Genomic DNA, 72,089 nt, shown 5'->3' with positions numbered 1-72,089 from the left:
TCTTATAGGTACTGTGTGCGAGTGAACCGTTGCCTTGCCAGAGGTCTATACTTTGAATTTGTGTGTAAATAAATAAATAAATAAATAAATAAATAAATAAATAAATAAATAAATAACCGATCAGGAATTGTGCATATTTGAACGTGTTCCTAATGTTCCTAAAATATCTGAGCCAAACTTTCCTTGTCCTCCCCCACCCAACTTTCGAAAAAAAAAAAAATGCTTGCCCCCCCCCCCTCTTTGACCTGCCAACCAATCGTTTGCTGGACAGTAGATCATCAAAAAATGTTTTTTAATGTTATGAAAACGTTTTATACCCTTAAGAAACAAAAGCAAGAAACAAAATTGGCGCCCCGCCCCTACCCCCCCCCCCGAGAATATCTTAGACGCGGGCAGTGGCGTAGCTAGGGCTTGCGGCGCCCAGGGCTAAGGATACATAATGCCCCCCCCCCCCAATTGCGCGCGGAGCACGCTAAATTGTGTACAAATAAGGCCTACCACTATTTGGGCTAGGCCTACTAGAAGTTGAATATCGGTCTTAAAAATGTTCTTTCAATTGATTTTGTGCTGAAATGCGCGAGAAGCGCGGGAAAATGTTTACTTTCATAGCGTGGAGGGGCGCAGAATCGGTGCTGAATTGGTCAATTTGGCGCCCCCCTAAGGGTGGCGCCCGGGGCACGTTGCCCCCCTTCCCCCTAATTACGCCACTGCAATAATAGTGAAGACTTGTCCACGAATGTCTTCAATTAGGCCGCCATTTCACAAATAGTCGGCTGTTTTTAATTCAAACTCAAATCCTCAAAAATTATTATTATTATTATATTATTATTATTATTATTATCAGTGGCTCCGAAACCGGGGGGCCTGTTGAGGGGCCCAAGTACCCTTGAGCCCCCCCAATAATCTGAGGTAAAATTCATAATTTTAGGGTAAAATTCACAAATTTAGGATAAAATTCACAAATTTAGGATAAAATTCATAATTTTAAGGTAATATTCATAATTTTTGGTATAATTCAAAATGTAATGTAGGAATCATGTAAAAATGTATGCATTTCAAAAGCTTCCGCGCCCTCCCGCACCCACCCCCTTCAGCGTTTCGCGTTCCGGAGCAGCCAAAAAATTTGCCCCCCCCCCCAATATTAAAAATCTTCCCGAGCCTCTGATTATTATTATTAATATTATTAATTAATCAGTAATGGGATAGTGAATGCAATAGCTTATTTCCTGGGCCCGGTTCACTGTGCCTATGGACTAAGTACAAGTTTTTCTAATGTTAGTGGTGTGCGACCGTAAACTATCAGCAACGGAATTCCCCATATTTTGCGATTGCGTGACCTTCGCTCTCTCTCGCCACTGCACTGCATGTACACACAGCACACTGAATGAGCGCGATAGCATAGAACAATACCTGGAAGAAGAGAAGATATCGCTAGTATCCCTGCATACAGCAGAACTCGCTCCGAAACTCCTGCGTGTTCGCAAGCGTTTCAAATTACACCCTATTCTCTTGCGTGTGTTCCCGTCTGAAACTCCCCATCTTTGAACTCACTTTATAGGCATTAAACCTGAATCGTTAGTGAAATCAAGACGATCCCTTGTTCACAGTGGTTCCCCTTCGTGTCTATGCTCATTTTTTTCACTAACGATTCAGGTTTAGACGGCAAAACAGTCAATGAAAGTTGTCCTAATTTCGGCCAAATTTGCTGAAAAAACGGGGATCAGCCAAATGTATACAAAGCAGCGATCAATCGATATCGGGCTACCAAGTTGTAAACAAACCCGAGGTCACGATTCACGAGTGGTGAGTGGACAGCGAGTGTGATCAGAACAGAATGATGGAATCTGCTATGAAATTGTGGAAAATATCAAGTTTGATTGAATGTTTTGGGATATATTGGTAAGTATGAGTCTTTGTGTACCTAAATATTTGATTGTTACTTGGTTTGAGCTCGGGTACGCGGGTCAGAGAGAGTTTCTTTGGCTGTTTGGTTGCATGCATTCGTACGTGTGGATATTGCATTTTCACATGCCGTGTCGATCGCAATATGAATTTTATTTCCTTCTTTTTTCCGAATAAATACTTGACTTGGTGGTTTGGTGTTTAATTCTGATGTTTTGTAGTACATCCTTTATTGTTTCCGAGATGAGATGACTTCCCGGATCCAGGCAAAGAATGATATTCGTGCATTATGTCATCATTCGTCATGATAAAATCAGCTGTAGCATTGCTGCACGTAGACTTCATGCTTGTGATGTAATTGTTGGCTTTGTATTTTCATGTCGATCGTTGTAATTATTTCTTCTTCAAAGAATATTTTCCGAATAAATAGTTGTGGGTTGGTTTTTAATTCTGACAAAAATTTTTTTTAATAGGAGCTGAGATGAGATGACACCCCGAGTGGTACATGGCCCATTTCACGGTTAGGCGCCACTTTTGGTGAAAAAAACTTGAAATTTTCAAAATGGATTAAATTTCATTTAATTGGGGTTTTCTTTTCCACATAAGACCAGATTTTCATAAAAATATCATTTCCCAGCTTAAATCTCTACTTCTTGAAGAAAATTATAATTTATTATCTCATGTTATGTAATTTTTTAACAAATTTGATAAATATTGAGTAGTGAATATTTATACTTTTACTGTCCAATACATATATAATAGATATTTAAAATAAACAAGTATGTCATAGGCTCTCTTCTGACCAAATTTGGGCAAATTTTGTTGTGTAATGACAAATTTATGGCCACTTACATGTAATTTTTGTGGTAAAAAAGGGAAATTGACATGAAAAGGTTTACTCAACAATTTTAATAATCAATGAATGACTCTGATATTTCACAGCTTTGATGGTCATAATATGGGTAATGTTCACAAATAATATCAGCCAGTTTGAAAGCACAGGTCAAATTCAAGATTCTAATGTTTGTGCAATTTTGGATGTGACAGATGTCAATGTGAACGGAAACCACACATTGTAAAGCAGAGTATGTGTCAGAAAATAATGATTCAAAGAGTTTTCACACACTCAGTAAATTAAATGGGATATATTGAAACATATTAACCTGTGTTAGTGTTCATTTTAAAACATTGTTTACAATTTATAGAGGTGGATGTGACATTTTAATTGTGAACAGAATATTTCATTATTATAAACAGTTTGCTTGTCAAAATATAAGCTTTAAAGCACTTCTAACACATATATTTTGATAGATTCTATTGAATTGAGCAATGCTAAAATGTTTTTCCTGACCCTTTATATTTTTGCCAAGCAAAATGTTTATAATACTGAAATATTCCGTTCACAATTGAAAATGTCACATCCGCTTCTGTAAATGTATATAAAACTGTCCCCTAAAATACAACAACAAAGCCATGAAATAATCATATGTGACATGTATGAAATAATAAACCTATTTTAGAAAGTCAAATATCATGTTGTTTAAGTATTTTGGCCTAAAAACTACTAATTTTGAGGATGTGACATGTGAACGGAAATTGAAGCTTTTTGAATCTCCTGTCACAATTAAAGAAGGCATGCTGAATTAAAAACTTATTGTGCCTTTTGATCCCCCACAAACCTGTAATGAAATAACTTCAAACTGGCATCCTAGTCCCATTCCTGTCTTAGTTCTTTGAAGAAACTATTTTGGATGTGACAGGTACCATGGATGTGACACATGTGAACGGAAACTTTGAAATGACATCTGCAAGCTAAGTTGATGAAGGAGTTTTCATTAAATGGTGTCATTAGATAGCTCATAGCAGGAGATTTTTAAAAATCAAGGAGAACAGATTCTGCCACTTATTTGTTAATAAATTATACTATTTGGAAAATTAATCGGATGTGACAAAATTGTGAACGGAATTTGTTGGCAAAAATTCAAAATATCGCTGTATCTACGTATTAAGAGCAACAAGTGTAATTTGTTCAACAAATAGTAACAAGACTCTGAACTTTACTAAAACACACTAGTTTGCCATTCATGTAAAGTATTAGTCGATCTATTCCACATTGAATAAGGTACATAGATGTGAACGGAAAATGTCACATCCGAATTCAGAAATTTAAATGGTTCTCATGCTAGTTTAACTGACAACTACTACTTTGTTCATGTATGGCTGTATAGTGCAACTTGTTCATTACATAAAAACAACAAAAGCAGCTGGTAGGCTCAACATAGTTAAAAGTGGCAGCATTGGAAAATAAATGTCTGTTTTAGGTTGCTAGTAAAATGTGGTTTTTGACCACTTCTGACCCCTGTGCACCCTGAAAGATAAAAGCAGAAAGGCCGATTAAGCTAGTGGAGGTAGGCTATACAGAGACAATGAAAAATCACCAACAGTCAATTCTGTAACCCCATTATTTTTTACACACCAGGCCAGATACGTTGAAAATCAAAAGTGGCGCCTAACCGTGAAATGGGCCACATGCAAATTAGAAATGTTATGAATGTAGTGAAATCCTAAAATAATCTGGTGTATTAACCATGTTAACTGTAATGTAGTATGTACTGCATCTGTGCATCATGTAGGAAGGGTAAACAACATGATTGTTTTTTCCTTTGTAATTTGTTGACTTGACAGAGCCCAACAACAACAAAGTTCTACATGTACATGTAAATACATGGTTGTCCAAATTAAACACAAATAATCCACCTGATGAATTTCCTTTGGAACTCGTGTTTTTGGTCGGGAAGTTACAAATTTATGTGTACCGTATACAAAACAGGGCAAGAAATCATTCAAATACAAAATTCATTTATTGCCTGTTCATGTGATGGGATTGTGTGTTCAGCAGTGGCGGTGCAGTGCATGCCGGGGGGGGGGGGGTACTAGTAATCCCCAGTCGGAGATCTCCCTCTCCAGTTCCCCCCCCCCCCCCTTGTGGCACAATTTTGTGGAAATTTAATGAAATGCCCCCTCCGGCAAAAATATCTGATGCCGCCACGACTGTTCAGACTGTATAAAACGAGTGCTGCAATTTGATTTTCATACTTTGAAACTAAATTGTTTTTTGTTCCTTTTTGCTGTATACACAGGTGATTACCCAACCATGAAACAGCTCTGAGTAGGGGGGTGATCTCGAACCAAAGTTTTAAAATACTTGTGAAAATTGTTGTAGTGACTTAGTGTGAGTGGGAAAATGGCCTTTATTTCGTTTAATTCGGGTAAGTTACCCCCTGGACATGGCTTCTTAAGTTTTCCCGTTTTTGCCCATTTTAGTGCATTGTAATGTATAGTATTGTTAGGCTCACATGTTAGCTAATAATAATTTATGAGTGGCTTCAAAACTCAACCGCCGGTTGACTGGCAGTTAGTGGCGGTTGAATCGCGTTCCAAATTGTTTAGAATAATACAAACCGGATCTAACCGGTTAGAACCGGACAGAACTGGCGAGCAACCGGCGGATGTATTTTGAAGCTTATGAGAATTGTTTTCAGTACTCTCAGACTGATGAATAACAAGAATCACTGATGTTACTGATGGAATATTAAGAGATATTTTCATGGTAGGGGTTGGTTGGATTCTGAATTTTAATCTCTTAATTATCGTTTAGCTGAAATGCGGCGGAAAAACATTTTGACTCCCTAATCCAACCCCTTCCTCAAGAGTATTATAAAACATTTCCTAATTGAAGAAAATCAATGTAGGGAATCATTGGTAGTGGGCAAATATGTCATGATTTTGCACAAAAAAAAATAGATTTGATGAAACAAAAGATGTCCAGCCGGGGTGGGGAGTGGATGCAACCTGTACATCAGCCTGGGTAACCACACCCACTCTACGCCGGTTGTGAAGGTGGCCCTATACATGCTATATGAGGTCGGAAACGAACGAAATATCCATGACAAGAGGCCACAAAGATATTGTTAATCAGTGACCTGAGACGGGCAATTTTACCCTGAAGATTTACATGGAAATTTGATTGAATATTCGCCAGCGAAGTGTTATGTGTAATCTGATTATCACTATAACAACTGGATCACGCTTTTGAGTCCCGAATCATGATCTAAATGATCGCAACACAAAGTCTATGACATGTACTATCAATATTCCAAAAGGAGCGTGATCCAGTTACCAGGGAGTTATGTAACCACTTCGCTGGCGAATTATCTTTGACCCCGTCAGTCCAAACCACCGCTAGTCCGAATTTTAAGCTTACCTAACGCTAACCCTGAAACTAACCCTAAACATAATGCTAACCCTAAACATAACCCTAACCCTAACCTTAACCCTTACCCTAACCTTAAACATAACCCTAACCCTAAATTCGGACTAGCGGTGGTTCGAACTGACGGTGTTTCGGGCTGACAGGGAGACCACTCTCCAGCACCGGTATCTCCACCTGTAGGCTTATGCAATCTTTTGCTTTAGAACACCTGATATAAACAAAGATGGATGTATAATACTACTGACTTCTAAAATCAATTGAACTTTGACCTCTCGGGTCATTTCATTTCTATTTTGTTGATTGGAAGAATTTTCCTATTTTTATCAAAATGTAATCAATTTGAATGTACCAGGTGTCAATCTAACTGAAATGGTGTCATATCCATAAACAAATCATACATCCACCGCTTATTCATATCTGCCTAAATTCTTCAAACAGAATAAACAACCCCATCTCTTTTCTGAAAATAGCCACATCTCTTGAAAGCCATCGAAAGAAAGTCATGAATATGCAAATAAAGCAGATCCCTATTGCCAACTTTGGATTGTATAGTACCGTACCCAGTTTTGGTTCATGGGCTCGAAATATTGCAATTACAATTGTTTGTTTCAAATATGGGACATAAAAACCCAACTCTAATGTATACATTTACTCTATACACAAATTTGATCTAAGACGCCAAAATTAAGAGTAAATTCCTTATCAGGGGCAGTGCAATAATCATGTACGTGTACCCCGGAGAGGTCAATTCCCAAAATGGTCTGCCAAAAATCACCTCCCCCCTTTCGACGTAAGCAAAAACCTTTGCGATCCTCCCTTTTGAAATGCCAAAAGCAAAAAATCTTTGCCTCCGCTTAAATACACATGTGCATGATTTTGGGGAACCCAAATTTAAAACCTTAGATTGTCTTATCATAATATAATAATATGAGCACAGTGAGCAGGAAAGTTTGTATATTTGAACATTTTTACTACACCTTTTAGAGCATAATATAGAAACGGTGCCTAAAACATCTGTGCCAATATTGCTTGCCCCCCCTCCCCCATTCAACCTGCCAAAAATGCCCCCACCCCTTCTTTTTTTTCGGCCTGCCAAAAAATCATTGCCACCCCCTTACAATTGACCCAGGGGTACACATAAATATTGCACCACCCTTTATTCCGTGTGGTGGAAAAAAGCATTGCATACCATGCACCTTCCATGCGTATTGCTGCAACCCATAAATATGACATCTATATTATGACGTCATTGTGATGTCAAATTGGGGTATTGGATCTCTTTTTTTTTCTTCTTTTTTTTGAAATCAAAAGAATGAAATTATTTTCTGATATACATTGATACCATTTTGTAAAAGATTTAATGACAAGTGATGTTACAAAAATAACATGGAAATAATATTCAAATGAATTCAAATTTGCCATCAAACTGCATCATTTTATATATCAAATTAAAGCCCTTGAGTAAACAAAGCCAAAACTGAAAACCTTTTTTTCATAGCACTTTCCGTAGCAAAGTTACATCTTGTCAAAGACTGACTTTCATCAAAAAGATTCAGCTAGCAAAATTCCCCAAAACGGCATTTCGGGGTGTTTCTAGATCTTAGTCTCATGGCGATAGCAGCTTTTTTTAATGGAACTGCTATCAAAATCCTCTATAATTCCATGTGCGACTTGATTATCACCATAAAAAATCATATATTTGGGTCAAGTGAAGTATAGAAAACATATTTATGTAGGTTTCCTTCACCGACCTATTCTCGAAAAAAAATCAAATTTCTATGTAAATATGCATTGTGTTTGGGCCCCGGTCTCGGCGAATTTCGCTGACTAGCAAATGTGTTAACTAAGGTTTGCCTGGGATACCTACTATGGCCTATGCTGCAACATGCAAAACAGCTCGATATCTTCAGACCCCATGTCCAGGGGGTAAAATAACCGAATCGGATGAAACAAAAGACATTTTCCCACTAACACAATGCCACTACAACTATTTCCACAAGTTTTGAAAAAATACCTCACAAAGTGGTTCAGAGATCACCCCCCTACTCTGAGGCTTCAGACCGTCATCACATGGAAAACGGTTAACCGGAGAAATACCTCATTGCGAAATACCTCAAGGGAATTACCTCAACTCCATTAACGTAGCACCAATGATAATACCAGAAATCCTAATCCACTCCCCCAAAAGTACCATCAAAAAGTATCATCGTATCATTACAGATTGCTTCCAGCAGAAGTTCTTCCCAAAGACTGCACAACTGGAACTCGCTCCCGTATACATGGACATTAACTTCCATTAGACTCTACGCTGCATTACATGCATCACATGCTTATAAATGTAGCAAATTACATTAGGCAACCACAGGGTGATGTTCCAGATGTAGTTTAGTTGGAAAAAGAGGAGTCACTCAATTGTGCACCCTCAGAAATCAACTTCTAATCAATGTCTGTAGATCAGAAAAAATGTGTACAAAACGACAATCTCCGTTTTCTGTTAAAATATTCAAAAAATTTCCTTGGGTTGAACAGGTGTCAAATTTTATATAACAGGGTCAAAATTTCAAAATTGTTCAGATTTTGTCAAAAACTATATGCCAAAGTGTTCCGCTGGTGAGTCGTCTCCTAATTCTGACCTTTTTGAACTCTGAAACAGTATGCCACAGATAGATCAAACTATAATTTTCTGAATCGTTATTACCAGAGGTATACCATGCCGTGGTTTTTGACAAAATCTGACCATTTGTAAATTTGACCCCTGTAGTATGAAATTTGACCCCTAGGGACAAAATGTTTTTAACATAGCTTATCGTTTGCTACTAATTTTTAGGTCGTCCTAAGGAAAAGACCTTATGGTATCACGAGTCGTGTGTGTGTCTGTCCCGTCTGTGTGTGTGTGTCAACAATTAATGTAAGGCTTTTTGATCTCATGTGTGTACATCCATATCAAAACGATGCACTTGTCGGCTGCTACATGTCAGACTCAACACAAGTGGAGGTCACTTCAAATCATCCCAAGTCACATGGTTTAGAATACAGAGAACATTCCTTAAAGAGGAAGCCCTGCCAGAGCAGTTCTTCTGATGCTAATTGATGTAATAGCATTAAAATTAATAACATTAAAACATCAATTAGGATCTATCAAATTCAGAGATAACCTTGTCACTGATTAATTTGATAACCAGGCAGGTTTGGTTCACCCCAGAAGAAATGATCTGGCGGGGCTTCCTTTTTAACCATGTGACTTGGGGATGATTTTAATTGACCTCCACTTGAGATGAGTCTGGTATTTATTCCTAGCTATTATTTGAAATGAGACACATGTAGCAGCCGACAAGTGCATCGTTTTGAAATGGATGTACACATATGAACAGTTCAAATCCTATTGCAACCATTATTTATATGTTTTGTTTAATCCAAGTGTGTGGAAATATTGGATCCAACACATAATAATGATAAAATTGGATGCTTTACGCCCAGTATTTATTGGTCTCACTATGAGTTTTAAAATATTGGAATCGACTACATCTTGTCCAATATTTAAAACTCAGTCAATCAATTTTATATCAAACTTGAGTCATAGCTGCACTATGGGAACCCTCATGGTGTTCAAGGTCGTATACGAGGTCCAAGTTCATATGAGGTCAAATTGGCTGAAAATGAAAAAAAAATGGTTTAACAAAAATGCAAAAATAATGTTTCACATGAGTATTTACTGTGTGTAGTACTATATACAAATACAAATACGAAGTTATTTTTCACGGCATGCATTTTTTGTCCAGCTATTTTTTTTTGCACTACATGTACATGTACAATGTAGCTTTTGGTTTTTGCTCATGTAGTGGGAGGATTTTTTTTGTCAAAATCTTCCAGCCCCCCCCTGAAGTTAAATGGTGCATGCCCAAAATATTGAGCATATTTTGCAATTTTCAGGAAGAAAATTATTGTTTTCTAAACATGTTGAATATGGTACTGAATTGTTCATTTTTCCATTTTAACACAAAATTATTCATTGTAATACTGTATTGCATAAAAAAATCATGTACATTAAAAATAAAATAGAAAGAAATTAAATATAAAGTGTGGAAGCACTCGTATCTTTCAGTGTGTTGCAGTACATTATTTTGTAGCGTTGCTTAAACTTTTTCAGAGGGGCTTTCTTTTTTTTAAAGTCGCCATTTCAGAAAAAAAGGTGACTTTATTTTAAAAGACTACTTATTTTTAGAACGGGAGATTTTTGTAAAAAATACGCCTTTAAAACAAATAAGACGTGTTTTTAAATTAAGTCGCCTTTTTAGAAATAAGACGTCTTTTTAAATTAAGTCGCATTTTAAAAAATAAGACGTCTTTTTGAGGTTTTGGGTTGACAGGGGTTCGGATTGACGGTGTTTCGGACTGACTGGGTGACCGTGTCCCCGTAATTCTAACAAGTTGACAGCCCTGTGACTGTGTTACGTCACTTGGCCCAGGTACTATTAAACGAGTACAGGGCGTTAGTCCGACACGCTGCTAGTCCGACACTCCGCTAGTCCGACACGCCCCGAATCCGAATCTGAAATGCACTGCACCAGTCCGACACGCCGCTAGTCCAAATCTAAAATACACTCTGCCAGTCCGATACGCCGCTAGTCCGAAAATGAAAACCACTGCGCTAGTCCGAATCTGGAAAACACTCCTTCAGTCCGACACTGCGCTAGTCTGAATCTAAAAACACTGCGCTAGTCCGAAACTGAAAACCATTGCGCTAGTCCGAAAAACACTGCGCTAGTCCGAATTTGAATTGGGGAAACACTGCGATAGTCTGATATTCGGACTAGTGCAGTGTTTTTCAGATTCGGACTAGTGCAGTGTTTTTCAGATTCGGACTAGCGCTGTAGTTTTCAGTTTCGGACTAGCACCATGGTTTTCAGATTCGGACTACCGCAGTGTTGGACTGAAGAAGTGTTTTCCAAATTTGGACTAGCGCAGTGTATTTCGGATTTGGACTAACGGTGTGTCAGACAGAAAACTGCTTTCAGATTTGGACTAGCAGCGTGTCGGACTGTTGCAGTGGTTTTTATTTTCGGACTAATGCATGCTTTTTTTCGGACTAGCGCAGTGCTTTTCAATTTCGGACTGACGCACCTCTTAAGTATAGGGAATTTGTGTTGTCGGACTAGCGGCGTGTCGGACTGAGCGGTGGACACCTATTATTTCTAGGGAGCGGGATTGCAATTGACAGCCGCATTAATACCACACCTCAAAAATAGAGTTGATGGGACCAGGGATATAAAGACAATTGGCCGTGGCGTGGATTCATGTGTTTTGATACCATATCCAAAAGTCAAAGATTGTTCATTTGTTTACATGTGCATAAATAACCATTTAGATTTACAATTGGGATTTTTCAAGTAGGTCCCTAATTATAGTCAGCATTCTGACTGAGTGAGATATGAATGATGATTGCATGTGATACGTCGTGCCCGAGAAGGGTTCTGTGTGCCCGAATATCGTGAAATTATGCACTGCATACATGCCCAAATATCGTGAAATTATGCAAATGTCCATAAATATCTTGAAATTGTGCCCGAATATCGTGAAATTATGCAAATGAGACTTCTGTGGAACTTTCCTTTGATATGAATGTATGTATGCTACGCGCTACGGTAGTGGAATTCGACAGGTTCGCTGACGAAATCCAAATTTCAGATGACCATTTTGCATTATTGTGCAACAGTTGGACTTGACATAGGCCTACCCTGGAATATTTATTGGTATGTCGTTTTCTACTGAATAATGAAAACATTTCATGGTTCTTGAGCATGATGTTTTCTAATTGCGATCTCTCGTTCGGTCCACGGTCATTGCATAGTAAACACAAGGTAAACAACTGAGAGAGGCAACTGATCAATCGATACCCGATAACAACGTATCACGTGATATCACGTGGTTTTAGCATGGTTTTAGCAAGTCGACCGCGGCAACCGCAAAGGATCTTGGATACTAGCGATATCTTCTCTTAGAAGATATCGCTAGTATCCCTGCATACAGCAGAACTCGCTCCGAAACTCCTGCGTGTTCGCAAGCGTTTCAAATTACACCCTATTCTCTTGCGTGTGTTCCCGTCTGAAACTCCCCATCTTTGAACTCACTTTATAGGCATTAAACCTGAATCGTTAGTGAAATCAAGACGATCCCTTGTTCACAGTGGTTCCCCTTCGTGTCTATGCTCATTTTTTCACTAACGATTCAGGTTTAGACGGCAAAACAGTCAATGAAAGTTGTCCTAATTTCGGCCAAATTTGCTGAAAAAACGGGGATCAGCCAAATGTATACAAAGCAGCGATCAATCGATATCGGGCTACCAAGTTGTAAACAAACCCGAGGTCACGATTCACGAGTGGTGAGTGGACAGCGAGTGTGATCAGAACAGAATGATGGAATCTGCTATGAAATTGTGGAAAATATCAAGTTTGATTGAATGTTTTGGGATATATTGGTAAGTATGAGTCTTTGTGTACCTAAATATTTGATTGTTACTTGGTTTGAGCTCGGGTACGCGGGTCAGAGAGAGTTTCTTTGGCTGTTTGGTTGCATGCATTCGTACGTGTGGATATTGCATTTTCACATGCCGTGTCGATCGCAATATGAATTTTATTTCCTTCTTTTTCCGAATAAATACTTGACTTGGTGGTTTGGTGTTTAATTCTGATGTTTTGTAGTACATCCTTTATTGTTTCCGAGATGAGATGACTTCCCGGATCCAGGCAAAGAATGATATTCGTGCATTATGTCATCATTCGTCATGATAAAATCAGCTGTAGCATTGCTGCACGTAGACTTCATGCTTGTGATGTAATTGTTGGCTTTGTATTTTCATGTCGATCGTTGTAATTATTTCTTCTTCAAAGAATATTTTCCGAATAAATAGTTGTGGGTTGGTTTTTAATTCTGACAAAATTTTTTTTAATAGGAGCTGAGATGAGATGACACCCTGAGTGGTACATGGCCCATTTCACGGTTAGGCGCCACTTTTGGTGAAAAAAACTTGAAATTTTCAAAATGGATTAAATTTCATTTAATTGGGGTTTTCTTTTCCACATAAGACCAGATTTTCATAAAAATATCATTTCCCAGCTTAAATCTCTCTACTTCTTGAAGAAAATTATAATTTATTATCTCATGTTATGTAATTTTTTAACAAATTTGATAAATATTGAGTAGTGAATATTTATACTTTTACTGTCCAATACATATATAATAGATATTTAAAATAAACAAGTATGTCATAGGCTCTCTTCTGACCAAATTTGGGCAAATTTTGTTGTGTAATGACAAATTTATGGCCACTTACATGTAATTTTGTGGTAAAAAAGGAAATTGACATGAAAAGGTTTACTCAACAATTTTAATAATCAATGAATGACTCTGATATTTCACAGCTTTGATGGTCATAATATGGGTAATGTTCACAAATAATATCAGCCAGTTTGAAAGCACAGGTCAAATTCAAGATTCTAATGTTTGTGCAATTTTGGATGTGACAGATGTCAATGTGAACGGAAACCACACATTGTAAAGCAGAGTATGTGTCAGAAAATAATGATTCAAAGAGTTTTCACACACTCAGTAAATTAAATGGGATATATTGAAACATATTAACCTGTGTTAGTGTTCATTTTAAAACATTGTTTACAATTTATAGAGGTGGATGTGACATTTTTAATTGTGAACAGAATATTTCATTATTATAAACAGTTTGCTTGTCAAAATATAAGCTTTAAAGCACTTCTAACACATATATTTTGATAGATTCTATTGAATTGAGCAATGCTAAAATGTTTTTCCTGACCCTTTATATTTTTGCCAAGCAAAATGTTTATAATACTGAAATATTCCGTTCACAATTGAAAATGTCACATCCGCTTCTGTAAATTGTATACAAAACTGTCCCCTAAAATACAACAACAAAGCCATGAAATAATCATATGTGACATGTATGAAATAATAAACCTATTTTAGAAAGTCAAATATCATGTTGTTTAAGTATTTTGGCCTAAAAACTACTAATTTTGAGGATGTGACATGTGAACGGAAATTGAAGCTTTTTGAATCTCCTGTCACAATTAAAGAAGGCATGCTGAATTAAAAACTTATTGTGCCTTTTGATCACCCACAAACCTGTAATGAAATAACTTCAAACTGGCATCCTAGTCCCATTCCTGTCTTAGTTCTTTGAAGAAACTATTTTGGATGTGACAGGTACCATGGATGTGACACATGTGAACGGAAACTTTGAAATGACATCTGCAAGCTAAGTTGATGAAGGAGTTTTCATTAAATGGTGTCATTAGATAGCTCATAGCAGGAGATTTTAAAAATCAAGGAGAACAGATTCTGCCACTTATTTGTTAATAAATTATACTATTTGGAAAATTAATCGGATGTGACAAAATTGTGAACGGAATTTGTTGGCAAAAATTCAAAATATCGCTGTATCTACGTATTAAGAGCAACAAGTGTAATTTGTTCAACAAATAGTAACAAGACTCTGAACTTTACTAAAACACACTAGTTTGCCATTCATGTAAAGTATTAGTCGATCTATTCCACATTGAATAAGGTACATAGATGTGAACGGAAAATGTCACATCCGAATTCAGAAATTTAAATGGTTCTCATGCTAGTTTAACTGACAACTACTACTTTGTTCATGTATGGCTGTATAGTGCAACTTGTTCATTACATAAAAACAACAAAAGCAGCTGGTAGGCTCAACATAGTTAAAAGTGGCAGCATTGGAAAATAAATGTCTGTTTTTAGGTTGCTAGTAAAATGTGGTTTTTGACCACTTCTGACCCCTGTGCACCCTGAAAGATAAAAGCAGAAAGGCCGATTAAGCTAGTGGAGGTAGGCTATACAGAGACAATGAAAAATCACCAACAGTCAATTCTGTAACCCCATTATTTTTTACACACCAGGCCAGATACGTTGAAAATCAAAAAGTGGCGCCTAACCGTGAAATGGGCCACATGCAAATTAGAAATGTTATGAATGTAGTGAAATCCTAAAATAATCTGGTGTATTAACCATGTTAACTGTAATGTAGTATGTACTGCATCTGTGCATCATGTAGGAAGGGTAAACAACATGATTGTTTTTTCCTTTGTAATTTGTTGACTTGACAGAGCCCAACAACAACAAAGTTCTACATGTACATGTAAATACATGGTTGTCCAAATTAAACACAAATAATCCACCTGATGAATTTCCTTTGGAACTCGTGTTTTTGGTCGGGAAGTTAAAAATTTATGTGTACCGTATACAAAACAGGGCAAGAAATCATTCAAATACAAAATTCATTTATTGCCTGTTCATGTGATGGGATTGTGTGTTCAGCAGTGGCGGTGCAGTGCATGCCGGGGGGTACTAGTAATCCCCAGTCGGAGATCTCCTCTCCAGTTCCCCCCTTGTGGCACAATTTTGTGGAAATTTAATGAAATGCCCCTCCGGCAAAAATATCTGATGCCGCCACGACTGTTCAGACTGTATAAAACGAGTGCTGCAATTTGATTTTCATACTTTGAAACTAAATTGTTTTTTGTTCCTTTTTGCTGTATACACAGGTGATTACCCAACCATGAAACAGCTCTGAGGCTTCAGACCGTCATCACATGGAAAACGGTTAACCGGAGAAATACCTCAATTGCGAAATACCTCAAGGGAATTACCTCAACTCCATTAACGTAGCACCAATGATAATACCAGAAATCCTAATCCACTCCCCAAAAGTACCATCAAAAAGTATCATCGTATCATTACAGATTGCTTCCAGCAGAAGTTCTTCCCAAAGACTGCACAACTGGAACTCGCTCCCGTATACATGGACATTAACTTCCATTAGACTCTACGCTGCATTACATGCATCACATGCTTATAAATGTAGCAAATTACATTAGGCAACCACAGGGTGATGTTCCAGATGTAGTTTAGTTGGAAAAAGAGGAGTCACTCAATTGTGCACCCTCAGAAATCAACTTCTAATCAATGTCTGTAGATCAGAAAAAATGTGTACAAAACGACAATCTCCGTTTTCTGTTAAAATATTCAAAAAATTTCCTTGGGTTGAACAGGTGTCAAATTTTATATAACAGGGTCAAAATTTCAAAATTGTTCAGATTTTGTCAAAAACTATATGCCAAAGTGTTCCGCTGGTGAGTCGTCTCCTAATTCTGACCTTTTGAACTCTGAAACAGTATGCCACAGATAGATCAAACTATAATTTTCTGAATCGTTATTACCAGAGGTATACCATGCCGTGGTTTTTGACAAAATCTGACCATTTGTAAATTTGACCCCTGTAGTATGAAATTTGACCCCTAGGGACAAAATGTTTTTAACATAGCTTATCGTTTTCTACTAATTTTTAGGTCGTCCTAAGGAAAAGACCTTATGGTATCACGAGTCGTGTGTGTGTCTGTCCCGTCTGTGTGTGTGTGTCAACAATTAATGTAAGGCTTTTTGATCTCATGTGTGTACATCCATATCAAAACGATGCACTTGTCGGCTGCTACATGTCAGACTCAACACAAGTGGAGGTCACTTCAAATCATCCCAAGTCACATGGTTTAGAATACAGAGAACATTCCTTAAAGAGGAAGCCCTGCCAGAGCAGTTCTTCTGATGCTAATTGATGTAATAGCATTAAAATTAATAACATTAAAACATCAATTAGGATCTATCAAATTCAGAGATAACCTTGTCACTGATTAATTTGATAACCAGGCAGGTTTGGTTCACCCCAGAAGAAATGATCTGGCGGGGCTTCCTTTTTAACCATGTGACTTGGGGATGATTTTAATTGACCTCCACTTGAGATGAGTCTGGTATTTATTCCTAGCTATTATTTGAAATGAGACACATGTAGCAGCCGACAAGTGCATCGTTTTGAAATGGATGTACACATATGAACAGTTCAAATCCTATTGCAACCATTATTTATATGTTTTGTTTAATCCAAGTGTGTGGAAATATTGGATCCAACACATAATAATGATAAAATTGGATGCTTTACGCCCAGTATTTATTGGTCTCACTATGAGTTTTAAAATATTGGAATCGACTACATCTTGTCCAATATTTAAAACTCAGTCAATCAATTTTATATCAAACTTGAGTCATAGCTGCACTATGGGAACCCTCATGGTGTTCAAGGTCGTATACGAGGTCCAAGTTCATATGAGGTCAAATTGGCTGAAAATGAAAAAAAAATGGTTTAACAAAAATGCAAAAATAATGTTTCACATGAGTATTTACTGTGTGTAGTACTATATACAAATACAAATACGAAGTTATTTTTCACGGCATGCATTTTTTGTCCAGCTATTTTTTTTTGCACTACATGTACATGTACAATGTAGCTTTTGGTTTTTGCTCATGTAGTGGGAGGATTTTTTTTGTAAAAATCTTCCACCCCCCCCCCCTGAAGTTAAATGGTGCATGCCCAAAATATTGAGCATATTTTGCAATTTTCAGGAAGAAAATTATTGTTTTCTAAACATGTTGAATATGGTACTGAATTGTTCATTTTTCCATTTTAACACAAAATTATTCATTGTAATACTGTATTGCATAAAAAAATCATGTACATTAAAAATAAAATAGAAAGAAATTAAATATAAAGTGTGGAAGCACTCGTATCTTTCAGTGTGTTGCAGTACATTATTTTGTAGCGTTGCTTAAACTTTTTCAGAGGGCTTTCTTTTTTAAAGTCGCCATTTCAGAAAAAAGGTGACTTTATTTTAAAAAGACTACTTATTTTTAGAACGGGAGATTTTTGTAAAAAATACGCCTTTAAAACAAATAAGACGTGTTTTTAAATTAAGTCGCCTTTTTAGAAATAAGACGTCTTTTTAAATTAAGTCGCATTTTAAAAAATAAGACGTCTTTTTGAGGTTTTGGGTTGACAGGGGTTCGGATTGACGGTGTTTCGGACTGACTGGGTGACCGTGTCCCCGTAATTCTAACAAGTTGACAGCCCTGTGACTGTGTTACGTCACTTGGCCCAGGTACTATTAAACGAGTACAGGGCGTTAGTCCGACACGCTGCTAGTCCGACACTCCGCTAGTCCGACACGCCCCTAATCCGAATCTGAAATGCACTGCACCAGTCCGACACGCCGCTAGTCCAAATCTAAAATACACTCTGCCAGTCCGATACGCCGCTAGTCCGAAAATGAAAACCACTGCGCTAGTCCGAATCTGGAAAACACTCCTTCAGTCCGACACTGCGCTAGTCTGAATCTAAAAACACTGCGCTAGTCCGAAACTGAAAACCATTGCGCTAGTCCCAATTTGAAAAACACTGCGCTAGTCCGAATTTGAATTGGGGGAAACACTGCGATAGTCTGATATTCGGACTAGTGCAGTGTTTTTCAGATTCGGACTAGTGCAGTGTTTTTCAGATTCGGACTAGCGCTGTAGTTTTCAGTTTCGGACTAGCACCATGGTTTTCAGATTCGGACTACCGCAGTGTTGGACTGAAGAAGTGTTTTCCAAATTTGACTAGCGCAGTGTATTTCGGATTTGGACTAACGGTGTGTCAGACAGAAAACTGCTTTCAGATTTGGACTAGCAGCGTGTCGGACTGTTGCAGTGGTTTTTATTTTCGGACTAATGCATGCTTTTTTTTTTCGGACTAGCGCAGTGCTTTTCAATTTCGGACTGACGCACCTCTTAAGTATAGGGAATTTGTGTTGTCGGACTAGCGGCGTGTCGGACTGAGCGGTGGACACCTATTATTTCTAGGGAGCGGGATTGCAATTGACAGCCGCATTAATACCACACCTCAAAAATAGAGTTGATGGGACCAGGGATATAAAGACAATTGGCCGTGGCGTGGATTCATGTGTTTTGATACCATATCCAAAAGTCAAAGATTGTTCATTTGTTTACATGTGCATAAATAACCATTTAGATTTACAATTGGGATTTTTCAAGTAGGTCCCTAATTATAGTCAGCATTCTGACTGAGTGAGATATGAATGATGATTGCATGTGATACGTCGTGCCCGAGAAGGGTTCTGTGTGCCCGAATATCGTGAAATTATGCACTGCATACATGCCCAAATATCGTGAAATTATGCAAATGTCCATAAATATCTTGAAATTGTGCCCGAATATCGTGAAATTATGCAAATGAGACTTCTGTGGAACTTTCCTTTGATATGAATGTATGTATGCTACGCGCTACGGTAGTGGAATTCGACAGGTTCGCTGACGAAATCCAAATTTCAGATGACCATTTTGCATTATTGTGCAACAGTTGGACTTGACATAGGCCTACCCCTGGAATATTTATTGGTATGTCGTTTTCTACTGAATAATGAAAACATTTCATGGTTCTTGAGCATGATGTTTTCTAATTGCGATCTCTCGTTCGGTCCACGGTCATTGCATAGTAAACACAAGGTAAACAACTGAGAGAGGCAACTGATCAATCGATACCCGATAACAACGTATCACGTGATATCACGTGGTTTTAGCATGGTTTTAGCAAGTCGACCGCGGCAACCGCAAAGGATCTTGGATACTAGCGATATCTTCTCTTACCTGGAAGCGTCACTAGAAATTAGCATGAGGCCGCATTCATATGTAAATAGCGTATTGTTATTTAAATTTGTGCCCAGACGTATTGAGGGCGACAGTCATGTTATCCAGACAGAGAATGTCTTGATGCGCCAGTCATGTCAAATTGCTGAGTGAATGTGTGTAAATCCCTTTCTGTATAGGTAATAAGCTAGTATAGTTCGTGTTCCAGTTTGTTATAACAAAAAAATAAGTATATTAAATATATTAAGTGTATAAACTTTGAAATTGACGTGAATTTGAAGTGCAGAGCTCCAAATCTAGCTAAATCGTGTAGTGTGAAATTATGCTGTGTGACCCCCTCTGCGTGGTAGAATTATATTCATAAAACATTGAATTTAACATATAATATGGGCAGCCAACCACGATTTATCAGCATTTAAAAGATATATTAATTAACAAAGATAAATAATCAATAATACAAATGTCAATTTAACTAGTAAACAAGTCTGAAATCTTAAAATGTTGCCACGTGATTTCCCGAACACATGATATGTCAAGTATTTGGAGTATGGTGCACGGCTTGCAGGCAACTGTGTATTTCTTTACCTCCGTATAAAATCAATAATTCATGGGGAGCCAAGTAACATTCTGTCTGTTTAGTGCAGATTGTATTTTATTTTACCTGAGAGCATAATAGAAATACATAAAGACGAATAAGGCGCCATGATGGAAAGCTATGGACGGTCAGGTCGGGTATCAAAGGTTATTTTAACTTCAAATACTACTTGTATTTCACACCTTGCCTCTGTCACGTATTTCCTTCATATTATTGACCTCAAGTCCTAATTTTGACTTTGCTATTGCAAGATGTCGTTTCATATCAAATTAGTAGACTTTCTTTGAAAAAACATATCACTGGTGCCTGATGGGAATACCCGTCCGCCATTTCATTAAACTGGATCGTTTTCGCGTGATTTGTGCCCAGATGTATTGGGGGCGCGCTATACTCTCATTGAACAGGCAAAGTTCGCAAAACTAACAACGTTGTTATTTGTCAATATTATTTAACATGATTCAAGGGGTCGAACATGAATTATTCATAACGGATCGATAACTGGCCTCACTTTCTTGCTAGTAAACCAGCGGAATTTTTCATAGGTTTTGCGTTGCTAATAGAACAACCGTGAATTTAGTGTCACCCCCTTGGCGATAGTAAGCATTGCAATTCATGAATTGCACGACTAGAGTATGCTGCCGTTAGTATTGTGCCACTACATTAAAGAGAACTTGAATCCCGCCCGGGACTTGAATACAAGATTGCCCCGGATTTGTCACGTTTACAGTGGATAATTATGTTCATATGTTGCATGTTGCTGTCTGGGTGAGAACCAAGTGAGTATTCGAGTACACACAGTAGCCTATACCTAATTTGGTGATTTCATGATATCCGGGCATGATATCACGTAAAAACGACCATCATGCCATTTCCTGTCACCATTTTAAAATTATCCAGAGTTTTTCGAAACTAGAGATAGATGCCGTTGGTGGCGTCTGGCCAGATGAAGGGGGCTATACCCGGCTACCTGTACATGTATAGACCCGTGACGTCACGCAGACGTCACGGGTCTATTAGATCTGTCGATTAAATGCACTTTTTTGGCCCAGATCTATGCTCTTTCGCATATTTATCAGCGTTTTACAACCCTTTTGAAACCATTCTAAGGCATTCCATGCGCTACAATGTCAAAATTGTGGCTACATCATAGATATCTCGGGCATCTCAGCTCAGAGCATCAAGTTACCTGGTTTTCCCTATGAAAGTAGGCCTAATTAAGGTGTTCCATCAAAGCTTTCGTAGTCTGCTGCCCCCTAGCGGTGGTTCCGGGAACGTTGCGTCTAGAATAAAGCCTATTATGGGAAGGTGGGGCATAACGGAACACTTAACTTCGAGGATGCTCTGTGACCTCACCATTAGTAATATGACTATAAAAATTATATGTTCAGTTGAAGTTTGTATTTACCTTTAATATACCACTAACCAATACAACTTGACTCTTACAATTTTTTATAAAAATGAAAAAATATTTTCAAAAAAAAAAAAACCGATTTGCCCCAATATCGGGGCAAAACGGAACTATGGGGCAAAACGGCACCCTGAGTTTTAAGTGCCTAAAGGTACATATCGCAACATTGAGTCAACATTATCTTCTCACTTTACCATTTATAGTAATATTTTCATTACTGTTACAAAAAATATTAAGTAGGCCTACCATCTCTAGTGGAGTGAGTGGGTAACTTATAGGCCTATTATTAGTTTCATCTGTAGGCCTAGTTATATGTAGGCCTACGACTATTATTCGATTGCCAAAAATATTAACATGATTAAGTAGGCTACCCATCTTTGTAGCTCTTTGTGGAGTGAGTGGTTAACTTTTAATCATCAATTCTATCCGTGAGTGAAGACGTGCTATGTCCAATTGGGGCAAAACGGAAAATTCCGTTAAATCTGTCCGCCTCTTTCGGAACACCTGTTCACAAACCCCCTTCTCTGCCTTAAACTTCTCCCGTCGCCTCTCGACCTTAGCTGCTTCACTATCTAATTCGGCAGCTCTACCTTCTAGAGCTCTACTTCGTGAAACACTCTGCCTTCTGGGCATCAAGTTCCTCTATCTCCCTACTCTTCGCCTCCTCCCAAACCTGCACTCCTCTTTCCCACTCCTCCCTCTCATGACCACACCTCACCTCCCTATCATGTACCTCTGCTATTCTCACTCTTGATTTCTCTTTATTCTCTTCCTTCTTAGCAACTATATCCTGCTTTTCGCTGCTCTTAATTTCCTCCCATGTTTCGACTTCCGCGTCAAAAGCAGCTCGTCGCTCCTCCGATTCCGTTACCTCAAGTTGCCTTGCTACTTCCCACGTCCTCTCACTTTCCTCAATTTCCTCTTCCCTATCAGACAAGGTACCCATCTTACGGCTCAATTCCCACTCCCGTCTATCATTTTGTATGTTTAGAACATACATGTTCTCCTTCTCGCTGTGTTTAATTTCTTCCCACGTCCTCACCTCAGTATCCAAGGTTGCTCGTAGCTCTTCTAATTCACTTACTTCACGCCCCCTCTCAACGGCCCACGCTCTCTCCCTTTCTTCAATCTCGCCCTTCCTGACAGACAGAGCACTCTCCCTTTCTTCGATCTCGGTCCTCCTGTCAGACAGGGCACTCTCCCTTTCTATAATCTCGGTCCTTCTGTCAGACAGGCTTATCTCCCATGCCTCCACTTGTGAATCAAAGATAACTTGTCGCTCCTCTAATCCAGCTACTTCAAGTTCTTTCTTACTTTCCCACTCCCTCTCTTTTTCTTCTAACTCCGCTTTCTTGTTTGACAGAGAACTAACCCTCTCATCCAACTTCCCCCTTATCTCCTCTATCAACCTTAATTCGGCACTGATCCGCACCTGTGCCTTCTCCACGACATCAGCAAGTTCATTCCGGTAATCAACCTCCTGCTTGTCTCTCTCATATTTCTGGATAACTGCGTTCCTCTCTCTATTTACCCTAGCATGTCCTCCATCTCCACAACATCGCCTGGTATCTCTTTCACCTGTTTCTCTATCACACCTTTATCATCCTCGCTAATCATCTCAAAAATACCAGAATCCATGCTATCACTATCTATAACAGCCTCGCATACTTCCTCTTGGTGGGCACGCAACCTCCGATTCCTTCCTCTGCCTCTCCTACCCATTGATCTTTTCCTATACGAGGACCTCCTCCTCTCCCTTCCTCTCCTACTCTTCCTGGCATATTGAATGCACTTATAGGTCTGTTTGCAATACTCAAATCCCACTTCTGACACCAATTTGTGGCGGGACGGCCGAAAAAGGATGGAACGAACAGGACGTTGAACTGTCTCAATGTGTATTTAATTATGAAACCTGATTGGTCGGTAACTTTGAGTATAAAAGTCAGGTGGCCGGGTTGACACCAGTTCCCAAAATGGGAACACGAAAAGTTTTGTATTGAGACGTGGGCAAGTCGTGGGGGCAGAACCCCACCTTTGATACCTTTTACAAACAGAAGTGCATCTAAATAATTCTTCAAGTAGGTCGTTCCAATTCAACTTCAACAGTACTTTATTTACTTATTTCCAGACTACAACATACAGGATTCAGTCACACCCCTATTCAATACTCTGGCACCCCACTCCAACCATGGTTTCTGTAATACTACACAGCTAGCACCCTCCCTCACCTATGAATTCGAATCCGATGAGTAAAAGAACGATTTCCACGAGGCAGTACGGCAAGCCCCCGGCCTTCGTGCGCTGTGATTGGCTGACGGTGATAATTAATTGAATCAAGCAATACGAGCATGCGCAGAGCGACCATAAATGACGTAATGCAGAAATGAAATTTAAGGGAGTACTACGCGATTTGGGTAGAAAAATGAAAAAGGGGATTACCAAAAAAAAAATATTATGGGTTGGCTTGATTTACCAATACCGTTTCAATAGAAAGAAACTTTTAATAAATCTGCGCAATTGTCATTTTAATGAGTGTTTGATTTTTACATCCCCATATCCTAAGCCTCTTGTTGTGTCAACAAGTAAACATGTTATTGTATTGTCCCAGATGATGAAAGATCGATGTAATATTGAATTTCATCAATCATATCTCATACAGGCCTATTATATCATGAATATTTAATGACGTTTATTTCATTTCAAAAGAAGTTATTTGATAATGGTATGGTAGATATAATACAGAATACATAATAATACTAAATAATATGCTGTCAATTTATTTCATCATCTTGGAAGACTTGGAAGTTCAAACTGATTGTACGCAGCAACGCGGAAGGATATGTGTGATTATGCTCATTCCTGATTGGTTATGATTATCTCATGTTACCTTTTGATTGGTCCACGTCATAATATGCACGATGTCATCGTTGATCATACCCGAATCACGTGGAATCACGTGCTATTGCGCAACTAATGGTTATGTTACATCATCCGTTTTATGTCAATGTGATTAGGGTCATCGCTGATTGGCTACTCGTCATCTTACGTTACATTTTGATTGGTCCACGTCATTCTATGCATTATGTCATCGTTAATAGTACCACCGATCACGTGAAAGCACGTGGTATTGCGCAATGGTTATATTACATCATTTTTTAACATTATTGCATCATTTTATTTTTAAAACGCCCTCTATGCACTTCAGAGACAAAATGGCGACCAAAAAACGCCCTCTAGGTACCTCTAACGCCCAACATGGCGCCACTTCCGGTTCAAAGGTCGATCCCGGGTCAAAGGTCATGACCGTGTCAAAGGTCAAGGGTCATGGGGTCACTTCCGGGTCAAAGGTCAGGTCAAAGGTCACGTTATGACGTCATAGGTCACAATTGTGCTATAGTGCCACGTATACTACTTAGCGGTTCGTCCACTGAATATATCGCCTGATTAAAAGATAACACAAAGTAAATGAAGTTACGTTTATATTTTGTCGCTTCCAGCATAGGATCACTGTACGTCAACGGCGTGTCTATATCTGTCTATAGTGAAAATGAAGTGCAAAAGTTGTGGAGAAATTAAACTGTCCAAGGAATTTCCACCGTTCACATTGAATTATGACTGTCAACATCCTCCATTGCACTGCCTAAGGGTAAGATATGATGATTTAGAATGAATTGATGATGATGGATCAGAAGGATGTTAATGATGATGATGATGATGCCGACGATGGCGATAACGGTGTTAAGGATGATAATGATGTTATAGTGATGAAGATTATGACAAAGATGATGATGATAGTGACGACAACGAATGGTTCAAGCTAAAGATGATGATAGTAATGGTGATGATTTGGAGTACTGTAGCTTAATAACGGGAAGTTCATACCATGTTGGGTTTTTTTTTCCAAATCATTATAGTGTGTTACATCGTTTTGGGAGACGCACGGTACCTGTTCACAATGTGAGGTCAAGGTCGACGAATCAGAACTGAATCTAAGGAAATGCTATAGCATTCTAGAAACACTGTTTCCAGAGATTACATGTGATGACGTTATGGATTATGAAGGTGCTGAAGGTATAGGCGGTGGAACCCTTACAGTTACCAGACTCAACGGAGAATCGTTCGACACACCATTCTTGCCAACGATGCATGTGTTCTCATTGAAGAAAAAGATTGAGCAGTTCATGAAAGTGTCAACAGATAAGCAGAGTTTGTTGTATAATCAGAAGCAGCTCAAGGCAAGTAGGCCTATAATAATTATGCACCTTTGAAAACGGGGCTGTAATATAGCTCGAAATCAACAACGGTTCCCGTTATACCTAAACCTTTACTAGAAATGAAGTATGAACCCCATGCACCAACATCCTTAGCATATTAAGGTTGGTCTTAACCCTGGAATTATGGAAACATTTGGGCCTCATAACTGCTAAAATGTTGGTCTAAAGTATATAAAAGTATACATAAAAATAGAGTGGCAAAGACTTGGTATCTGTGATGTCAAATTTGTGCCAAAATGCTCATTTTTGGTCCAAAATCCCCCAAAACGTTTTTTTGGCCCACTTCTTTTTAACTCCCACAAAAAAATTTCTTGGGCCAAAAAATTGTTTTATAAATTTTTGAATTTTGCCCAACTTCAAAAATATTTTCGCTTTTTTATGATTTTTTGAAAATTAAGCATTTTTTGACTATTTTTTATGCAAATTTCTCAAAGTTGGTTAAATATTTTTTTTAATTGTTTGTTACGTTTAACAAAAAAGAAGTGGGCCAAAAACCGTTTGGGGGAATTTTTGGCCCAAAATGAGCATTTTGGCCCAAATCTGACTTCACAGATGAATTTATCAAATCTTTGCCATTCTAAATATGTATACTTTTATAATACTTTAGACCAACAGTTTAGCAGTTATGAGGCCCGAAAGTTTCCATAATTCCAGGGTTAAGACCAACCTTAATTTAAATCACTTGGTGAGTGCAATATATTCGTATAAACTATTTGGGTCATTTTGTGGAGAAGCTTTTTGCGTTTCAATTTGTTTACATACGGGTATTTTTTGGTTTTTAAACATTTAGTAACATAACTCATACTTATTTATTTATTTATTAAAAATATAAACACAGATTTTATAACATTTCACTACACAGTGTTTCACGCAAAAGCGATCTTCAGGTGAATAAATGAAAACACGACGATCAAGGACCTTTTCCAAATGAAAAGTCTCTGATGCATATACTTTTTTTTATTTATTTATTTATTTATTTATTTATTTATTTATTTATTTATTTATTTATTTATTTATTTATTTATTTATTTATTTATTTATTTATTTATTTATTTATTTATTTATTTATTTATTTATTTATTTATTTATTTATTTATTTATTTATTTATTTATTTATTTATTTATTTATTTATTTATTTATTAGGATTACAAAGACGATCACTCTGGCCTTGCTACCCTGTCAGACTTCAGTGTGAATCCAAACAGCACCATCCATCTTATGGTACTTCTCTATGCTGTACCTTCACATCTCGACAACGTCGTCTTTGATCTCTATTGGGGTTATCCATCCAGCAAACGCGACTATCTTGATGCTGTTGCCGTGACGTTTAGCGGACAGGAATGGCTTCAGTTTTGTGACTATGAAGTAAAGCAGGCTGCCAATGGAGCGATTCAACATTCAGGCGATATGATGGATGATCGGAAACGGCAAGGACATCACATAATTAAAGTTCGTCTGAAAAGTATTCCATCTAAGGTCACTCACGTGTTTTTCACTCTAAGTTCTTATAACTCCCCAACCATCAGCCATTACAAAACACCAAGTATGCGCTTTTACGAAGAATCTAACCCTGGGAAGATGTTGTGTGGGGAAGAAATCAGTAAAGCTGGGCATAAGTCGGCCATAGTCATGTGTTCTCTTATGAGGAGCGGGAACCAATGGCTCGTACATTCCAATGGCGCATTATCCAATGGCAATCTGCATAAATTTGAACCTATACTAGAAACAGTCCAAGGGCTGATCGCAAAAACAGGCAACTATCCATATGTCCCATTCACGGTTCATTATGGTCCATCGTATAGGACATAATGAAGTTATCTCCCTGTTTTGGGCTGTTTAGCAAATTAGCATGTTTAGCGATAAATATAATATAGGCCTATAATGTAATGTACTTTGGTGTAACCTAACATTGTAATATTTTGGCATAGAATTTTAAGAACTTCTGGCGTGGCCCTGGTGGCGTACGAATATACTTAAAAGTATCTCTTCATTTCAATCAAAAGGAGGTCGAAAATTGAGTGTAACAGTACAATATCCATTGACTGTTCATTTTCTGAAATAGGCAAATACCGTAGAATTCCGACTAAATGCATATGCCTCTAGGTCCTAAATTGGGGGGGGGGGGGGGGTGACAAAAAAGGCAGACACTCTCCACAAAACATTACAATATATTAGTCTTACAGTATTACATGTTTGTACAGCCGCCTGTATCAGTAATGTATAATTTGTTTAAACTCCAAATAATGTTTCTGTGGAGGGTGTCTGTCTTTCATCTCTCTCGTTAAAAAAAACCCTCATTTAGAGGCATAACCAGGGCAGGGTGTCCCCGGAAAAAATATTACCGGATGAATGAATTTGGACATGAGTTCGTTTAAAACAATGCACTAGTGGTTAACGTGCTAATGGGCTTTATATATTTTGTTCGGTAAAATTCTTGTCGTTCTAAAAACAATCTGATTCTTGTGAAACATTTAATTAGGTTTTGTTCAAATAAAATACTACACGGATGTTAAAAAGGAAATCTTACATGTAAGATGATACACTGTACTAGTAGGCCTAAATATCTCTTTTTCGTTAATGTTAATATAATTAATGCAGAAAGAATAATTCTTGCATTCTTATTATTGCATAAAGAATTCCAGCTTGCTAACAAGTTAAGCTTCTCATACATTAGTGTGTTTTTGGAATATTTCCAAGAAATGGGTATGCAAAATTTAAATCGTTTTAAATTTCAATATAATGACAAATGTTGCATAATATTTTTTTTTTAATCCCACGAAAAGCTGTAAGCACTTGATCATTATAATTCTTGGCTCAAATTTTGATTGTTAAAATATAACATAGACCTGAACTTCGCCCAGGCATGAGCTTTTTTTTGGTTTTTTAAAATATTTGAAACTAAAACATTTCAAACTAATATATTTCGCTAAAGAAATAATTATTTTCCCAACTCTAGAAACCCGTCTAGAAGGCACATCGTGTGTGTCTATAAGTCTATAATATAGTTTTGTCAGAATTTCCTGTTTTGATTTCACCATTTTTCAATTGCGAACCAGCAGAAATAATCGATATTTCTATAGTAGCACGCAAAATAATCAATCCATGGGTTCACGCGTTGGTTTTGAAAAATTGGCAGTTGGAAGTGAAAAATGGTGCAACTAAAACCGAAATTCTGACAAAACTATGATAGCTCCCTTGAAAAGCTAAAACGTTGACCCAAAAAAAGCTCACGTGCGAAGTTCAGGCTTGTCAAAATCAAGAATCTTACACTAGCCGACTAGCCGACTAAATGTCACACCTAACTTTATTAAACAGCATTATGCTTTTCTTCTGATATTTACTGAAAGAATGAAAATTATTGCATTTTTATTTGGCAGAGAAAATTTATTTTAAAGTGAAAAGGTGTAGCTCACAATTTCGCTCCTTTCTGGGTCGATCCTTCATAGTAATTATTTCGTGTAAGCTAATCCTAACCCTAATCCTAACCTAATCCTATAACCCTAACCCTAATTTCGTGTATAATTACATGAAGGAGTAACTCCTTTCTGAGTGTATTCGTCCCAGATATCACCTAGGCTTAATGTTTTTGAAAACGCGTGCATTATACCGCGTGCGAGTATCATATGGTGTGTGCGCGCGTTATATTTACGCTCACCTCACCCTGGTGATGCAAGCGTATCATCTGGGCTTATCATGTAATGCAAACGTGTCTTTAGCTGTAGGCCCTATCTCAACAACCCCAAAACGAGTCCAAAAACCCCTCAAAATATTAGTCTTTTTGAAAAACCTAAACCAACAACAATAATGGGACCGTAAGACACTATGTAATGAGAGGGAAGTTCTTCCAATTCATCATGCATCGACGCCGTGGACATCAGCGGGAAGGCTCATCGGCGGAACGAAATGCTGATGCCCTGTACTTCCAGCTCATTCCCGCGGAACCCGGAACTGGACACCATCAGGCCACGGAGACAACAACAAATCGAGGTAAGGAGTTCAAATCAAAACTTTGATGTCCATTCTTTTCCTCACTAAAGAATAATCTAGTTTTCTAAACATCAAATTACAGTTTTATTTTAAACAAGTTTATCCTATTAGGAGTCCTAAACACCAACAATAAGGTCAAATGTCAAGACTCCATGTATTAGGCCTATATCAAGTATGAAATTCCTAATGTTTAATTTAAAGTCTAAACACTTTTTTAATTCCATGCAGCAATTGTAAACCCGAACCTGCCTTCCCGAATAATCGTATTTCATCAAGGGAACAAACCAAAAGTTCGATGCTCGTCCTATAAACAAAACAAAGTCTTTTCGTTGGCTGGAGAAGGATCAAAAAGTCTGATAAAAAATTATTTGTAAATGTCGGTCAAAGTTGATCTTTCATGTTTTAATTTTCGTTTAACACAATCATGTTTAACGAAAGCACTTTCGTTATACTTAGAGGACGTCATCAAACATTTTGTTTGGTCCTTAGGTTAGGGGCTATGGCTATGTAATAACTATGAGCCTTGGCTTGGGGAGGCCTGCAAAATTGTGGGCCAAATTTTTTGGCAGGCCGAGAGGGGCAAGCAATTTTTAGGAGGCTGAGAGGGGCACGAAATTTTATAGCGCACCTTTTAAATTGCACGCTCTAAAAAGGTCTGGGAAAACACTAGCTACGTAATACAAAAACGTTTAAATATGCAAAATTCCCTGCTCGCTACGCTCGCATCATAAGGCCTATAATATATAGTACCTATCTAGACCATAAAATTATGTTAACAAATTGGGAACCCAACAATTTGGTGTGCATGTGGAGGCAAGACATTTTGGCACGACATTTGAACATTTGACCCCCCTCATAATTTTTGCACAGCAGCTTTGGGACCCATTGGGTTCGTTCGGAGGATTTCAGGAATTGCCGAGGGCAGGATCAAGAAAATGATCATTAAAAGGGAAATGCAAGAAAGGACAGATTTAGAAAATAACGGGAACGGGGTTGAATTGGTAAGAAAACGGAAAATCGCAAGCTTTAGGCCTATAGCAGCAATTTTTTTTAAATGGACCAAAATGTAGAAGAAACTACTCCGAAAGAAAGAAACTAAAATAGAAACGTAGGCCTAAGGAGGGTCAGCCTCAGATAAATAAAATTTACCTTTTCAATTATTCTACCTGTTCAGTAATTCCTCCTGTTTTAGTGAACGCTCCCATTTACTCATCTACCGGGGACCCGCGCGAAGCGCGGGTGTCCCGCTAGTAGGCCTATAATCAAAAAGGCATGCATTTCGTGATCCACAGCCTCCACATTTTTCTCACAAAATTTGAGATTTTTATAACACTGGAATTAAACCTCTGGCTACATAATGTTAATGTTACAAAAAATTCTTTAGCAAATTTAGCAAAAATATCGTCAAATTTTAATTTACAACCTACAGTGGTCTATCATACTGCAGTTACTGTCCGTTTTCCTATACACAATACACAGTGCTCTCACCATTGACGCGTGACCCTACAAATGATGTATGTTGGGAGAATGGACACTTGCCTAGTTAACATCACTGTGTGAAAAATAACCAGCCAATATTTTATTTATTCTCCAAAACTTCTAGCAAATATATTTCTCTAACATGACCTAAAATTACAGCTAGGTTAGATGTTCAGAAATGGTCGTACTTTTGTAAAATATGAGTGAGGGCAAGGCATAGCTAGCCAACTCCCCGTGTTATTTGAATGGAGATTTGACCGAAAATATTGGTATCGGACCGCTCACTTCTGAAGGATGCCACAAAAAAACCGGTAAAAGTTACATTTAAATTATTCTAAATAGGTTCTAGAAAATAAAGTTTTGTAACATGTCCTAAATTTTTAGCTAATTTAGGTGTTTGGAGAGGGTCGTACTTTTGTGTTTTAGGAAGGACATGTAAACGACAGATAACACCAAAAATATGAAGAAATTATTTCTAAACCGTGTTAAGTCAAAAATCATTATGTTGCTAATTTTCAAGAATGCTGGTTTACAAAAAGCACGACATTGTCTGATTTCGTGAACAAAGCCACACATAACATTGTTTCCTTTCTTTTCCTTTATAATCGGTTACCCAACTGAAGCTATGAATACCAGCTTTATTGCGATATCGCACATGAAAACAGTCACTTGTGCACAACCAGAGAAGATCCGATTTAATCAGTTGAGCTGTTTCAATGAGTGTTATCTTGGTTTAATAGCTTTTAATGGGGTTAAGTCCTGCAAAGGTCGAGATGAATTCTACTGTAGACATGACTGCATCATGTGGAGCACAACTCGCAAAATCGGAATGAACTGAAATTTTTGGAATAAGCTTTTGTCGTAGATATCTACTGCAAAATGTCATTAAAAGAGGATGCTAGGATCACGAAATCCTCCTTTAAGTTAGGTCGAGCACTAGACCTTTCCTTGCCATTATAATGAATTGACTCGGGTGGGTTTACCCACCCCGCATCCGACAGTAGGCCTGGTCACGGCAATTTAGCCCCGGATATTGCTATAGGCCTACCTATGTCGGTGACTTCGCGACTGAAATTCGCGATCAAAAACGATACGCTCCACGCGCGCGCCTCGTCATCGCGTGTCTACCTTTATGCTGGTTTCATACCGCTTGCAAGTATGACAGGGGCATTCCCCACTGAGTTCAAGTTCCATCATGCACATTTCCATGCAGGGGAATCGCGGGGTGTAGAGTTCAGGGCCGGGGTTCAGGGACTGCCTTTTGAGAAGAGTGAGAGCAATCACTCCTCTACAGCTCTTCTTAAGTTGCATTTGCAAGAGCGATCATCTAAATGGCCACAGGTGCAAACAGCTCTTCTAATAAAAGCCCCGGCTAAAAACTCAGGCTAAGTTGAAGAGACAGAATAGCGGCTCTTTTTTCATTTTCAAAAGGCAGGCCCTGAGAGTTCCGTCCATAGATTAATAATTCCGTGATTTATATACATTTAATAGAATACGGACATTAATATACGGCAGATTACGGCTGTCCTAAATAATTTTATAATGCCAGTCTCCGTAAATCACATCCAGAATAAATCAGGCCAGATTCTAGCATCCATTCGATATTCCGGCCCTGCCCAGTTCTGTCCCTGCCATCATCGGTTTCAAATTCCGCCCTCATAGATCTACATGCATTTCTACATATGGAGATTGGTGGGTGGAGCTATTTTATAGGGCTACCATTGAAATTGAAATCGTAACGCTCCTTTCGAAATGAGGACTGCTTTAGGCTATTTTAATTGCGCATAGTGTCCTTTTTCCCGGATTTTTTTTCTCCAGATTAATCCATGCTATTTTTTAAATCAATTTTATGGATTTTTAAAGAAAACTATCAAATGGTTAAATGATTATATAGGCCTACTGCATTGTGATGTCCGGTTTGTAAAACAATAAAGTCGCATTTTGAAGAAAAAAAAAACCTCATCCATGTTTTTGCCCAACTCTTTTATACGTTCATTATAACAAAATGGACATATTTTAAGGCGAGTCGAATGACAGGAGCCATATTTTTTCCATTTTAATGTACTTCTTATAGAGCTGACAGAAAAAAGTCAAGGAAGCCAATAATCACATTCCATGGCGTTTTCCACGAAAAAATCATGCACATGGTGCGGAAATGACACAGGCCTTAAGATATTCTTTTATAGAACCCATGCGTATTCATCTTGTGCGTCAGCTTTATTTACAGTGACCATTTACACATGTAGGCCTATCTGTCCGAATTTAAGTAGGCGGAATTATTGAACATTGAGAAAATTGAAAAAAAAAAAAAAAAATTAAACAATTATGCACAAACGTCGTACTTGAAACGGTAAGACTTTCACTCTGCGAAAATGCCCGTGTTAATATCTTTTTGCACCAAACACAGATAAGAATTGGATAAGATTTGGAATTAAATCAAATTACTATAGTATTTTCGCCAGCCACTGGCATATGCTTTGTGTACACAAAAGATTGGATGACTTATTTTATTTTACTTTTTGTATAGTGAAAATGTTTTAAAGTATTGCTATTCGATTTGTATGTTTTGCCGTTTCAACGAACGAAAACGAGTATAACTTAGTTAAGATTGCCAAAGTTACGTTTGAACGTGATCCACAACCTCAAAGTTGTGATTTTTATACCACTGGAAACCTCTGGCTACATAATGTTTATGTACCAACAATTTCTTGCAGATTAATTCGTTTAGCAAAAATATTGTCAAATTTTAATTTCGTTCTGGTATACCAGAACGAAATTACAACAGTCACATACACATAATCATGCATAACTCGCAAACTCAAAATCGGAATCAAGTGAAATTTTGCAAATAAGCTTTTTTCGTGGATATCTACTGAAAAATGTCATAATAAAAATTCCCTTTAAAAGGGAAGGCCAGCCTCAATGCAGAAGAGGTCTTGTAAATAGTTTGGGTCACCGTGAAAGGCATTTTTAGGATCATGCTTACATCCATGTTACATGACAGTCCACCAAACCATCAATGGTGAGAACATGCACACTGAAACAGCAGCAAAAACATTAACTCCTATAACTCCTGTCAACTCTTTAATTCATTACTCCAAATTGTTCTGTATTTTTGTCTTTACTGCTTTTTACCCATGTTTATTATTAAAATCAAGAAATACACTGCAGTTTTTATTTTTTTTGCTATGTAAACTCAACTTACATGCACATTTTATTTTAAAATGATTTTATATTATTTCGCAATGTATAGTTTACTATAAAGTAGATAGTGGCAAGCACATGATAAAGGACTGATCATTCACTACAATCTTCACTTTTAAACTGTATTTTTTGAATGTGTTGATTATTAGTCCGAAACTCCTGCAAACCCATGGACATGGCATCTTACCTACTCCATTCTGTAATAGTCTGCATTGTGTGTTTTCTCAGTCTTCAATCATTTTGTTGAATGTAATTTTATGAATCAAATAAAAAAGATAGAAAGTGGCCTCACTTTAGTTATGTGTCATTTTACAGTATTTATAATTTATAAAGTAAGACAATAATTTATTTATTTTCTATAAGGGCATGTCAAAATATGGGATATATTGTTCAATATTATAGCTAGCCCTAAAAACTTTATTTTCCATCGGATTTTTCCTGTTGAAAAGACAAAACTGATGTTAAAGATAGCAATAATATCATCAATAACATTTTGAGTCATTTTTATCCATAAAACGGAAAACGATACAGGATAGGATAGATAATTACTTTGGCGTCAATGTGGTCCATATAATGAAGATTTTGATTCTACAACATTATTAGATCTGTTATCAACATATCAATTATGCACTCACAGGCAACCAAACATCATGCTATGCTCAGTAGTCCACTGATATGACCTCGTTCCAGTGATCATTCCCCGCTAATTACTAATTGTTGACCATGATGTCATTTTTTTGATATGCTGATTGCTGAACAAGTTTATATTTTATGTGTAGGCCTAACCTAGCCCTATATATGATAACTTTTTAAGTCATAATTAATTCAAACATAACTTTGGCAATACTCAATCGTTTTCGTTCGTTGAAACGGCAAAACATACTTTCTTTTCCTTGCAAATCGAATTAGCAGACATCAAAAACATTTCCACCACAAGAAGTAAAAAAAAAAAATTCATACCAATAGAAGAAGGCTATAATCTTAGCTAATCTTTAGTGTACATAAATCCCATCTAAGAATTAGATACCAGCCATATGGGCTGGCGAAAAGTGGATGCTAGGATCATGACTTTAAAAGTTATAGATTAGGCCTACATAATACAATAAATTGACTTGAATCTTCATCATATGGACCACATTGAAGTCAAAGTTATCTATCCTATTTAGGCTATCCTGTATCGCATCCGCCGCCTATGGCTACAGACTGACTGAGCGAGTAGACGGGCCGGCTATGATCTTGGGGGTAGGGGAAGAGGGAGGGAGGGAGGAATGGAGGGAGGGAGAAGTGCCGCGGGAGGTATCCCCCACGCTAATCATTACAATAAAGAAGATTTATGGCTTTTCAATCTGTGTTCAGAGCATGAATGCTCTTGAAGGTAGCCTATAAAAGTTTTTGCAATCCATGCTGATGGGGTGCGAAAAGTTAAAACAAAAACAACCAACCAAACAAAAGGAAAAATGAAAAAAAAAAAAAAAAAAAAACCCATCCAAAGTTCATATATATCCGTCGTGAATCGTGCTTATTTTATATTTTTAAGGGGTATAATCCACGCGTCTAGTACGCACTCGTTTCTAACTGAAATTTCTGTGAAATCTTGTCCGCGCAGTTCTTGCCGCCATGCGCGCGTCAAACTAAAAACTGCGTGGAGTGTGCGCCAAGCGCTGGTAAGAAGTTCAGCTACGCGAGAGTAGGCCTACCGTGTTTTCATCGCCATTTACCAATGATTTTTGTAAAAGAAAGAAAGATTTAACAAAGAATAAAAGAAGGAAAGAAATAAATAAAGAAAAAAAAGTTCAGGAGTGAAAGAAAGAAAGAAGGAAAGAAAGAAAGAAAGAAGGAAAGAAAGAAAGAAAGAAAGAAAGAAAGAAAGAAAGAAAGAAAGAAAGAAAGAAAGAAAGAAAGAAAGAAAGAAAGAAAGAAAGAAAGAAAGAAAGAAAGAAAGAAAGAAAGAAAGAAAGAAAACTTATAAAAGGAAGAAAGAAAGAAAGAAAAGAGAAGGAATAAAAGGAAGATAAACAAAGAAAGACAGAGTGAAATAAAAGAAAATTTAAGAATAAAGGAAACTGAAAAAATTCATGTAATCAATCAAATAAATAACAACGACAGATCACAGAAAGAAGTGAGAAAGAATAAAAAGAAGAAACGAAACGAAAACAAACAAAGACAGAAGAAGGAAAGGTAAGAAAGATGAGAAGGAAGACAGAATTAAATAATGAGGGAAAAATATATAGACCTAGGCCTAAGTAGACTAAGGCGAGCCCATTTCAGAAATCCCAAAAATGTATTATTTCATGGAAAAGAAAATTATGATGTAATTAAATGGTATATATTAGCGTTACACATCTCTCATTTGGTTACCTATAAAGTGTATTACTTCGTAATGTAATGTAACACAATTAAACTCAATTTTGGTAAAGGTTGGGCAAGAGGAAATCAATAATACGTTAAAATAATATAGGCTATAGGTTTATATGTTATATAAATAAAACTAGGTCTATATTTTCTTTCTTAGGGATACTGTCCATTTAAACAGGCACAGTAGGCCTACGAAAAAAATATATAAAAGGGGTGATATCAAACGGCCTTTTTTATTTGTCTTATTAATTATATAACTTATTTATTTTAAAGTAGTTCCTTATTTTACTGATTATCAATATAATGAAATTATTTCAATAGCATTTTAAGGTAAAATTCTGTAATTTGAAATATATATCACATGAAGTCAATTTTATTTTTTTAATAAAATGTCTATTTTCACATCTGACTAACTTCGCGTGCAACTGACTTTATAACGTAATGATAAAACGAGAATGATAAGTAGATCGAACCAAGTTGTCAAAAAAAACAAAAAAACGTTAAAACGTTTTAAACATTTTGGTTTTGATTTAAGTAAATTAAATGTCGTGTTATATAAAGGTTATGAAAACGTTTTAATACGTTTTGTATGAAAACACACTACAATAATATTTCTAAAGTGTTTTCAAAGTGTTATTGTAAATTGTTATTATGTTTTGCAAATAGTTTTTGCCAAATATTTTGTCAACACTGAAATAACATTATGTTAGAATGTTTGCAGTATAACGTTTTTGAGTGTTTTGAAAACGTTGTATATCCTTTATAACCCTTTAAATAACCCGACATTTAAACGTTTGCAACTTTTTCTAACCTTTGCGACTGATGTCGAAAATGTTTTGTGTTTGCTGGGTACATGCCTAAAATGAGATGATATTTGAGTAATATCAGAGAAGATGTAATAATTCTAAACATGATAAATAACGGGCCTATTCAGTGATAGCCTGCAAAAAATTAACATTGTTTATAAATTGCATAGCTAGGAGTGAAGGATAAGTCATTAAAGTTGTCATAGGTAGGCCTACAAGTATTTTTGCTATATGTAAAATAACGTAAAAAAAGGGCAGTATTGATAAAGTTCAAATTCAATTCAATTTGAAATGACAGATTCATGAAAAATATCTCATTTTGTTTGTTGGCTTAACCACTTTTGGTTTTCGATTTTTGAAGAACTTCATATTGAGTGAAACTATATAACTTACCGTGATGGATACTTTGGAATCAAGAGGGTTAATAAAACCGAAGAAAATCACCCCACTGTCATGTTGCAGGTGTTTGCGATATCACCTGCATACGCGGACAATTTAGCGCGTATGAGCTGCGACAAGTTTTTGCGAGTGACGCGCTATGATATCGCACTGGTATTTTGAACCAAAAAATATGCCATTTCTGCTCAAATTGTGAAAAAAGTAACTCGGTGACCCCCATTTTTTATTAGCTTTAATGAAACATCCTATCAGTGCGCATATTATATCAAAAAATCAGCAAAATTGTTGGAGTAGTTTTTTGGTTATAATCGAAAATATGTCTAAATTTTAATTTTTCCATAGACGCCTGTACTAATTTTCCCCAAAAACAGCCTTTTTAAAATGGTTGTTTCTCAAAAACGAGCTCGGTGACCCCTCTTTTTATTTTAGATATTCGAAGAATATCGATGAAAGTTAATTGGTACGAAGTTTAAGAAAAATTGTTGGACGGGATCTTGTATGGATTATACCCCTTAAGCCTAATATAATTTCCTTCTACATTGCTCATTCTTTTTGCTTTAAATTTTAAATTTTGAAAGTTTTGATACAAAGAAATGTGTTGTTTCACAGGTTTGTATTCCAGTTGCAGGTTATTTTTGGTTTGTTGTTAGTTTGTTTTTCCATGCAGGTTTGCAGGTAGGTGTAAAAAACACGGTTTTAACCGCTTGGCAAAAAGCAGAAATTTTTTTCCCTTTTCCAAGCTTTTTCAAGTGGCATTAGCAACTGGATGGAATTCCAGTCGTTTTCAGATAGCAGACTTGGAAATCCAGACATTTCTTTGATCGAAAAGTTAGTGTGCACTTTATTTCATAGTGCAGTGTCGTCCACGGCAAATTCACCGTGACCTTTCCAGTCATAAACCCGCTTATTGAAGATTAAACCGATATATGCAGTACTAAACCATTATATAGTAATCTTTTGTCCAATTTGGCAAGAATCAAAGAAGAAATCAGATGGGAACTATGAGTTGCAGGTTTTGCCGGCAAAGTGCTGAAAGTGGCAAACCCTGGTTTTTCATTTGTTTTTGATTTGTTTGTTTGTTTTCCCTTTTATATAGACCTTTGTTTTTCTTTGGCAGCATTTTTCATGTTGACAGAAAAATTAAATCATTTAAATTATAAGGCCTAAACAATCCAATCAAAGTATCAAATTGAGCTGTTCAAGTAACTTTTGAATGAAGTCTTGAAGTTTTGTTTTAGCTTTGTTTTTCAGTTGCAGGTTATTTTTGGTTTGTTTGCTTTTAATGCTTCACATCAGGTTTTATAGTGGCAAAGATATGAACAGAAAAATTAAATCCAGAATCCAAATAATGGAGTATTTTATACCAGCCAAAAATAACAAACACGCGCCTTGAAAGTATTGATGAAGACATAGGATTTTGAGGTCAAATTTCATTCAGGTCAAACAGCGATCGCCACCACGGTGAACTCCCGGTCCGTGGATCGAAGCACAGAGCAGTGTGGTGTTGTGTGTATCGCGTAGAATATCATCTGTACTGTTCCGTTGCCAACTAACTACACTCAAATGAAGATGATTTCGACGATGATTTGGCTGCGGAATTCTCTTCCAAATGATGTGATTTACCCATCTTAATGTTTCTTCATTGTTAGATGTCGATAATGTTGTCAAAATTAGCGCGGAGTGTTACCAATTCCCTTGGTATGTATACGTATTTTATACCACTCTGACTTGTCTCTCGCTATCTTCATCAGTCCGTCCTACCAAAATGTACCGTTCTTGAACTTGACATCTAGCTTGTAGGCCGTGCATAGCACAAGTCCTTGATAGAATTGAGGACGCGGCTTGAAGAAATAGAAAGAAGCTTTTTAATATCACATTTCCTAAATTTTTAATTACCTTCAGATTAATCCTTTATCATGAGAGTGCACCATTCAGGGCGGTCTAACCTCTATTTTATGCTTCACTGAGCTCTCCTTTCATATGGTAAACCCCGATATGTTTTTGTGTATATCCAGTGCATGTACCGTGTACTGGCTGAATGACTAACTGAATGGTATACACAGTTAGAGTACATGACGTGGTGGTTAACTTGTGATTAACAAAATGGCCTCTTTTCCGGCACAGCTGATCAATGTACTTCCCGTACTTCTAAGGATCAGGTCCTGGGACTAATGCTCCCTGGCCTGGCCGTCAATATACTAATAGGTGGAAATGACTACACCACATCAACTTCCTTTAGCACTGACTTGGCACAGGCCTAAGCAGACTGCTGTAGTCTTTATACTGCGACTTCCACCAGTAACTGTACAACTGTGGATAAGTCATCAGAAAAGTCCACAGCCCTATTGGGTGAAGTTTTGGCTAAGTTTACAGCAGCAACTGTGCACATCATCACCACAAAGGATAATATTAAAGGATCATCTAACTTCACTTTTTTGTTTTCTTCTTTTCTTTAAAAGGCCGAGTGAACGCCCCTCGCCTTCTACAAAATCTTCCCATGGGGTGTATATTGCCAAAGCGTCAGAAAACCTAGGACTAGAAGGTGATATAAAAGTTTATGATCTACATGCCAGGATAGATCCACAGCCTACCACCTTGATAGAAAATTCACCAACTGTACTTAAATATCAGACTCCACATTTTAGGGCTTCGGCCAAAATCCGTTTTCCACCAATCTCTGGGAGTGATACATGGCAAGTCGGATGGGTGCAAGGATGTTCAAATATGGATTTTACTATAAATTACGGAAGTTTAGGAATGTAAGTATTGTTGTATGTTTGTGTGTTTGTTTGTTTTTAAACTAAAACTTAGTTTTTACTAGATGTTACTGATCTAGTAATATGGGAGCAAGATTGGGCACGTAGGAACTACTCAACCGTCAGAATCCCACTTCTGACACCAGGTTATGTTCTACATTGTAGTTCCGAACTTCTGATGTATGTTGTAGACTGTACTACGTCACTCGCGCTGTGCATGTTCAGATTACGGTTCAAGTTACTGTGACAACAGGAAGACAGGAGTTATAGCAAATTATTTCACCAACATGGCAAACATAATGGACTGCAATTTTGTTATGTGTAGTTGCCAATCAAAATTGTTTGACAAAACAAATCCAGAGAACTATTTCCACAACAAACTATGTCGAGATGTCCACAACACTGAGGACATATCTGAGAGAGAGCTGTCAAGAGTGGGATTTCTATTTACTGATCATCACTTCATTTTAAATGATGCCTTTTGCCGGTGATTTATCACTCTCCTGACAAACTCCAGGAGAGTGGTACATAGCTCATGTTCACCTAACAGCTAACACAACCCAATAACCAGCAGTACATGTACGTACACAAGAACCTGTGATGAATTGGTACAAATCCCTTTGATCCAATTTACAGGTCTGTCACTCTGGTCATGAGACCCAGTGTCAGGGCTTGAAGAAATGTTAAATTTCCCAGGAAGCAAGCTAAATTTCCCACAATTTATAGCATCATGTTTTTAATTACAAAAAAGATAACTATTTCCCTCCAAATACCAGAATTTCCCTCCAAACATCAACATTGAATGGGAAGGAGCTTCCTGAATTCCCCACTTTTTCAAGCCAGTGCATTTATAAATGTTTCTTTTAATGTTTTAAAAATGTAAACCACATGTAATTTGGCCTTTGGCCACAATTTTGTGAGTGAAATAAAATACAATACAATACAATACAAAAAAACTATCACTTTTTTTTTATTAGTTATTGATTTCTTTTCAATATGAGTGGAAATCAATACAAGTTCAAGTACCAGTAACAACTTTGACACAGGAAATCAATATCATTTATGACAAATTATATATTTTTATTAACAATGGTTTACAAAGGAAACACGAATTGGAAGTTGATTTTCATTTAAAGAGATCACATCACTTGCCTCATCTCTTGACAACAAAATGTTTCATAGCTAATGTTGGGTGTTTACAAACAATTTGCCAAAAAGAAGAGGTTTTCTCTCCAGATTGCTATCATTTGTTGTCCTCTTACAGCATGACCAATTTTAATTGTTAGCACTGCAAAAATATTATACTCCGTAGTTTCACTTCCAGAACTTGTGCAAACTGTGTTTTGTTGTGGAGGTCACTTTCCATCATTCATACAATATTGAAAGTTACATTGTATCCCTTATAGCAACCACTATGACTAAGCCATAATAGCCTCATTGCCAATCACAAAGTTCATTAGCCCTCATTCAACAATCATAGCCTAAAAGTTGACCTCAGGATGTTTAGTATGAGTTCTTATAGTTCCATCCTTGTGTCATAATCAGCGTATAGGGTCAAAGAACTGTCACAGAATACTGGGTTTTCAGATCCTAGGGATCATATCTACATGCAGGAGGTCTGCGTTTAAATGTGTCATCATCAGAACTTGGTCAATTAACATAAACACAGCTGTGACATGTAACATTTACTAATCAGGCTAATTTTGTGTTAGATTTGGTAACATGAGTTCACCTGGAAAGGAATAATTAGTGTAATTTGAAAAGGAAGCAAAACAAAATAACGAAACAAAATACTAAATAATTAAAATAAACTAGCGGTCACCCGTCTTTCACGGTTTGGAAATATGCAATTTTACAAATGCATCACCACCCTCCCGAGTTTTTATTGCAAACAATTTTACCAACTCCCTACCGATTGATCAGTCGTTTCATTTTAATCAACTTCTTCTTTGTTGCCCCCCGTGTTGCCCCAATCCCTCCGTTCTTTCCACTGTTCCCCTTAGCTCACATCCTCTTCTCCCTCTAAATCCGCTCTGAGTGCCATCTGTCCCCGGGTCTGTCCCTAGTATCATGGTTTTACTTCTTCCTAGTCAACTGCTAATATGGCCAACCCATGGCACCCATGCACTCACTCATTTTGATTTTCCCGTGTTTATTATTATATTCCCACTTGCTTTAGAGGCAGCGTGTTGATACGCGATCGCGCGAGATCTAAATGATACACATTTTTTTTTTTTTGTTGTTGATATGCGAAGACTCAAGTTTTTTTTGTTTGACTCGATGTAGTTATTAGACGGACATCATAATACTAATCATGGCATGTTCGTCCTCGCATGATACGTATCGCGGCGCCCGTGCGCTGTCGCGTAGTGCTTGGAGTACCGACGGCGCAGTACGAGCATCGGAAAGCATTACAGTGTGGTTAATCGTGTAGGTGCATCTCATCAGATTCCAAAACGGCACACGTGCAGAGGCCTATTAGTAGTTTAAAAGGTCAGGGCAAACTGGGCAAGTACGGGTAACGGGTGTTGGGTACATTGTAATTAGAGATGGTCACAAGAACCACCCAATCCGAGAACCGCGAAATCTAGTAGTAACTGATGCTCACTATTTTGAGGTCCCTGGGTATTTTTAAAAGTATATTTGCTAATTTGTAGACTTTAATCACTAAGATTGAAAAATGAGGTAACATAATTTGGTGAATGATTAGGTTTGCAAAAGTGAAATTTGCCGCTTTGGAGTGTCCCTGGACCTAGACCTAAATGCTAGGATCATTCATGGTTGACCTAAAAAAAAAAAAATTGCATGATGTTTTGTGTTTTTAATATGAAAATTGATAATTTGTATTCATGTCATACTCAATCAATGATATCAAAATGCATTCAAATTCAATGCATTTTGATATCATTTAAAACAGAGTATGACATGAATACAAAATATCAATTTTCTTATTAAAAACACAAAACATCGTGCAAAATTCAAGTTCTTTTTTTTATTTTTAGGTCAACCATGAATGATCCTAGCATTTAGGTCTAGGTCCAGGGACACTACAAAACCGGGAAAAAAATAACTTTAAAAAAATATAAAAAAATTTAATTTTTTTTGTTGCAATTTCGGGTACCCGGTTACCCACCCGAAAAAAATGCGCTGGGTACCCGGGCACAAAATTACCCGAAAATCACACCCCCAGGTTGGACTAATATAATACTCGAACGTGGGACTATACTCAGACGAATACGGTAATAATAAATAATACGGTAATTGAATTAATAATTATCTTACTACAGTACTGACTGAGTAAAGTCCCACTGTCCCACCTTCGAGTATAGTCCCACCCCCAAGTTTTCGAAAAATTTCAGAAATTGCGTAATCCGCACTATACCATCATGCGCGTTAAAACAATTCTGTATGATATAAATCGCCTTAGTATTAGGTCACCTGTTCATTAATTATTGCTCAACACATTTTAACACAACATCTACACACATTCCACCCACCCCACCCACCCCAACACATCCAGTGTACAAGTTTGGTTATAATGAAGGGAAGCTTGGGAAGTAAGTAGTACCGCAGTACATTATAGTTCAAAATAACTGAAAAAAGGCATACTGTTTTGCAAATTCACTGCTTTTACCAACTTTTGCACATTTTCTATTCCTGACTGATGCAGCAGTCAGCAGTACATAGCGATTCAGTTCATGTGTGGGTTATATACACAGACCTGTAAGGCAATGTCAACATAAAACATTAACCCTCCCATAGTTACTACATATATGAACAACAACCTGTTTAGTGTTAGCCAACCATTCAAATTTATACAAGAAGCTATTAAAGGCTGTAAAGGGGCAGACATTGGTTTGGATTCCAGAAGGATGGTGTCTGTAAGAGACACCACTACCAGAAATTGAAAAGGACTTCAAAATGATTTAAAATGATGCTAAAACCAATTGTGTAGCATTTGGTTGTACAGTTACATTACATTTGTTACAGAGAGCACAGATTCTGGAACTGTGCAGAGAGATACAGAAAAGCGCAACGCCTCCACCTTTTTTGGGTGGCGAGATCGCGATGCATGGCCAAAAGGTTTGTCTGAAAGCTTGGGCGCACATTTGTAAAATCGCACAATTTGAAAAAAAGATTTTTTTTTTTTTTTTTTTTTTTCAAATTTTTTTTCCTGAAAAATTCGGCGAAAATCAGATTTTTTTCTCAAAATACCATAAAATGAAAAAAGTTGAGAATAAAAAAAAAAAAAAAAATCGCATTTCGCATTTGTTTTCAAACCATATTTTTTGTCATAGTTTTCCTGTGAGCAAGCCAATATTTCTCGGAAATCTCTTTCCCGTATTCCCCATGTTTTTCCCACCATGGCGTACGCGATGTTCATAACACAGTATGACTAGGGCCCGTTAGCAGGAGAGGGGATGCATCCGCAGCCCCTTAAAAAGTATAGAAAAGTCCAAAAAATTTGCGAGTGTAGCGAACAAAAAAAATCAGGTTTTTTATGCTTTTTTTGGTCAAAAAAAGGGTTAATTTTTTGGGAAGAAAGTCCACTTTTCACAAAATGCCCCCCCGAAAATGTCCACTTTTTCAAAATCAGCACCCCTAAAAAATCCTGCATACATATTCTTTTCAGGAAAAGGTTTTTAGGAAGTGGCTGTGAGAAATAATATTATCAAAGCAACACATTGCAAACTAATTTGTCTTGAGTTTATCATCAGTGAACTACATGGTGTTTTATCAGGCAGGGAAACCCTTCCAGGAAGCAGGAAGAATCTGACTGAAAAGTGAATGCAGGTGAAAGTGGAACGGATATTTGTATAAAATCTTTCATTATCTTTGCAATTCTAAGATGAACTTTACAACATGGATGTGGGCAGGATGCTCTAAAAAGCTTTCCTGATTCTTGAACTTAAAGACAGGAAACTGTCATGTTCTACTTCCTGTGTTGGGTTTAAAGGTCACAGATGTTTATTGCAAGGGTGCTGTACTGCTTATTATGCACTTAGGTTACCAGACTTTTTCCCTGTAGTTATAGAGGGCTAGGGGATTCACTCTATCATTATAAAAAAATTATTAGAAGAAAGAGCTCTTGAAGTTGAAGTTGGAGTAAAAATTGTAAGGGGCGCACCATTTGATTTCCAGAGGGGGCATGGGATTTTTTTTAAGAAAAAAAAAATTCTGCCCGACCCAAACTTTCATGCCCCACACCCCCACCCCGAGAATCTAATGGTGCGTCCTTAAGTGACAGACACATTTTCAATCAATGACAAGAATTAATTTTTGTAGTTGATTACAAAACAAACAGTTTGATCAATTTTGAATTTAGCCTGAATTTGTAAATAATTATGGCCTTTAATTCTTGCCCTTTTTTAGGTCAAGGCTGTTTTATTAACCAGGGAACCATTGTTGTTTCACATATGACATGATCAAGGGCCGGGGAATGAGTCGGATGCTAATGTTGTTTTTGAGATATTGGCAAAAACAGTGTTCAAATTCTTTTGTTTTATATTGTTTTCAGCCATTGATGAATTGCTCATAACTCTGTAACCAGATGTCCGATTTTGATAGGGTTTGCATCAAAATGTAGCATTCGTAAATGGCCAGAAAATGATGTAAAAAACCGACATGTGACTCATTCCTCTTGATCATGTCACATATATATTCAAGAAACAGAGAAAGAATGAGCTCATACATGTATAATGATATGAATTTTTCAAATGATAAATGCCATGAAGTGATAAATTTTAGATCTTTGATTCAGAATTGAGAATAGAAATCACATCTTATTTGATCATTATAAGCTCTTAGAAATGGGTGTTTTTCTTTACTGATTTCAGCCATGATTCTATACATGTAGGTTATAATCAACACTAATAGACTGGTACTCCAGGGGTGGAATTTCGTAAAGTGCCACAGGAGTCCAAGTGGATTCTCGCAGGAGAGTTTTGCTAGAGTCCATGGATTCCCGCAAATGGATTCTTGTTGTACAATCTTGCGGGGGTCCAAGGCATGTAGGCGGATGTAAAATGCATTCAAACAAACAAATACACTAACAAAGTTAGTTTTTTTAATATATGTTTCATCGTACCCTCACTTCCATGTCATTGCATCTTTGGCGACTTTTCCTTTATATTTTGAAGACTTTGGGTTTTATCCGGGGTCTTAATTAGGCATGCGAGTGTGATCGCACGCCTCAAAATGCTCCAGAGGAGTATGAATTATCTCCAAAACATAGATCAGGTGTGTTGTATCATCATCATGATTGAGTGAATGAGCCGATCAAGCTGACAGACAGCATTTCCAGCGGGAGTCCACATGGACTCTCGCAATAGAACTTTTGCGGGAGTCTCTGCGAGAGTCGACTCTCGGACTCTCGTCGAAATTCCACCCCTGGTTACTCCTCATTCTTCTGTGTGAATTTGTGAGATTTTGGTCACAACTGATGACAGCCTTTCACAGACGTATGCATACCTATACATACGACACACAACATTAGGCCTAAAAAGTTGTTTGATTGGTGTAAAAATAGGGTACATGGGGTAGGGATTGTGTTTGATAAAGGCCTTGGAACCTTTTTCTTCTTTTTTTTTTTGTAAATTTAATTTAATTTACATGTAGGGTGGATTGGGGTGGAGGGACTTGGGGTACGCCAATCAAACAATTTTTTTAGGCCTTAGCTGAATTATAGTACAGATTGTGGGTACACAGTGGTACATACCAAATTGCAAATTTTTAAATGATTTTCAAATTGAACTGAGCACACATGTACATTGCTTGAGAATTGATCAAGAGGGTGCAATAATTGAAGCATCTGCAAGCACAACAAGGGAGGGAACAAGGGAGGGGGTGTCATGATGAAAAGGGACTGAGCCAACGCCATTCTTTATGGCAATTAAAAGGCGCCATTTAAAAAAATCATTTGACCTGAACGGCAAACTCTTTAGTTGCGACACTTATCCCAAATTAATTATCAGAGTAATTCATCCATAAATTGTATAATTTTTGTATCTGAGTAGTTTACAGGGATTTTATGTATAAAACCAGGGCCTGTGATGAGCAAGCTGTACATGTACAAAAAATTGTACATGCTTAAAAATAAAGGTTCAATGCACTTTAAAATTTGAATGACCATAAACTTTATATAGCAAAATAAATAATAAAAAAGTCGAATTTTATTTGAAAATTTACTAAAATTAAATGTATAATGCAAAATACCCAATTGATTTGTCAGGAATTTCCACAAAAAAGTGAATTTTCATTTTTTGCATGTATAACTAATGTTAATATGAGGAATCCTTATTTAACACTAGATTTTTTCATAAAACCGCCTATAAAGGTTTTAATTTTAAAGTTAATTTTAATTAGATTTTTTGACATTTTCTCAAAATTGAAATTTTCATGGATTTTAAAAACTTCGAAACACAACTTCAAATAGGGCTTTCAAAGGGGGTGTAATAGAAGTGAATTTTCAGTGAAAAAACTTTGTAAAGTACGACTTCCTGAACTCGCATAGGGGCATAGTTATTATCGGAAAATACTACGAAATTACATCTGTGTATTAAGTGCCTTTTTATGCAAGAATGTGATTTGTTTTAGTTTTCTGAACATATTCTACTATATTGTTGCGATGAATTGGATGGAAATGTAAGTTACGAAAAATACAGGTACAGTATAAAGTTATAACTGAAAGTTTACAAAATAAAAAGAAATTTGACAAATCTTCAAAAAAGGAGGAGGGCGCGGACGAGAAACATGTATTTTTTTTACTCGGCCTAAAACTGGCTTGGGTGAATGGATAACCACCATGAATTCTGGTTTTGTTATTAGCGTACCTAGAGGTCATAAGGTCATTCAACCTTATTCAAACAAGTCATTAGCCAAGTACCCATACATGAGTGTTGACACACAGAAGAATCAATGGAAGAGTGTTGCCAACTTGCCACCAATTTTCATCCAGAATCAGGGGTCAGATAGTGGAAAAATCACCAATTCTTTTTGTAAGGGCTATAAAAATTGTATTGCCTTTTTCGACCAACATAAAATTCGGAAAAAATAGTGTCACATTTTTTTTCTTGCATATTTGAATCTTCATCTATATATTTGGAATAAAGTTCAGTTTCCACTATGTAAGTTATGAGAACTGTGTATTACATTTTACCTTCTCAATATAAGATTCCTAATGTTTTGCACCAATTTGCAGGCTTTAAGTTTTAAGGTGTGCAAGTTCAACATACACACACCTTAAATTACCTACACCTTGTAAAACAAATCTGCCAGAGCCTTACCTTCTTCACAAGTGATCTTGTTCTGCCTACAGGTTTGTAATATTATTCTTACCACACAACTCTGATTTAAAAAAAAAAAAAAGTCACAGGAAAAATGTTCCCAAAGTTCACAAGGTGCACAATTGGGCTACCAAATGAGGGGTATGGCAACCTGGAATGGAAGCTGTTCTATGGTCACTCACTTCATTTGAATAGAAAGCCTTTTGTGTTTCAACTATGATCCCATCTTGAGAGAAAATTAAATAAATACATTGAAGTTGATCCTACTGAATGTAAAAATTGAGAGTATCATGAAAATGAAACCAACCATTTTTATATTTTAAAAATAACAATAACCATGATAACAATGCAAAATGAAAGAACCTGAAAGTAAACTATAAATCTTTTAAATAATAGTGAAAACACTGAAAATGCTTAAAAACAACAACTGAAAACAGCATACAATTGGGGTAAAATGGCTCAAATTGGGCTGAAAATTATAAAAAAAACTCATAAATTTTATCAACATGAAAAGCTGAAATCTGCTAAAAGAGGAAAAGTTTCAGGTCTGCACTCTTAACTTGGAGTAGGCCTACTAATTGGAAAGATAAAAAAAAACTTGGACTACTATTCTCTGGGGGGGGACTTCATGTCCTACAAAATGTATGTACTCATTTATGTAGTTTAATTACTAGTAACTTAATATCCAAATTGCTCTGTTGACCTACATGTACAAATAAATTTGGCTGATTCCATTATTCCAATGGGAAAAAATGAAAACAATTTCATATGATTATTTGCCTTCAATAGATTTCTGTATGATAGCACAGTTTTCTGCTTTGAACGATATCCTCGTGCTGCAAGTTGTAAATATGGCTAGCTTGATTTTTGCGATTTTTTTTTGGTGACTTAGGACCTTGAGCAGAAAATGAAATCATTGAAATTTGCTACAACAACAACACAATCACACAATATCGTATATTAAATTTTGGAGAAAAATGATTCAAAATGCCCTCAAAAATTGATTTCTGCAATTTTGGATGGATTTTATTGATTTAGTGCGACAAGTGTTTGAAAAAGAAGTGAAATGAAATTTGTAGACCGCTTTACAGTCCTTTCTTGATACACAATTCACCAGCCCCAGCTATTCCCTTCCATAAGGCCAAAAAAAAATATTGTTGTGTTGCCCTCAAGTGAGAAAATGGGAAAGTTGGGGCGGACGGTCGGATTTTTTTTTTTTTTTTTTTTTTTTTCAAACCTTCAGTTCTTAAAATCTCCTCAAATATTAAATAATGCTTCTTCAACTCGGGGATATTTGTCAATTCTGACTTCTGGATACCTGTTAGACATCAATTAAAGACTAGTCTTTCAATAAAATATTAATTTTAAGTGAAAAACATAGATTTTTTTGAACAAATCTGTAAAAATCATCATTCAAAAAAAAAAAAAAAAAAATGCCGACCCTGATTTTTCAGGATTTAGGGCCGGGCGGTTGAGGGCAACACAACAATTTTTTTTTTTTTAGGCCTAAAACACAACACATCCCTCAGGTCATGAAGGGAATGAATTACCATTTCCATATAAATTTCAAGTCATCAGATTCCACTAGGTAGGATATGTAGATCACCATGAATGGTGTACATTGCTTGTATTGTGTATGCTCAGTTGTTGGTCTTCCTCCTAAATAAGATCATTATAATTCAGTACAGGCAGAAGATTCAGGTTCTCTATTTTACTGTTTTTAATGCTTCAATAGGTCATAAAAAACACAAGAATAACTCATTTTCTATTTCACTGCTAGCATTGTTAATTGTTCCATAGATGGCGAATAAAAGTATTAGATGATTGTAAATTCACAGTGGTTGGTCAGATCAGCTAATAAAGCTCATCTGACTCAGATCAAATCCATGGTATAGCCTATATGATTTTGCCATTTGCAGTTCATGATCTGGTTTAAGCTTCAGAAGAAAGGGACCATTTCTTCCATGTTTATGAAGCTATTCATAGTGCTTAATGTGCCCAGCATGATACTCTGTGGGAACATAGACTCTGAATGGTGGGAAATGGAAGGATTTGGAAAGATTTTGAGGGCACCAACCTTTTGGGATTGTTCCCATCCCACTGGCCCAATTGCTGGTAATCAATAGACCCTATCCACACTGATCCACAAGTAGTATCAAGGCATATTAATCCCAGTTCCCACTGTACTCAGTTACCATGTCCCAAAATGTTGACGGGGAGGGGAAGAGCTCTTGGGGAGGGGGCTCCAAATTGGGAATTGGTGTATATGTTGGGTTGTAACTAAAACCATAGGCCTTTCTTTATACAATGTACAATTTGTACATGTAGGATCGATATGCTTTAATTTAGTAGAGTTACTGTTTCCACAGACCCTATGTGTTTCCAGGATCTGTGGTGTTACATACCTGTTACTTTTACCTGTATCAATTAAATAATCCCCACCTAGAATAAGTACAGAAGCTGAGGTTGTCCCATACCATAATGAAGATATTCTTCATGTCACTGGGAAAAATGGGAGATCTACATGTTTTGAAAGATATTTTTGCTTTTAGACTATGCAGTTAGCAACCTGGACAACCGATTCTTTAGAAATGCTTAGTCGCGCTGAAAGTCGATCGATACATGTTAAAATCAGCACAATTCATAGATACACCTTTTTGCTATGAAATTAATTTTCTCGGTCAAATATAAAGCAATATTTTTTTTTCTTCAGTAATGTCAGTTAAAAACTTGGTGCTTGGATATACATTTTTTTACAAATCCTGGTGTTAAAATTAAGCATCAAATTGTGTCTTTTAGTGTGATATTTTTGATTTTATAGGCCTTCAGTTAAGCCCGAGCTTTTTACGAATTCATTTTTAGCGTCTCAAACTAATATAGTTTGCTAAAGATTAGCTCATTTCAACACCAAATTCGATCGTTTGTATTGCCTCATTAAATGACTGAGTGAGCCTTGCCAAACAAAAGAATCGGTTGTCCAGGATGCTAACTGTATGAACCACACAAAAATGTTTAAAAGGTCTAGCTCTGTCTAGTCAACTGTTTTTCTCTTTCAATTGTTTTGTTATCACATGTTCAATGTACATGTAGTATCATAAAAACTAACATCTATTTTTGCAAAGATTACCAGTGATGTATGTCAGCCTGGTAGAATCACTTCCTGTCATGTCTTTCCTGTTATAGGTCTTTCCGTATCATTTATATGTTTTGCAAATCCAGTGTCCAGGGATTTTTTTTTTTAATTCGCGACCGGAACTTATTTTTGGCTCATGTTGTGTAGGCCCTATTCTTAAGTTATTTTTTATTTATTTTGCATTAATTGTATTTGATGTATCTATTTCTTTTTATTGATAGCCATGCATTTGATCAGGAACAAGTAATGGATATTATAATACTTCTATTAAGGAAGGTTGGAGATTAATAAAGCTGACACACAAGAGGAACGGTATGGGTTGATTGGGTTCTATAAAGGATCCCAAGGATTGATGTAAGGAGTCATTTCTGCCCCACAGGTATAATTTTTTCTCCGAAGGGTGAAAATGCCCAAAACTTTTGTTTTAATATTATTGTTGGGAATGTACGTTGGCCTTAACTCAAGAAGAATTTGCTGCTGTAGTGGACGTGGTTACTGGTTCAAGCCTGGGCTCATACACCTGTTCCGAATTTTGATATATGCCATAGGCTTTGTGTTGTGATCATTTTGATCAGTGGCTTGTAACAAAGAAAGCGTGAACCAGTTGATCTAAGCAGTAAGCAATGGCCATATTCTAATGTGCACTCAGCGAATTGCAAGACCTATGGAAATATTAAATGCGATTATTGGCTTTCTCGACTGATTTCCTGCAAGATCAAGGAAGCATGTACACAGCAGTTTTTGAGTTAAATGGTTAAAACTGGAAAAATAGAGCTCCTGTCATCCCACTCACCTTGCTGTGTTGTGAAATTAATTGATTTATTGAAACTTACTGTTGATGTTGTTGATTTTATTGATACCTGCTGTTGATAAACTGTCAATAGGATTGATTTTATTTTCATCATTTTAATATAATATCCCAAAGTACTATACAACTTTTTTCACTAAATTATGCTCTAGAGACTTTACATTCTGACAAACTCTTTGCTCAAATGTACTACACGTATGTAATTGCTATTTGCTTTGCCCAGAGAAGTTTTACATGCAGTACATAATTATTTTTGTAAAGGTGTGGAGGCTCAGGTCCTTTCAGATCTTAATATAAACAGTTTATTTGTAAAATTGCTAAACATTTGTTGCTGCAGCACCGAAGAAATTTTATACAATTCAATGACAGGGGGCTTAAAATTATGTAAAACATTGCAAATGGGAATTCACACACACACACACACCCCCACACCCCCAACGTTCAGTGTATCTGAAGTCAAAATCATCATAATCCTAGACAGGAAAGTTCAGAATGTAGGGGCATTAGCCAGCCTTCTTGGTCGGGGGGGGGGGAGGTAAAATTTCGGGGCACAGATGAAAAAAATTGCAGTTGTATCATACAATGCATATACCGGTTTTGTTTTTAGAGAGACTGTACATTTCTTCAGCTTCCAAAAAGGCTTTATTCTGATGATGTGCACACAAAAGAATTGTGTAATTCGCCCATGATCAAGATGAATATCTAGGGCTTTATTGTGACAATGTATTTTTCACTATTTTGGCACATGATAGGGGTGAATTTTGGTGGAAAAGGGGGTCCTTGCCCCTTTTCTTTACCCATGTGCCCTTCCAGATTTTCTCTTCCATTTTTTTTGTCAGAGTGGCACTTCTTTTTTCAATTTTTTTCTTTCATTTTTTTCTATCAATTCACCAGGTTATATCTTACTCAATATGTATGATACAATGTAGTATTTAGCTAGTTCCAAGTCAAACCTCAATTGTTAGATTGTATTGAATGAAATGGCAGTTAAGTGAGAAATTTGCTCTAAGGTCACGGCCTTTTGATTCCACCTGTACATGCAATATAAAGTTCAAATACACTGTCAAGGCTACATGGTAGTTCTTACATGTACAGTACATGTATACATTGTAATTTTGATTGACCAATTCTAATTACTCAAAACTATTTCCAATGAATGGTGGCAGATGGTGGATGAATGCTATACTTTTTTTTCTATCTACAATGTATATAATTTAGATGAGATTTTGTGTTACAGAATTTCAGAAAATTTTTAAAAAATCAGTATACATGTACATAGGTTCCATTTCTTTTAAATACAATCTGAAGTTCAACATCATGCATTTCAATTTTATACATGTACTGTGAATGTACTGTAGTATTGTCATTGTTGCAAGTCAGAAAAAAGGTCATTTCACAATATTTACCACGATCTGCTGAGTTCACCATGATCCTGTATTGTAAATGAGCTCTATTGTTTGGGGTTCTGTTACTTCTCATAACAATGATAGTCAAATTATTAATACCTAGTTCAATGTAACATGTTTATTATCCTTGAAGTCTGACGCATGACAAGAACAATAATGCAATAAGCATTAATTGTTTGTGAAGTAAAAATTACTCATGCACAGGAGACAATTACCGTACTGACGCGAGTATAGTCCCACCTTCGAGTATAAAAGTCCCACCCCAAATTTTCGAAAAATTTCAGAAATTAAAAAAAAAAATCAAATTCAATGCATTTTGAAATCATTAATAGAGTATGACATGAATACAAATTATCAATTTTCATATTAAAATACAAAACATCTTGAATTTTTTTTTTTTTTAGGTCAACCATGAATGATCCTAGCATTTAGGTCTAGGTCCTGGGACACTCCAAAGCCGAAAAAATAAATAACTTTTTTGTTGAAATTCGAGTATAGTCCCACCCCCCAATTTTGAAAAATGTTCACCCAAAAACAGAGTGGGACTATACTCGCGTCAGTACAGTAATACCTGCAGCTTTTGATGATTTCCACTATTTGGGCAAAATGCACAGTTTTGATACTTTATATAATAAGTGTGCTTTTTCCGTGAAGGGAAAAAATTGATCTTCACTATATATGGGCAAGTTGTTGTTTTTTGTGACATTTGACCCTTTGCAAAAAATAACCAAGCACATAATTAATTGTTCTCCACATCTATTTTTATTTTTTCGGAAGATTTTGGTCAAAAATACCAATTAAGTCAATTTCAAGGAAATTTGTACTGAGAGACTATTACATGTATGGCTTCCAAATATAATACATGTAACTTTGATTATTTCTTAACAAATTGACACCAAATATGACTAAAAATAATATTGCTATTTGGAAATATGACTGTTTAAAAGAAAGAAAAAAGATTTTGCCGACTGAAGTTACCCCGCTGACCGAAGTCACCCCATTTTATGGTATGAATAATAAGCACAAGTAGTAAGCCAATACATTGGTATATAAGCGAAACTTGCAAAGGTATGCTGTATAAATGTACTACCTTGATACACGAATGGGGCAAAAATTGGGGTATTCATGTTTTGCTCGAAATGCACCCGAAACTAATCAGAGCTTGTGCGCGATACTAGACACACTTCATGGCGTGGCGCACTGACTGTGTCTAAGGAGCGATGCAATGCATTATAGTTTGATTTACGCAGATTGTTTTTGTTTTGTTTGATTGTACATGTTATGTGTTATTAATAAAACCACAATATTGTAAAAATGTGCACCAAATGGCTTCAATGAATTGGGGCGTCATTTTGAAAACATTTTTAACTTGACACATCCGCCCTGAGACACACCCTATGTCTCATTATATTAGACCCACATGTCCATTAGCCAATTGATATAAATGGTATAAAAATGTGCACCAAATGGCTTCAAATGCATGGGCTTCATTTTGGAAAAAAATTTCAACTTCTCAGGGAGGCACATCACCCCTCAAACACCCTTTCAGTCGCGTAAGCGCAACATCCAACTTTCGCACACCAGACTCGCTTTTACAAAATGTGTCTCCCACATTTCAGAATGTATTGATGCCCCTGGTTTATGGAGCAAAATGAGCATCACGACTTTGCAGGGTTCATTATCACAACATGATTGATGTTTGCCATTCGTTGTTATGGTATAGGGCTTGCCACTTTAATAAGGACAATAATATTACTTCTTGTTGGCTGAAGAAACTCAATCATGTCTACTTGACTACAATGATTGACATGAAAATGTTCAAACAGCAGTTGCAAGTCATTTCGGTATTAGAAATAATTTTTCAGCAATATTTTAGTGTACATGTATATGCTCTGTTGTATACAATACTATGTGTATACTCTCACATCCCTGGTGTATCATACATGTATACTACATGTTTCATGTTATTTGCCTAAGGGAGGGGGTGTGTCTGGATTTAGGATATGGTTATAGTTGAAATGACATTTCTGCATTGTACATCCATAAGGGTTTAGCATCAAATTTTACTTATTATGAAAGGTAATACAAAATATATTTCCAGTATTTGTTTCCACATTAATTTAGTCAAAATGAAAATAAAGATACTACAAAAATATTTCATTTAATAAGGTATCTTTGTATCATACTGCTTGGTTGCTGAGCAACATGATACTAACACGGCAACACCATTCCATGGCTAGCTAAATTTGAAATTAAAGGAGGGGGAAAACTTAAGGGGTGATGTATATGAAAGCATTTGGTGAGGATTACCATGGTACTGGAGGCCAAGAAACTTGGTAACAATCCTGAACGTTAGGGACTGGTCAAAATATGGCAATGTAGTGCTGCATGCTGATGTTGAAAGTGTCATACATTTAATAAAGATGCAGAATTGCTTCCAATAACATATTCACAATAAAGAACTGGGCAGTCTCTTAGATAATTTGAGTTGAGCAGGGCATTTAGTCTTTGATCCACAGCTTCATCCCCGACTTGAACAAAAAAAAATTGTAGGACTACACCATGTGTTCATAACCTTGTTTGCAGATTCTATCGTTTCATAAAGACATCATCCATGTATTTTTATGGAGAGGTTTTTGCAAACAATATTTTCATGTTTATTATGACTGCTTCATTGTTTCCTACGGTTAACTGAAATAAGATATCACCTGGTGTGCATGGAGATATGCAATATTTTAGTGTCACCATTTAATACCAAAGTGAAGGAAAGCAAATTGGTAAACCGTAGGAGCTTAATTTTGAGGGACCTGGCCCATTGTGGGAGATAGTAGGAGATGTTTGGCGCTTAATTGAGGAATCGTCCCAATGCTATCATAACAACTAGTAAAATGTGGAATAACACCAAGGCCATATCTCAAAAAAGAAAAGCATTTGTCAAAAAAGGGCTGGACAGTCAGGGGCTTGAACCCTGAACCTCAAAGTGCCACTTAACACTTAGACCAGTGACAGATGAGGTGCCAGTGCAGGGGTAGCGCTAACTTGCGCCAAGTGGCATAGGCGCATTTCTCTAGCTTTTGGTGCACAAAATTACCATATAGAGAAAGGGTCATTTGAATCCCTTATTTCTATTGTTTTGGATCCATAATTTGGTCCCGCTAGATGAGTAAATGGGAGCGTTCACTATAACAGGAAAAATTACTGAATAGGTAGAATAATTGAAAAGGTACATTTTTATTTATCTAAATCTGTCTCTTCTAACATTTTCTTTTTTAGTTTCCTTAGCTTGTGATTTTCCGTTTCCATGTTATTTATTTATTTAACCCAGTTCCCATTATTTTCTAAATCTGTTCTTTCTTACATTTCCCTTTTAGCATTTTTTTTTACTGCTTGTGATTTCCTGTTTCCATATTTTTTATTTAATTCTGTTCTCATTATTTTAGCTTCTTTTTTTCTTACATTTCCTGAATAGTTTCTTTCCTTCTTTGTTTCGTTCCCGTTTCATTTAGTTACTTTAACCCGTTGGTCTAATTACTCGTACCTTTTTGTCCTCATTTTAATTTAATTTATTCTTTATAGTACCGCTTCATCCCGTGACCCGTCCATGTGTTGTCCTTTATTATTTTTCCTTCTTTCCGTATTATCATGTCCACTGGTCTCTGGCTCTTGAGTCGCGTGGCTCTGCGCCGTTCTGGCGCCCATTGGCGTAGTCGCGATTACGCACGTGGCGCTGGACGCGCTGTCGGCCAGCTGCACTGACGCGTAGGCTGACAACCGATTTTCTTAACAAAAAACCCGTTTTTACCCATATTTTCACTGTTTTTGCAGCCAATTCTTGACCGTTTTCAACCAAAGAAAGTTTAAACACGTTCCCGTATATTCATCGATCTCCCGTATGAATTTGGCGACATTTGGATCGAAACTGACGGAGCCTTTATAGGCATATATAGATAGATAGATACAACATTCCCCTATTTATAGTAAGATTATTGCCTTTCATTTCCCTCATCATTTGTTCTTGTGTAAAGATTGATGAATAAATGTGTTTAATTTAAATGCATGATTGAACCATACTTTGTTCTCAAAATTACAAAAAATGATGTGGGCAATTATTGTAGTAGGGTGACGATAATGTATCGCAGGTATTGAGTTGCAACAAATAATAGGTTAAAATAAAAGTTAACACTATTTCCGCGCTAATAACCTAATGCACCTTTATTTTAGATGAGGAGGCACTCTGTTGTTTCTGCATGTTTATCCACCTTGTAACATCCTATCTTTGTATAGATCCCTATTCATCAATGCCAAGATATGTCGCATGTAGTAATGCCAGCTGGCACATGCAACCAAATCCAGTCTTATCACTCATTCACCAGGACTAGTCTTACACAGTACACACAGCACATAGCCCTATACCTTAGCTTCCTCCGTGTATTCAACTTGTATACATGGAAGGCACTACCACAGATCTTGTATTGTAAATGCAATGTACAGACTAGAACTGTTATTTTTTGCATGCCTCATATAGGTTGAACTTGTATACATTGTATGTTGAGCAATTCTATAGTCTGTCTAGCTCGTCTCAAGTTGAGAGTAACGCCATGTTGGATTTCATAGTGGCAGATTTGAATTGCGAGCACTAATCTGTTATTCTGCAGGGCATATACACGTGCATAGAGGGACGATTTGTCTGTATGCTGGAGACCCAACAGCGTAAGGCACAGGTGCGAATTTGCCTCTGCAAAATCTGACATGGCGTTACTGTCAACTTTAAGATGAAACACGCTGTAGTCTTATCAGTCATTGACCAAACAAATGTTATAGGCCTACATGTAGTCCTACAAAGTTTTGTTCATCTAAATCTATTCTGTGTTCTAATCTTTGAGCCCAGTGTGTCTTTGCATGGAGTAAACAAGCAAACCACAGTGGTGATATTGTAAGGGGGCCAATTCCATCCTCTGAAGTTAGTCTTTTATTAGGGGGAATCACAGTATATCAGTAGATAAGTGATCGACCGGAAATCATAGGGGCGTAGGTTCGAGTCACATACATCACAGCTAACGTGTTGTGTCCTTGGGCAAGGCACTTCATCATGTGTGCTTCATTTCACCCCTGAAGATGAGATGCATGTTTATATTTTTATAGTGATTTTGGTGTATAAAATGGGTACTTGCTGGGGAGGAATGCCGGTCCTGGCAGACCCACCACAACAACATTATAAACATAGTCAAGCAAAAAGAGAGATGGGTACTCTAGCCTGTGATTGAACCTGTGCCTTTAGTGCACAGCTGACAGATTCCCCAGCATTCTTCCAAACCAAAGTTGAATATAAATTCCTTTAAAAAGGAATGGGCGTACCAAAACTGTCGATGATGTAAGTATTGGGAGCACGTGGAAAGAATGACAATGTTCGAATAATTATAAATGTATGATTACATTGAAACAACTTTATTGAAACATACAGAAGACAGAATAGGCCCTACACGAAATAGTAAATTTAATTTGTGACATAAGGCAAGAATGCAGCCTATAGACTCTAAATATAAGTAAGAAGGAAAAGTGACCAGACTGTCTTAAACCTATGTCAAAACTCTGCCATTACACACAAATCCCCGTTCAGTTTTTTTTTTTTTTTTTCCACAAGTAATTCTTGATTTCCGTTTGCATTTGAAGCTTAGAATCAGGATGATGAGTTGAACATTACCTAACAGTTGATATCTGGACAAATCATCCAGATGAATCCATGCACCATCCATGATGCTAGTAATAGCTATGCCAGTCACAGATGATTCAAAATATCTTGTTTCTTGAAGTAAATCCATCATTTATTTTGCAATCATAGGTCGCGTACGTCATATTAAATGGATGCCATTGCTTGCTATTTTTTAAGTATTATTGTCAAAGGTGTTATTTTATTTTCATTTATTAAAATAATATTATTTATTTATATTGTATTTAATTAAGTATAAATTATTTTTTATATTTTTTTTAATTTAATTTTTAATACTGAAGCTCAACTTAACATTTACTCTCAAAGCAAAAAGATTTTTTTCTTCTGGTTTCTAATACGTAATTTGTTGCAAGTCCTTGGAATGTATTCAACACTGCTTTCATTTAACATTCCTGATTAATAATATTGCTTATTTTATAATCAATAATTCTCTTTGTTTACTGGCTTGAAATCCGTCCTAATCCAACCAATACATTTGAGAGACTCTGATGGTTTACAGAGCCTAGAGCAATGTGTGCTTATAACGCTATTTCAAATAATTTATGATTAATTGCAACTTGCTATAAAATCCTGATTGTTAATTTGATTAATTATTAACTTAATTCATGGGCTGTAGTCTCACAAAATCCATGGAAGTATTAAGAGCTAGACACTATACTATAGAAAACAAGAATACATGTAGCAAGGATCAGGGCTGGCGAGCCTCAAGCATAATTCATACTTGTACAGGATGTATAGCACTTGTTTGCATAAATAATGAATGAATGTTGCATAATATAGTGGTTTAGATAGGATGCATGTTTAATTGTTTATTGTTCTTAAGAGATGCGTCTGTAAGCTTGAAGGCTGAGATGCATCATTAGATACGCAATTTAAGATGTTGAACAGATCATGAAGCTAGTCTTGACTAGCTTTAACAACAGATCTTGTTGTGACTGCAAGAATACTCTACAAATAATTAGCTAAGCTATAGCTGCTATTTGCTTTATTTCAATGCGTCTACTATCTGGAAAACTAAATTTCAGATGATTGCCCTGGTATGTTACCCCCAAGTCCTGGCTAATATCACGCTATTTCCAGAGTCCTGGGGGCTGGGATTGTAATTGACTGCAGCATAATTGCATGTAGGCCTGTAGGCATATAGAACCCATATTCGTATACATGGTGTTTGAATTCAACTACCTTGGTCCCACACTTAGGGCTTTTCCAAATGGTAAGAAATATATGTTTAGAATTCAGAGATTCCAGACTTCAGGAAATTTTGCTCAGATGTTTGTTTATGTGCAAAAGTATACACACAAGTAAATTTTCAGGAAATTTTCAACCATTTCAGGAAATTTTGTCATCAACCACTGGCATCTCTGAGAATTTAAGTGTGAGTCTTTTGCAACAGTCTTCCCTTTAATTATGATGGATGGATGGTAGTTTTCTGTAACATGTAATTGTGTTCTTTTAACTCGTAAAATTGATCTGAAAAATAATCTGTCTTTGCATTAATCACACTATGAGCAGCAAATAGCATCATCTCTCTTTGCATAGTTCATTAAAGCCATATTATAACATTTCTGTAAAAATAGATTTATAGTATTTATTTTCCATATAAAAATGTTAGCTTTTATAATGTCAGATATATGTCCCCATTTAATTTTGAGCCAAACAAATGAGGCAAAGCAAAGAAAATTGGAATTTATTACTAGCACCAATGCACCGTTACTCCAGCGGTTGTAATACGGTACGACCCTCTGATGTGTGTGTGTACGTGTGTCCCGCACGCCGTGTATGTACTCTGTTATCGCATACGTTCAAAATCACAGATTTTGACAAAACTACAGCACTACAGCACCTTAAGTCTTGATTTTTGCAGAGTATCTTTGTTTACTAAAGTACATTGTAATCGTGTAAAAAACAGAATTAAAATTTTTTTTTAGGGCATTCTCAGTGAATGTTATAATATGGCTTTAATCTCCATTCAACAGTCATAGCTCAAAAAATAGCCTCCAGTCTGGAGTACGAGTTTTTGTACCCAACATATTCAAAGGTCGTTCTTCATGTATGCAAGCATATGGGTTACAGAACTATGTACAGACAGATGATTATGGTTGTGATCCTTGTGTCCTATGATATTTCATACTGTTCTTTACCATGCACTGTTACATCAACGTAAATTTAAATATCCTGGATGGAAGATCTAGTTTAGACATCAATATTTGTAGTGGGGAATTAAAGAAACTATCTGCGATTCATGTTAAACATAAACTGCAATGGAGCTTCAAAATGAAATGAAAAAATTAATCAAATTAAAACCATAATATGAAAATTCGGTTTTTTTCAAACCTGTTTTGTTGTGTTTGTCAGGTTTAAGGAGTATATTGTGATCCTATTTTATGAAATTTTTCAATAGATATTCACGAAAATAGCTTATTATTCCCAAAATTTCAGTTGATTCCGATTTTGCATTTGCGAGTTATGCATGATTATGTGTATTACCAGCTCCATAGGCCACTGTGTTGAATTATGTAATAGAATATAATTCTGTATATGTAATAGAAGGATATGATATGGATGTCTATAAAATTCTCTTTTAGATATTTTTGTTCATGATGAAAAATTGACAATGGCAAAAACCGGCAGTGCAGGCAAATATGTGAATCCCAATTTAATGATAGCTGGAAGTGTCCTACTCTGCCCACATTGACTAAGACCCCGTTTACACTAGGGAAAAGTCGTACTTCAACAACGACTTTTTTGAAGTCGAGTTCAGTCGAATTCAGGTCTAAACAGGTACAGTCGTTGTTCAAGGACGACCGAAGTCGAGTTCAAAAGTCGTTGTTCAACAATGCTCCTGAGGTTCATTAAGTCGAATTCAATTAGACCTTGTCGTGGTTGAAGTGCGACTTTTCCTGGTCTAAACAGTCAGTCGAATTGAATTCGACTTTTTCATGTGTGTTGCTGACCTGGCAAGGTGAATTTCCGGTCCGTTGATTTGTTGGTAAGCATGTGATATCGATAAACAACAGCTCTTGTGTATTTTCGTACATGCACAGCATACTGCAGTGAGTGTACATCCATGCACGAATTAATTTATGCTAATCCTCTGTCTTAATCGAATTTGATGTCGAGTTTGAATTGGACTTTTCTCTAGTCTAAACGGGGTCTAAGATGTCAAGTTGTACCCTTGTTTGTGTTATTTTACAATAATATATTGATTGAGATAAATGTTTGGCTGCTTCGACCAACAAAACCTCGTCTACCTTAAATTTATAGCTAGGGTACTTTCATTTGTTACAAAACATTTAACAAGTAGACTGACCTATTTTAAGAGAGTTTTACATTTCCGTGCTAATCATTCCAGCTTAGGGAGCCTATACACTTTTATACTACTACATTATGCTGACTAGCATGCATGATTTCTCCTTCAAATTGGTCATATCCTTATACTGCTCAATTTTTGAGGCAGTTTTAATTTTGTGAAAAATGTAAATAAGTAGTGATTTGGGGAATATTACATGATAAATGTCAAATAAAGTTTTTGAAGTATATTACAGACTGCGTGGATATTCTGCACTGCTCGGTATAATAACTTGATGTACAGGTATGCAATTTTCAGAAATCATTGCAAATTGTAGAACACACAAATATTTGTTCAGGCAAGTCTATATAGAATCCATGAAGAAAAACAGGTTGACCGATTGTCAGGGTTGCGTGTTTAATTACGCCCAAATTGAAAATATATTTTTAGCTCAATATTCAGCATTCATTGGATGCGGGTGTGCATTGTTGGCCATTTGTGTGTTGTTTTGCCAACAAATTGTAATTTTTTACTCTTCTGTGACGACATTTGGTGTTGTTATTTGTCACTAGGATCCACAACATGCTCATCTATCAGGGGCACAGTTCTTAAACCCAATACATTTGTACATTCATTGAATGACCTTTGAAAATTTGGGTACAAAAACTCATACTCTGCAACTTGAGGTCAAATTTTGCACTATGATTACATATAAATTGAGGTTATTGGACTATGCCATTGGGATGAGGCTATTGTGATCAATAGTGTGTGTTATAGAGGGAAATAGGTCAGATAATTATAGGAACCCCACCCAGTGGTCATGTGATGCCAAGTATAAACATCTAGATAATTCATAGACATAGCAACATAGTTCACAACATTCAAACATACTTATTGATTTTTAATTCTTTGTTTGCTTAGGAATTGAAGGTGAATTGATTATTTAAATTATTAATTGACAAAAGCTAAAATAGCTAATACTTTAACATGTATTCATGCCTGTACAGTCCCATGTAAAGAAATAAGGGATTCATTCTTGGGAACAGTTGGGCAATGTTATTCTTAAAAATGTTCATTTTTCCAGGCCTGCTTATTTTTCATGTACGTGTGACTTAAGGGATCTAGAACGGCGTTTATGGCGTTTCGACAGTATTTTTTGTGGGACATGAGAGCACCTCAGACGTATCGAATTGCATTCTGAATACGAAGCATGTCTTTCTGATATCAAATAATTTTCATTTTTTTAAATTCACAATATAATACAAATTTTATGACAAATTATTAAAATTTGATATTTTTCAAATTTTTGATATATAACAGTCCTCGAAATAAATTGTATAAATCTAATGATATATTCTTAAAGTGTATGTAGCTGGGAGGAAAAGCCGACGATCAATTGAAAATTTTGACCTTTTACATGTATATTGAAGATATGGATTTTTTCCCAAAAAGACCTATTTTTTTTGTGTGTTTTGGGAAAAAATCCATATCTTCAATCTGAAAAGGTCAAAATTTTCAATTGATCGTCGGCTTTTCATCCCACCTACATACATTAAGTATAAATCATCAGATTTATATGATTTGCCATAAAATGTGTATTACATTGCGAATTTCAAAAATCAAAATTATTTGATATCAGAAGGACATTCTTCGTATTCAGAATGCAATTCGATATGTCTGATGTGCTCTAATGTCGCACAATAAATACCGTCCAAACGTTCATACCCTTCCCTTAAAGGAGGATTTCGTGATCCTAGCATCCTCTTTTTATGACATTTTTCAGTACATATCCACGAAAAAGGCTTATTCCCAAAATTTCAGTTGATTCCGATTTTGCGTTTGCGAGTTATGCATGATTATGTGTATTACACTGCTCCATAGACAATGCGTTGTAATTTCGTTCTGGTGCACCAGAACGAAATTCAAATTTCACGATATCTTTGCAAAACGAATTAATCTACAAGAAATATTTTGTACATAAACATTATGTAGCCAGAGGTTTCCAGTGATATAAAAATCTCAACTTTTTTTTGAGAAAAGTGGGGGATGAGGCTGTGGATCACGAAATGCCCCTTTAACTTATTTTAATATGTTACCTGTGAATGGAGACTGTTTACTTGGAATTTGTGATTTCAAGGATAGGTGATCTATGACTCCTAGAAGGAAAACTCCTCGTACTAAACTCACTGTTTTGTTCATATTCAAAGAAATGACAATTGAATTGATTGTAGACAATTGCTATACTAGGTTGGATTGCATTGTATAGAGATTGGTCTCCTTGGGCAAACCAAAAGAATGTCCCATAGCTGACAGGTGTTGTACTTTTAGTGCAGAAATTATCAAAATGTTTATAAGGCAACTATTGCAGATAGTCCAATAGATTGCCGTAACCATTGTACAAATCATGTTAAATTTGCCATATTACTTATAACGATATGAGAAAGAAGTAATCAGAGAAAATTGCTGATACCAATTTTCATCACATAATTTCACATCTCATCAACTACAAGTTCTCAATCTAAGCTCTGTTTTTAGTCATCTTGCTAAGCTGCCACCATGGTGTTACCATGGTTACTGATTTTGGTTTGGGTGGAGATTTGCAGTATTCTGAAAACTGACCCAAAATTCTATCAAATTGAATGAAGAAGAAGAGAGACCCAAATACTTATAAATAGAACTTGACACAAAAGTAACAAGCTTCTCATTGAAAAAACAAAATGAGAGTACAATTTCCAAGCTTGTTTTTGTTGATTTGTTTTGTTTTTGGTTTGATTTGGTTGTCCTTGTTATCAGAAAATGTTATATTTAGTTGTTCTGATTAATTTTGTTATCACTGGCAGATGGTTGTAAACATGTTCATATTCTTAATCCAAGGTTAATGGTTTCATATTGCGGGGGGGGGGGGTTGTTCACTTGAAAAAACATATAATCTAAAAGCATAAAAGCACAATGAGATGGATAATATGAGCCTTAATTGCAACATCATGATAATATTCAACCCATATACATGTACACATACTAGGGTCCACTGGTCAACAAACTTCCTCTAGCAAAGTATATAATATGCTTGCATAATGTTGTTTCCTGACCATGATAAGACATACGTTTTTTGTGCTCACGTTCATATGGTTTCCTGGGCAGGAAGTTTGGGATAATTGATAAAAGACATGAACGAGCACTAGTCATTATCAGAGAGTATAGTCTGTATCTATAGATAGAAACCTTGTGTAACTTGTAAGACATTTAGTGCTTTCTTGAATAGCAATGCCATATAAATAAGAGACATAGCCAACAACAACAGCACCATTAATATATTAAATCATGCCATAGAAAAATTGTAGAATTTAGGCAATTCCTTCCAAGGAAATGTTAGTATTGGAGCAGAGGTGTCACTTAGAGTGGGGATGGGGGATGAGCACAGGAATTTTTAAAAATCAAAATTATTTGAAGGACATTCCTCGTTATGCAATTTGGTGTGTCTGATGTACTCTCAGATCCCACAAAAAATAATGTGATGTGGGTGACTGAGCCCTTAATAGCGAAACATCAGATTTTGTCACAATTGCAGCACCAAAAGCCTTTATTTTTGCAGGGCACGATGTTAGTTCATTAAAGTACATTCATATAAAAATGTGTCTAAAAATCAGAAGTTTCAAACAAATTGGAAGGCATGCTTCTGCAAATGTTAAAAGCAGAATACTAATTTGCCCATTACCATGTCACGATTGCCAACAACATCGGTGTTTGAACTGGAAAGGGATTGTCCCTTTTTCAATCAGAAAGGGACTTTCCCTTTTTCAATCTATTATATTAATTCAAGTACCATTAACTTGTGATATTATATGCCAAAGGGGTTAAAAGAATGCGGTGTATGACAAAGTTGTGATATTATATGCCAAAGGGGTTAAAAGAATGCGGTGTATGACAAAGTTGTGATACTATTATTATCTTGTAGTTTTGGAAATGCATGATGAAGATGAAATGCACATTTTCATCTCTTGTTACCATGGTTACATCCTCTAAGGGAAGGTAACATTTTCTTTTCCAGGAATAATTTTACAAAGTGCAATTTGTTTGATTGAAAATGGAGTACTAAAATTTGGGAACAAATCATCTGAAGATGACTTACAATGTACTCTAAGTTAAGAGCTACTTCAGCAAGAATTCCTTGTATAAGGGAGCTAGTGGTTGCCGATACACCACCAAAGGATTTTAAAACCCAGCTCAGTGTACAAACAAACAAACAAACAAACAACAAATTCATTGCAAGAGTCATTGTGTGGGGACTGTGTATTATGCCCTTTTAAACAGTGATACAGGCTTGTTTTGAATGGTTCAAGACTCTTTTTGTGCAATGGACTAGAAGTGCATTTCAGCTTTGACCCTGGTGCAAAATAAAAATGTGTGAAAAGGGTATGTCAAAATAAAAAAATAAATGTATCTTTGACAGGACCTCAAACATGAAACATCATTTAGGTTGTCAACAATAAGAAAACATGGTATATTTGAAAAGACTCTAACATAATCATCAAAAATTTCAAAATAATGATAATTTTCCGCTATTTCAGGGTACTAAATGTGACCAAAATATGTGTATTAGGTAAAAAGTCCCAGAAAATATACTTGTTTACGGTCTGTTTTGCAAATGCATGCATGAGTCTGAACTCCATATCGGAATGCAAGTTCCATTTGGAAGTCTACATCCAGGTCCACAGTTGTTGCCTAATGTTGTATTTCATTCCATTTATGTTCATCATGATGACCATTGATACATATATTCACACATCTGTTATTCTTTTCTCATTCCAGATCCAGTTGGGAGATCCCAGCCTTGAAAAATGGACAGCAGAGATTTGTGAGTGATTCAGACGGTAAACATTATCCATGGTACGGGTGCACAACGGAAGTTGCAACCATATCAGGACCTACATCATGTTATAGCACTTTCCATCTTCGTATGAATGATAACTTCCATCCGTCGATAACCTGGGATATTCCCGTCAGAAATAGTCACCAAGTGCGCCTGACTCATCTAGAAAGAGACCAAAGCTTCACTGTGTGGTTAATTGCTATTAACAAGACCACCGGTCAGAAATTTGTGTTACGAACAATCAAATGGAGAATGCAGATCAACATTGTTGTCGACGGATCACAACCATTAGGGAGACGGGCTCGCCTTATGGAGCCTGTCATACAGGATCAGCCCCAAATTCTAGAACCTTGGCAAAATGAAGTGGCACCCCCGGAGGCCTTGAGAGCACCTAATGCTAATAACGCCCAGACTCTAATATGGCGGCCTGCTACGGGAGGCGAAGTTGTTATAGTGCCACCCGTCACACATTAGATAGGGGCTTAGATAATCTTTTTATATCATAAAACAGCCAACTTGTGCCTAGAATTACGACGTGAGAGCAGTACTCCACAGTGTCAACAATTTTTATGATAATGAACTTATTACATTGCCACAGTTATTTTGTTGTTTCCCTGGATATGTGCAATTTTACCTAAGGAACTATTTACACAACTTCATTGGAATACTTGTTTGTAAAATAAGAAGTTACAGCGAAATAATCAACTTATTATGGTGTTTTACCGATATGCAAGATAGGGTGCGATTTGGAGATAAATGTGTGGATTTTTTCGATGCATAATGGCACTTTTGTGACGCTATGCAGACAACATACTTATTAATTTGCTGCTGAGACTTATGTCCACACCTCCATTTTTATCGTCTGGAGGAATTATTTACAACAACAAAGTTTTTTTTTGAATAAAATACTTGAAAGTTGAAGCAACAACTCAGGACATACTTGTATGTTATATAGAGTTACATCTCTCTTGGAATATTTGAGTAAGTTGACAATGCCATTACATGTATGGCATACGCCGGTGCTGCGGGATTTTGTCATAATACCAATACCAACACCATTATGTGACACAATCTGATCCAATCACACCAAAGTTGGCAATAATGAAATTGAGATTTAGGCAACAATAGGAGTAAATATACAATTTAAAAACTTGTTCTGCATTTTGCAACCAAGTAAGTAGGCCAGGCACCGTTTGAACATACTGAGCAAGTTAGTGATGGTTGTAACTGACTTTTCAAAATGTCCAACTTTGGTGTGAGTGGATCAGATCATGGCATATACCATTTTTACTGTACAAAGGTAGATACCTCATTTTTACCCTGGGGAGCCAATTGTATTCATTATTATGTTTTGTTGAGTCCAAGTGTGTGAAAATATTGGATCTAAAACATAATAATGATAAAATTGGATGCTTTACGCCCAATATTTATTGGTCTCGCTATGAGGTTTAAAATATTGGACTCGACTAGCTCAACCAATAAATATGGGCTCAATCGATTCAATTTTATATCAAAGTTGTATATCGCCGGTATACAAAATAAACAGGGAAAAGGGTATTTTTGCACGGCCAGGCGTGATATCCACGTATCTCCAAAAGGGTAGCAAAAAAAACAAAAATTGTTGAATTTATGTTCGAAAAGGTATGCTTCAAATTCACCCACATCATGCCAAAAAAATCGGTTTATATTAAGTTAAAAAAAACGTACTTGCTTTTGGTAGGAAAATAATTGCTTTGGGTCCATTTACACAAAGAAAAAATTCTTGCTTTGGATACTTTTTGAAAATCCTTGTACACCGGTGATATACAACTCTGAATATAAGTGCCCCTCCCCTCAGATTTTTATTTCGGAAGTAGACTGGTTGAAGAACACCTGTCTCCCTCCCGAGGTAAAAGGCAGTATTTGGTACATCATTTATAAACAGATGCTGTGTTGTGACTTGGGAAAACAGATACAGTTCATCATGATCAAAGAAATATGATTTCTTAGAAAGAGGTTTTTAAGTTTATTCCTTGATGTACATAACACATAAAAATTACAAGTTTTATATTCTTTTTTTTTTTTTGCAGGGTATTATTATTATTATTGATAATAATTATGTGAATTTGATGCTTCCAAACTAGTGAAAAAGAGGTCATTGTTTTATGTGAATACAATGCTTCCAAATTAATGCTGTTTTATCGGGTCAATTGAATTGGCCCAGTGTTCATCTAGAGCAATAAAGAATGAAGATTGAATTAATTATCATTTGCACAAACCAGTGTAGTCTTGAAATGCCTTCACTTCTCATCAGTCTTAATAAATTTGACGGTTTGATACCTTAAGATTTGATAGTCCAAATGTGAATAACAAATTATTTTATTTATTTTGACTGTCAAACCTTCGGAGTAATTCACCAAAAATGGGCTATATTCTGTTTGAAAAGCCTTTGTTAAGAAAGATTTTGGTATTCCAACCAGACCAAAAGTTTTTATATCCAATCCAAATTCAACAATTTTTATCAAATAGCAGTGATATGGGAACGTGTGATAGATTTGGAATTTCAAGAAAAATTTCCCCAATAGGGGTTAAATGTTTGTTGTGACATCAAAGTGGAGTATATCAACATTTCACACAGGTTCTGATGAATTTTAATATAAATATAAAAAAGCAAACACAATCCACCTGAATTTATATTGTATTTCAATGCAAAGCTGGTGTCATTTTCTACAAGGGGTTGTGAATTTCAAATGGAAGAGCCTAAGTACCAGATGTGGCCATCGTTTTCTGGAATAGCTTGCATCCTGTTTGCAAAATGTACATTTTGTAGGGCTGTGAAATTTCTTGGCGAAGTCTGCTACAGTCTGTCCACATAGAAGTACAAAGTAAAAAGACCTCGGAAACTGGAGGTACAATGTATGAGAATAATTATTTCAATGCAATGCGTGCGTAAATGCTTCTTTGGGCCGCCAACTGCTGTGTGATTTGTACTTGTCGAGCGCACCACGCTCTATACGCATCACGTTTTTTAACACGCAGTATGTGTGACGCAAAGCATCGACCCCAGATGCCACAGATTTGGTTTGTACTTCTAGGTGTCCTGATTCAGAGCTACAGTTGGGAAATAGTATTGTGATCACGACAGAACTTCCTGGATTGAGACACTGTTGTGAAATGAGTCTATGAAATACCCTGATTGAGACTTGTAGAACTTTGCGAGATGTCTTTTGGAGACAGGTGAAATTTGTGGAAAGAGTCTCTGAAATTTCACCCAATCTGTAGTCCTTGATGGAAATGGATAAATTTGATGATTGAATAATGAGACAGCAATTTTGACGTACTTGGTGCATGAACCCATTCCCATTAGGGAGCGATTACTACTTATACCATATGCCAGGAGGAATTTGGGGCACAACAAATGTGGCAGAGGAGGGGGAACACTAGTATAAGGCCATGAAAAATGCCATTTTCATCATGGGAAAAAATATGAGGATACAATTTTTTTAATACTGGGAGGGGGAGCATGAAATTTTTGTGTGAAGAAATAACAAAATTCCTGCATTCC

At 36.5% G+C, this 72,089-nt stretch overlaps 2 protein-coding genes across 2 annotated transcripts; both read left to right on the top strand.

The window, feature by feature from the left end:
• The first annotated feature begins 20,961 nt into the window (after positions 1 to 20,961).
• LOC140138887 (uncharacterized) lies at positions 20,962 to 28,165 on the top strand. Its single transcript, XM_072160666.1, has 4 exons — positions 20,962 to 21,133; positions 25,263 to 25,411; positions 25,680 to 26,000; positions 27,184 to 28,165. The coding sequence occupies exons 2-4, from the start codon at positions 25,313 to 25,315 to the stop codon at positions 27,847 to 27,849; spliced, it is 1,086 nt and encodes a 361-aa protein (XP_072016767.1). The 5' UTR covers positions 20,962 to 21,133; positions 25,263 to 25,312; the 3' UTR covers positions 27,850 to 28,165.
• Positions 28,166 to 40,316: 12,151 nt separating this feature from the next.
• Positions 40,317 to 71,181, top strand: LOC140138885 (protein FAM78B-like). The gene is made up of 2 exons (XM_072160665.1): positions 40,317 to 41,029; positions 68,485 to 71,181. Exons 1-2 carry the CDS (start codon positions 40,482 to 40,484, stop codon positions 69,017 to 69,019), a joined length of 1,083 nt encoding a protein of 360 aa, XP_072016766.1. The 5' UTR covers positions 40,317 to 40,481; the 3' UTR covers positions 69,020 to 71,181.
• Positions 71,182 to 72,089: the final 908 nt, after the last annotated feature.

This window comes from Amphiura filiformis, chromosome 18, assembly GCF_039555335.1.
Source record: "Amphiura filiformis chromosome 18, Afil_fr2py, whole genome shotgun sequence".
Lineage (NCBI taxonomy): Eukaryota > Metazoa > Echinodermata > Ophiuroidea > Amphilepidida > Amphiuridae > Amphiura > Amphiura filiformis.
This window is presented reverse-complemented; position numbering and strand designations above follow the sequence as displayed.

Coding starts and splice junctions, on each gene's coding strand:
- LOC140138887 (XM_072160666.1), top strand. CDS start 25,313: ATGAAGTGCAAAAGTTGTGGAGAAATTAAACTGTCCAAGGAATTTCCA. Junction 25,412..25,679: donor CTCCATTGCACTGCCTAAGG/GTAAGATATGAT, acceptor AAATCATTATAG/TGTGTTACATCGTTTTGGGA. Junction 26,001..27,183: donor ATAATCAGAAGCAGCTCAAG/GCAAGTAGGCCT, acceptor TTTATTTATTAG/GATTACAAAGACGATCACTC.
- LOC140138885 (XM_072160665.1), top strand. CDS start 40,482: ATGACTACACCACATCAACTTCCTTTAGCACTGACTTGGCACAGGCCT. Junction 41,030..68,484: donor AATTACGGAAGTTTAGGAAT/GTAAGTATTGTT, acceptor TTCTCATTCCAG/ATCCAGTTGGGAGATCCCAG.